Here is a 72,089-nt window from a genome sequence, read left to right as displayed (position 1 = left end):
TGAAATGAAGCCCTTGAATCTATTACCCAAGAACCATTAACATTATCTAAACAAATGATTAAGGCATCTTGTAAAGTATTACTTGCAATGTTGGATTTCAAACTGTCATCTTCATTTCCATCTCCTTGTTTTCTTTTCTGAGGCCAACAATCTTTCTTTAAATGTCCCAGATTTCTAGAGTACCAGCAATCCTTTCTTCCCCTGGATTGAGAGCATCCTTTCTTTGAATTCCCTCATGACTTCTCACGATTTCCTGGGCTTTTTCCTTTTTCCTTTGGTCTTCCCCTGCTATCTACATTCAAAGCAGTACCCAATGATGTTGAAGTCTCACTCATGCATTTCCATCACATTTCCTCACTTAGGATAACACCAACAACATCATACAATTTCAAAGTGCTTGTATCAGAGGTAGAGTTACTTACAACCATGACCAAGCTATTCCATATTTATGGCAAAGAACATAAAATCAAGAGAGCCCAAACCTCTTCATCAAAGTTGACCTTTACAAAAGTCAATTGGCTAGTAACTGTATTAATTTTATTTAAATGATGTGCTACAGATCCTCCTTCGCCCATTTTTATATTAAACAAATGCTTCATATGAAATACCTTATTTGAAGCTAAGGGTTCTCATACAATTTAGCCAGTGTTTCCATTAGGGCCTGAGCCATTGTTGCTTTTGATCTATTGAATTCTACAAATGATGTAAGGTGCAACTGAATGGTTCCTAGTGCCTTTTTGTCCAGAATTTCCCAATCTTCATCTGACATTGTGCTTGGTTTCTTTGACTCTCCTTCCAATGGCTTCCATACATCCTTTTGATACAAGTAATCCTCCATTTGCATTTTCCATAATTGATAATTCTAGCCATTGGACTTTTCAACCTTGAATTTAGTTTCTTCCATTGCTCCCACTCAAATCTAAAAGTCCATGCCAATTTATAGAAATAAATGACTCTAGTACCAATTGTTAGAATTCATGAAATGCGAATCCCACAATCCCAATTATCTTCTGCAAGAATACCTGTCACACAATAAGAGAAAAAATCAACAACAAAGAGAATTGAAGATAATTAAAAATAATTGAATGTATTGCTTGAGTTACAGTGAAGGATATGGGTAAGTTCACAAAGATGGTGTGTAAAAAGGGGGGTATAAGTGGACACTTTTTTCTAATATCAGGTGAACCTGAACTTGGAGGTGAAAGTTGAAAGTCATCCACTCAAGATATGAAGATAATTAAATAATAAATATTATAGTACTCTAAACTAGTTTCCAAACTAAACTTTTTCAAAATTGGATAAGATTAAGGGGGCCAAATCCTTCGCACACGATAAACAGACCCTGATTTTTTCTGAAAAACATAACATAGTGTCTGATGTGCACATAAAAAAATTCATAGTTAGATTTAGTATTTTGACAAATACTTTGACAGAAAGATAGTTAAGAGTGAGCACTAGAAGTTGTGTATTTTTTTGTAAATTTTTGTTGAGTATTTTTTTTAATGATTTTTCCAATCGAGCACATCCTGAAAATCAGGTACCTATTCGTGCATGAAGTGTAACTTTCACCAAAACAATCGAAAATACAAATATTTAAATTTTTTTGTAAAGAATCAAGTGTACCATAATAATATATATTTTTAAAAAAAATTGGATAAGTAGATCAAAAGTTATTAAAAAAATGGTACACGTATGTCTCTGAGAACTATGGAGACATTGGTAAAACAAATTCAATAATAATGTTATTGTTGTTCAAATTTTAAAAAACTTATATGGTTAGAAAGCTCAAAAGATGGGTAAATATGTGGTGGAAATTTTAGAAATACCCACTTGATGAAGTGTAAACCTGATGATGACAAAGTAGAGAAACCAAGCTGATAAAACAAAACATGTCAAAAAGGAGGGGAATGGAGGGAAATCAAACTTACAACCCACAACTTTGTCATCCAGGCCTATTCACAAGCCTAAACAGTCAAAAGTGCATATGGGCTCCATGTACTATAAACAATGCGTACGGGGTATTTTTAAAACAAAACCGCATACGGGGTGTCTTTACAATAAGCAACGCGTACATGATGTTAAAGCTAAAACAACGGGTATGCGCTTTTGCCCGTGATTAAAATGTGGGTGTGTGCATACATATATGTATATGTATAATACTTAAAACATGATATTTCATGTATATATATGTATATATAATGTATATATATAATATAATATATTATGTATATATACACACATATGTGTGTATGTATGTGTATTGCCTTTTGATATTTTATGTGTATTATATGTATATGTGTATTTACGTATATTGATATATATTGTCTTTTGATATCTTATTGTACTGTATTATATTCCTCTCTCTCTCTCTCTCTCTCTCTGGACCCCACATAGCACCTAATGACCTCTTCGGACCATGTATGATATCTCAAGGGGTCAAATGGTGTCTTAAGGGGTCATATGGTGTTGTAACACATGTGTGGCTCAATTAGGACCCCACGTGACCCCTAATGACATCATGTGATCCTCCCTCCCTCCCTTCTATTTCCCTCCCCCCTTCTCTTTCCCTCTCTCTCCCTCTCTCCCTCCCTCCCCCCCCCATCTCTCCCTCTCTCTCTCTCTCTCTGGACCCCACATAACACAACATGACCTTTTAGGATCATATGATTTCCTAAGGGGTCATACGGTGTCCCAAGGTGGCAAGATGAACTATTATTACAATATAAAAAGCAATGCCAATACTGCTTACAAAATTTGACACCTAAGGGGTCATAGGACACCATATGACCCCTTAGAACACCATACAACCCATAACGACACCATATGGTGTCTTAAATGGTTGTAGGACACAATATGACCCCTAAGGACACATTACATGACCCATAACGACACCTAAGGGGTCATATCGTGTCCTAAGGGGTCATAGGACATTGTATGACCCCACATAACACCACATGACCCTTTAGGAGCATATGACATCCTAAGGGGTCATACAGTATCCTAAGGTGGCAAGATGAACCATTATTACAATTTAAAAAGTAGTACCAATACTGCTTAAAAGAATAACAAAACAACATGCTCCCCCTCTCTCCCTTCCTCCATACCCCATCCCTCTCTCTCTTCTTCTCTCCCTCCCCACTCTTTCTCTCTCCCTACCCCCTTTATCTCCCTTAATTTATATTGTTGTATTGCAATTAGGTCTTCCATGTAGTGGTCACCATTTGGATGAACAATAGACCTAATAATCCCAAGGTCCATAGTTTGAGCAATAGAGGCTATGCTTTCCTTGATATTCTTAGCATTTGAATCAATGTACAAAACCCATTGTGCATCATCCCTCAACCACACTCCTCTTGTTGTTGGGCTTTGGGAAATCTTTGGTAATGCATATTTTTTCCATCCTCTCTCTCTCTCTCTCTCTCTCTTCCATTCTCTCTCTCCCTCCCTCCCTTTTCCACCCTTTCTCTCTCCCTTTTCCATTCCCTCTCTCCCTCTCTCCCTCCCTCCCTCCCTCTCTCTCTCTCTCTCTCTCTCTCCCTACCCCCCCTCTCTCCCTCTCTCTCTCTCTCTCTCTCTCTCTCTCTCTCTCTCTCTCTCTCTCCCTACCCCCTTTATCTCCCTTACTTTATATCATTGTATTGCAATTAGGTTTTCCATGTAGTGGTCACCATTTGGATGAACAATAGAATTGGTATTAGAGCCTAGTCCTCTTTTTGCAGAAGTTTAACAACTTGAGGAGATCCAATGTCTACTAATTATTTCAGAAAGGATAGTCCTAAACTTGATGGAACCAACTATGGGATATGGAAGATCAGAATGGAGACACATCTGAATTGCATCGGTAAAGACATCTAGGAAGTTACTAAGAATGGTTATACTGCTGTTATAGCTGGTCAGATTGCTCCAACTACTTTAGCTAAAGATGAAGAAAATGATTGCAAAGAAAGAGAAGCACTCTTGAGCGCATTATCAGATCAACAAATCATGGGATTATCAGATAGGTCTACTGCTAAAGCTATTTGGGATCATTTGGAAACACTAAATGAAGGAGACTTCGCAGTCAAAATTGCAAAACTTGAAAGCTTTCGAGTCAGGTATGAACATCTGAAAATGGAAGAAGATGAAAGGATTTCTGCTTTCATGGAAAGAGTAAATGAAATTGTTTTGGGTATCAAATGTTGTGGAGGAACCTTGAGTGAGGATGAGATTGTTTCAAAAATCTTAAGAGGTTTGCCATTGGCATATAAAATGAAGGTCACTGCTATAACTGAGTTGAGAACAATGCCTAATACATCAGTAACTAGGGATACATTAATTGGAAAACTTTCAGCTTTTGAAATTGAGGAATTTGGTCCTATTGCTACTATAAAGACTAATTTGGCCTTCAAAGCATCAACATCATCTGCTCCATCTTTTGACAAATTAGACTGGAGAGCCTTTTATGCAAAAGAACTTGAAGAAACCAGGAAGGAGAATGAAGAGCTTGAATAACTTGAAGCACTATTTGCAAGAAAAATGCCAAAAGGTCCAATTGGAAGTCAGTATGAAGGTAAAGCACCCTTTAAATGTTTTAACTGCAATAAGATTGGTCATATGGCTTCAAGATGCCCTGATAGACATGCTAGACTAAGAGAAGAAGCTAGAAGAACATACAAGCCTAATCTTGAATATCAGAGATATAGATTTAAGAAGAACAAAGATAAATCTTGCTACATTGCTGATGAAGGTGTGACTGATGATTCTGATGAGGATCCAGCAAACAATGGATGGGTCTTTATTGCTATAATAGAAGATCAACTGGCACCTATTTCTCAACCGGTAGAACAAGCCCTAGCAACTAAAGTTGAATCAAAGGATGAATGGATTATTGACTCAGGATGCTCACATCACATGACTAGAGAAAAAGGTAAATTCTTGAACTTTCAAGAATACAATGGAGGTTTAGTAAGATTTGGAGATGACAAAGCTTGTTCAATCAAAGGTAAGGGTTCACTATCTCTTGATGGTAAACATAACACTGACAATGTCTACTATGTTGAAGGATTAAAACATAATCTTTTAAGTGTTGGTCAATTAGTTGAGAAAGGTTTTCAGTTACAATTTAAAAATGGAAAATGCAAAATCATGAATAGAACTGGTTTGGAAATTGCAACCGGTAATCAGACTAGAGGTAATATCTTTCATTTGAATAACAGTGAAAAGGCATGCTTAATTGCACATATAGATGAAAGTTGGTTATGGCATAAAAGACTATGTCATGTAAATTTTGATTTCATGGTAAAAATCAGTACTTCTAAGGCATTTAGAGATCTACCTAAAATTGTGAAACCTCAGAATACAATTTGCAAGGAATGTCAATTTGGAAAACAAGTTAGAGCTAGTTTCAAAAGTATTCCAGAAAAATCCAATAATGCTCTTGATTTAATTCACACTGATTTATGTGGTCCAGCTAGAACTAAAATCTTACAAGGTGATAGATATTTCATGCTAATTATTGATGATTATTCTAGAATGTGTTGGGTTACTTTTCTCAAAGAAAAATCAGAAGCACTTGGAAAGTTCAAACTATTCAAAGCAATGGTTGAAAATGAAACCAGTAAGAAAATAAAATGTTTAAGATCAGATCAAGGAGGAGAATTCACATCTAAAGATTTTAATACATTCTATGAAGTGAATGGAATCAAAAGACAGTTATCAACACCTCGGACACCACAATAGAATGGAGTTGTTGAAAGGAAAAATAGAACTATCTTGGATGTAGCAAGAAGTATGTTATCAGAAGCAAATCTACCACATGTGTACTGGAGAGAGGCAGTAAGCACTACTGTCTATACATTTAACAAAGTTCACATCAAAGGTGAAACCAGTAAGACCCCTCATGAACTATGGTTTGGTAATATTCCTACTCTTAAGTACTTCAAAATTTTTGGAAGTAAATGTTATATTAGAAGAGATGAGTATATTGGCAAGTTTGATCCTAGAAGTGATGAAGGAATATTTCTTGGTTATTCATTTAAGAGCAAGGCATATAGATGTTTTAATAAAAGATTACAGAAAATTGTTGAGAGTACAAATGTAAAGATTGATGAACAATTCAGAGGAACTTCAAGATATATAGACTCTAAACCGGAAATAGAAATTATGACAAATGAACCTACAATAAATCCACTAGTACATAATGATGATCCAGTTACTCCGGTATTATCAGAGGATTCTACAGTAATTGAAGAACAACAATAGACTAAGACACCCCGGTATGTAAGACTGAATCATTCTAAAGATTAGATAATTGGAAGCAAATTTAAAGGAGTTATGACAAGAGGAAGATTGGCAAATGAAGAGGTATGTCTTATTTCTCAAATTGAACCATTAACTATCAATGAGGCATGTGAAGATAAATTTTGGATTAAAGCTATGGAAGAAGAATTAGGACAAATTGAGAAAAATAATACTTGGACATTAGTTCCCCGGCCTAAAAATAAAAATGTAATTGGAACCAAATGGGTATTTAGAAACAAACTTAATGAAGATGGTAAGGTTGTCAGAAATAAAGAAAGACTAGTGTGTAAGGGATATTCTCGGAAAGAAGGAGTAGATTACAATGAAACCTTTGCACTGGTAGCCAGAATTGAGGCAGTTAGATTATTCTTGGCTTTTGCAGCTCACAAGGATTACAAAGTTTATCAAATGGATATTAAATGTGCATTTTTGAATGGAGATCTTGAAGAGGAAGTCTATATTGAACAACCTGATGGATTTTCTTTAACAGATGACAATGATATGGTTTGCAGATTAAGAAAAGCTTTGTATGGATTAAAACAAGCCCCAAGAGCTTGGTATGCAAGATTCGATAAGTATCTTTTAAAGATTGGTTTTACTAAAGGAAATGCAGATAGCAATTTATATTACAAAGTAACTAATGATTACATCTTGATTATTGAAGTATTTGTTGATGATATAATCTTTGGAGGAGAAGATGAATTATGCAAAGAATTTTCTATTGAAATGCAGCAAGAATTTGAAATGTCTATGATTGGAGAAATAAAATTCTTTTTAGGATTGCAGATTTTACAGACTGATAAAGGTATATTTTTGAGTCAATCTAAGTACTTGAAAGAACTACTTAAGAAATTTGGGATGGAGAACTCTAAATCGGTAAGCACACCTATGACTACAAATGACAAATTATCTCAAAGGGATGAATCTACACCTGTTAATCCAACTAGATACAAATCTATGATAGGAGGTTTACTGTATTTGACACAAACCAAACCTGATATTATGAATGCAGTATGTATAGTTTCTAGATTTCAAAGTAATCCTAAGGAAAATCATGAATCAGCAGTGAAAAGAATTTTTCGGTACTTACAAGGCACAACAAATCTTGGATTATGGTATCCTAAAGATGAAAATTTTGATCTATGTGCATATATAGATGCAAATTGGGCAGGAGATGTGGATGATAGAAAAAGCACCACTGGAGGAGCATTCTTTCTTGGAAAAAGATTAGTTTCTTGGTTGAGTAAGAAACAAAGTTGTACATCTTTATCAACAGTAGAATCAGAATATGTTGCAACAGCAACAAACTGTATACAGGTACTTTGGCTTAAGCAAATGTTGAAAGACATAAAGGTAAAATGCAAGGAACCTATTACTATATACTGTGAAAACACTGCAGCAATTGATATATCTAAAAATCTGGTATTACATTCTAAAACAAAACATGTTTCTATCAAACTGAATTTTCTAAGGGAAAAAGTTGAAGAAAAAGAGATAAAACTGGTTTATGTGAATACTAAAGAACAGCTTGCAGATATTTTCACAAAACCTTTGCCTAAGGAAACTTTTGAGTATCTCAGAGATCAGCTCGGAGTCATACCACCACTGGTAGTGACTTAGACAGTTGATGATTGTCATCAACTGGCAGAATTAAATGGACAAATCTTTTATTCCGGTATTTGATGAGGAAGCTATTTCTCAAGGGGAGTAGTTGGTATATTGAATTGGTTGGTATTTTGTATGAACTTGACCTTTTGTGACTTTGGCATTTGATGTCAAAGGAGGAGAGATATCTATGGAAAAACACATTATCCTTTTGGAAAGAAAAAGAGATTTTAAGGGAAAGTTTTTTTTGAAAGATTGGTATTGTTACTCCCAGGTGGAGAAATGAAGATTGTTGGTTTTTGTATTTGGCATTTCTATTTTGGCACTTTGATGGTTTTTCCATCCTGTGTTGCCATCAATGCCAAAGGGGGAGATTGTTGGTATTTTGGTATGGTTACTGGAGATCCAGCAACATTCAACGGCAAGCAGTAATCTGTGCAATAGTTACTGGTATATGATCAACCGGCAGGATATAATGTTCACCGGTACCTGGAATGACATGGAAGACACTTGGTAATGTCGAAGACATCATGTGGACACTTTATTTTGAAGTACTAATCATTGATATATTCTTATTTGCATATTTGCCTTTACCGGCAAATAGGTCCAGGTTATCTAGGGTTACACCGACAGGTTTATCTTTTCCAGATCAGCATGGCATGCTATGGAGATGATTTATTATTGTTATATATGCATTAAGTTGACATGTTTTATTGGTTATTGCATCAGATATTATATTATTTGTAAAAAAAAATTATTATAATATCTTGTAGAGCCGACCTACTAAAATTGGTCTTAGGGTATGGTATAAATGTAAGATCTTATTTGTAAGATCAAGTGTGGAATGCGAAAAAAGATTTGAGTGAAGGTATATGCAAGATCAAGCAGAGGCATACATGAAGACATCATCTGAAGGTGAAGTTAGTTTTTTGTAGAGGCATATCAGCATTACACCGGTACTGAATTCAACATATGAAGATGCGATTTTGTACAATACATTCTTATTGGATTTAACCATCCAACTGTAGTCAGTGTGACTCCCATTTGTGATTGAGCAGTGAGCTCTAGGCTGTTGGCCTTTCTGCATGTGCAGACCCCTCTTTGTACACTTACTATCTGCAGTAGTATCATCTGATTGTGGGTAAGGTTTCCCACCATGGTTTTTCCCCTTACAGGGTTTCCACGTACAAATATTGGTGTCATGTGTTGTGGATGACTTTGTGTTTATGTTTCATGCATTAATTCTTACTGGTATGGCAATTTACTATTAACACTATCTACCGACATACTTAACTAGTTTACCGGTATTAAGTATTACGTTGGTTAATAAGTTTTGGGTCTGAATTTATTAGACAACTGATTCACCCCCCCTCTCAGTTGTCTCCGGGACCTAACACAATAGACCTAATAATCCCAAGGTCCTCAGTTTGAGCAGCAGAGGCTATGCTTCCCTTGATATTATTAAAATTTGAATCAATGTACAAAACCCATTGTGCATCATTCCTCAACCACACTCCTCCTGTTGTTGGGCTTTGGGCAATCTTTGGTAATGCACATTTTTTATTTCCAATTTGTTCCCTTGCAATTCTCAGAATACTAAGAGCCACACGACGGAGTTGTTTCCAAGCTGTTGGTCTAGCTAACGGTCTCAAATAAATATTCTCACATTTTTATAGTCACGTCAAATAAATATTCTCACATTTTGTAGTCATGTCAAATAAATAAGAATTCTTTAAAAGATGCATGCATAGATATTTTATTAATGATAATTAAACTTTAATCTCTCTCTCTCCCTCTCTCCCCCCTTTATCATCCTTCTCTCTCTCTCTCTCTCTCTCTCTCTCTCTCTCTCTCTCTCTCTCTCTCTCTCTCTCTCTCTCCCATTTCCACCCTCTCTCCCTTTTCCACCCTCTCTCCCTCTCCCTCCCTCCCTTTTCCACCTTCTCTCTCCCTTTTCCATTCTCTCTCCCTCCCTCTCCCTCTCCCTCTCCCTCTCCCTCTCCCTCTCCCTCTCCCTCTCCCTCTCTCTATCTCCCTCTCTCCCCCTCTCTCCCTCTCCCTCCTTCCCTTTTCCACCCTCTCTCTCTCTCTCTCTCTCTCTCTCTCTCTCTCTCTCTCTCTCTCTCTCTCTCTCTCTCTCTCTCTCTCTCTCTCTCTCTCTCCCCCCCTCTGTCCCTTTCTCCCCCTCTCCCTCCCTACCTTTTCCACCCTCTCTCTCTCTCCCTCTCTCCCCCTCACCCTCCCTCTATCCCTCTCCCTCTCCCCCTCTCCCTCTCCCTCCCTCCCTCCCTTTTCCTTCACATTTTATTTACTACAAAAAGCATGTACGAGGTACTGGGACTATTAGTTCGCTGGTCTACCAAACCTTTTTAAGGTCTAACAATGCGTACAGGGTACTGGGAATATTAATGTTGGTTTGCAAACATTTTTAGGGCCTAACAACGCATACGAGGTTACTAAAAAGACTGTGTACATGGTACTGGGACATATACTTTTAGTTGCTCAGCCGCCTCAACGGACTCAAAAATTTTAAGTTTTTGAGGTCATTGAAGGCCCCACTGCAACTGTGTCTTAGCTTCTGTGATTATTTTATACATAGAAGTAAGTGAATTTTTTGTTTTTGCATGATTTAAAATGATTGAATTATTGTTCTTATTAATTTTGTCAATGTTATTGTGATTGTTTAATAGTTTTGATTCAAAAAAACAATGATAATTCTCAAATTTATGGTTATTTGATTGTTTATGAACTTTTGTTTACATATATATGTAATATGATTCTATTTAGGACAACAAATATCAACCATGGGAAAGAACAAGCGAGGGATGATGGAACAAGGAGAGGCTGAAAAGGAAAGACAAAGGCAGCGTATGAAGAAACTACATGACATAAGAACAATGTGACAAGAATTCATGTTTTTTATTAAGGAAAATCAGGTTTTAAGGGACCCGAAACCCGCTTACATAACAAGAAGATAAGCATAAAAGAAACTAGAGAGAAAATAAAATAGTAAGAAAAGCTACAAAAGACTAGCAGAGAAAACAACAGCTAAGGAAAAGAACAACAAAAAGCCAATGAGAGACTGGCAACCAAAGACCCGATTACATGTCAGATAAAAACTTTATAGACTCTTCTACATCCTTAATTAGCATCATCATAGCATTAGCAACTTCTTTTAGGTCTTTGTTATCCTGCATCTGATGGGTGTCTTTAGTCTTCATCTCCAGATCACTGGTACTTTGCCTTGTTCTTCGTCTAGAGGAGTGAGGAGCAGAACTAGTGGCCGACACATCATCAATGATCATCATCTCAACATCCCAATTTGATTTACCAAACAAACATAATGCACCTAATGCAATTGAAGAAGAGACATTTGATTTACCATATGAACCTAATGCAATTGAAGAAGAGACCACATTGAATAATCAATTAAATAATGAACATACACCTGCTCTATTTGATAATTGAATGTACCCAATGCATGCAATGCACCAATGTTAACACCTCCTAGAATCATTCATAGGAAACCAAAGTATCTAATTGACATTGATGAGAATATATTGAATCCAATGTCTGATGAAATGAATGAATGAACTTGTAGGAGAATGGTTAAAAGAATATGGTAAAACTATTTTGAAAACATAAATCAAACCGCAAGATGTCAATTAATTCACTAATACATTTGGCCTCAAAATCCGATGGAGGTTTCCGACGGACAAGACATTTTGTGATCAAATTTGATTATTATTTTTTAAATGCCCAATAATGTCAAAATGCCGACGAAGCCCGTGTTAGTCGGAATTCTAACGACCAGAGGCATTGTTAAAAAGAAAAGAAAAGTGTGGGTTCATTTGAAAACCATGCATGATAGATTGAATTAACTCTCGACTTCCTTTGCCTCTGCCTCTACAAATCGGGTTCGACGTTTCCTTTGCCTGTTTTGCCTCTGCCTCTTCATATGCCCCTTCCTCTATAAATTGGGTTGTCTAGCAAGTGAAAACGAAGGATTGATTTTTTAGTTTGGAGGGTATCAAACTATTGGAGATGACGAAATTCTTGTAGATTTTTGCATGCCTTTAAATTCCTGTGGAGTTGCAAGTTGTGTGTTTAAATAATGTAAAGTTGGTTGTAGACAAGTTCATTTCAGATTGTGTGTCTCATAAATTTGAGCTTGTCATCCTACCGGTATGTTCTCATTTATCTATTTTTCTTTACTTTCCTAATACAACAGTTCCTAGTTATTGAAAAGTCTTTCAATTATCTATTATGTTATATAAAGGATAAAAGTATTGTATAAAAATTAAAAAATAAGTAAACCCTATTTGCTATACCAGAATCAATCTGCTTGCTTGCTTGTAAATGAATTTTTTCCATCCCTAGTTATTGAAGAGTCTTCCAATTATCGATTATGCTATATAAAGGCTAAAAGTATTGTATAATTTTTTTAAAAAAAGTAAACTCTATTTACTATACCAGAATCAATATGCTTGCTTTCTTGTAAATGAATGTTTATAAAGTAGTGATTGTAAGAATTAGAAATATGATTCCTTAATGAAACTTGCTTTGGAAATACTTGATTCAAATATATAAAATCAATAAAAGACCAGTGCCTTGATTCCTTATTGGTTTCATATCATTTCAAATGAAAAATCCTACATTTAACCTTAGAGACAGGTTTAATAACTTGTTAATGTAACAAGACCATCATCTCAAAGGCTTCCCATATGAATTGCAATTAAATGTGACCCTAGTTAGTCTTACTGAATTTAACTTTACTTTGAAAGACCAATAAGACAATTCAAAGTTTTCCAATGAATCCTTCAAACTGATATTCAAATTGAAAATCAATCTTAATTACAACAACATAATATTGCACAATGAAACACCCTATGTAAATAGATGTATCCAAGGAACTAATCAATCCATTGAAAATATAGATACCATCATGAATGAGAAACACTTGAATCTTTATATTGAAAATAAAATACGTAAACCCATTGATTTCAATGCATATCCTCCATCAACTTGGTACTTCCAGACAACGAGTTCATGAGAAAATGCATAGAGATTGTCTTGACAAAAAAAAAACTATAAACTTGTGATATCTATCTCTCCTACAAGATCCTCCACATATAGATGAGGATTCAGTTTGAAAAATGAAAGGGCATACCCTTTCATTAAACTAAAATTAACAAAAAACTAACTAGAAACTAACTACCTAAAAACTACCCTAACAAACTAAAACTATAAAATACAAAGTCACGTCTTTAAACATGTTTTGATACCTATGGTTGGTCTCCAAGCATCTAATCATACTTCTGAATGTGCTTCAAATATCCCTCTGATTTGTAGGTATCTGCATCGTAGATAATATCTTTGACCATAATCTCCAAAGCGATGAAGTTTTCCATCTGCTCAATTGTGTTTGTCATGTCAAGTACATCAGACCAGGCAATGTTAAGGGAAGCACTGAGAAGACTTTGGCACTCCACAATCCATTTATCGTTATCCTTAATCTGTCAATTCTAATCTTCAATTTCTGAAAAATGACGTTGTACTATTTCCTTACATTCATTAAATTCATTTTGCAATTCTGTGTCAAAGTCTTCATGCTTTTTCAACATCTTTTGTATTCCTTTAATGACTTCAACATTTGTATTGGCCATTGTCTTATCATGCAACAAAGTTCCTAGTCTGTTATAAATCCGGTTGTGAGATATTGCATTATCCATATTCTTTTGATAAACAACCCAGAAATCTTCAAGGAAACCTTGCACTTTTTCAAATCTCTTAGTCAATAAAATAGAGGCTGTGTCAGCCCTCACGCTCTGCATTTTCCTTTTCAACAATTTATTTTCTAGTTGCACTTCCTTACATCTCTTTTTCCACTAAGACCCATCATGGATTTGTGGCACAAGTTGTCCTCCTCTTTTTAGCAATTCTTCATATAATCCCTTAACCGATCTCTTTCTTTGTTCACTTTGACCAATTGTGCTTTATTAAATTTTAAAATATCACTACCCATATCAATAGTAACAATGGGATCTAATTCACCAACTTTCAATTTCATCATGTGACCAAAGGCTTTATCCACATCAATAATTTTTGGCCTCTTATTCTCAGAATATCCAATTTAAACTCCTTATTCTCAGAATGTAACATGCTATCAAAAATAAATGATGCACTCATGTCCCAACCTGGAAAGATGATGATGCCTTCTTCACTAAGAAGTTGTCTTCCCTTTTGAGGGGTTATAGTGGTCAATTATAAACTTATTTCTTCCTTTAGTTTCACCAACAATTCTGATTCTTTTTCAGGGGTTACATTTGGGATAGAGTCTCTCAGTTTTTCCCTTTGAAATTATATAAAAAGGATTTAAATTCTTTTAACTTAATAAAAACATCATCAGACACAAAGGCAAAATACTCATCGTATCTTGCAACACTATGGATGTTCAACCTAGCAACAATTTTCTCTTGCAAGTCTAGCTCTTCTGTTGTGTCTGGTGCTTGATGCCTGGATACCACCTCAACTTCTTCAGACTCGCCTTCACTCTCTTCTTCTTTGGTTTCCATTTCTTGCAATCTCTTTTTCTTTTCTTCCAATTTCTTGTTTAATTCATCAATGGTCATTTGGGCCTCTTCCTCCTCCATGTTTCTAAACATGTCCTCTACTTCCAAGTAAACATGAATATAATCTTCCAGATTTTGACTTTTGTTGCAATTGTGAATATATCCCTCAAGGTCATAATTGACCCTAGTAGCATATTTGAACAAATTGTATTCTTCAATTAGTTTCCTATCAATGGCTTCATAAGCCTTTGTTGATACAATGGTAAAATCCCCAAAACTAAGAGCCCCAGGCAGGAAAGTTTGCTTATGCATACCTCTAATATGTTTGGCATTTGAAACACTTAACTGTCTCACAATCTCCAGATAAGCATTTCAGTCTGGTACAAGTGTTGGCAATAGATATGGGGTTCCTTCGAAACCATAAACCCTGAAGCAAGTAAAATCCTTATGAACAAACCAATCGCCCCAGTTGTGATTGACAATACCTCTTTCATAAAAAATAACAGGTCTAAGAAATCTTTTAACTTCAGTGGAAATAGATCCTTCACATGGGACGCCATACATCGGGTATAATGGCTTTACTATTATCTCTTCAAACTTGATGTAGTTTGATTTCACATATCATGAATCCCAAACTGATGTCCACATCTCTATTGGTTGTTCTTTACCTACTCTGTCCACTATGCTCAATTTTCAATTCATTGGCCACATACCCCTAAATCTTCCATAAAATAAAATCAAATGCATTAACAATGAGTAGAACTTGAAAGTGGGCTCCCTATTATCTCTAAGGTTCAAGAAACCTTCATGTAATTTTTCTACAACATAAGTAGCATAATCAAAGGGTCTTGGCTCATACATCTATACATTTGCTGCTAACACCAACGACCCAATATTAGCTACATCAGGGACCTCTATACCTCCAACCTATCCACATGAGATATAGGTGTACTATAAGTAGTGTCTGAAAATGTCCACGTTGAATAGGGGACCATCCTCTTCGATTAGAATGCCCTTCTAAACCCTGTGGAAAGCTAAGTTCCACCCTTTATAAGTAGTATCCATTTTAACAAATTCCTTCTCTTGTTCTTCAAACGACAAGGGTACATCAGGGTTAGGGTCTAAGCTAAAAACTTCATCTATAGTGCCACGGCTAAATCTGATAAACACTTCGCCATTTGGAAACTGAATGCATCTCTTCACAGAATTGTAATTTTTGACCAATACTTCCATCAATCTAATATTTACAAAAACATTTGGAACAACTAGTTTACCTAAGTTGGTTATCCACGGGTTACAAATTGGCACTTCTTTGTCCTTTCTCAAAAAATGAAACAGGAAGAGTTCATAACCTCTCACCTTTGTCCACACATCTCCAACCCCTTTAAACATGTCCTCAATCTAGTCTTTTTTGGGCAAATGTTGTTTCGACCTCCTTGATTTTGGGCCTGGGGACTGCAATTGATCAATGATATCTTGATTCAGTTTCCGTGCAAGAGGGACTTCCGTTGTTTTGGATTTTTAGATGTGGATTCGGAGCCCTTAGCACTCCTCTTTCTTCCTAATGAACTTGCAGCCTCCATGATGTGTGATGAATTGTGAGCAATAATTCTCACCTTATGTGTTTTTTAGTAAGACGCAACCTGCATTTGGTTCTTAATTTGCCTCATGTGAGCCATCAACCTGCTCAATTGCACGCATTAAATATAGGCTGCTTTGGTTTTAGTTTTGAATTGTATCTATAACGGCTCATTGATATATGCTTTCCCGCTGAATTACTCCCTTGGCACCATCGACAATATTTCATTCCTTAAGTCGCTTTGTTTTTTATCGGTGTGTGTCTTCCCGAGCCCTCCATTTGGTATCGACATAACCTTGAATAGCCTCTATCGATAGTTACTTTTTCCTCGATGAATCTCCTGCTCTATTGTTTCCATTGGGCATCAGGATAGATTGAAATGTTACACCCCGATCTCTTTAAGTTGTATCGATGACTAAGGCTTCTCCTCCTATCGGTGTAAGTCTTATCGATAGCCTTTTCGGCTATCGGCAAGACAACAATTCACATGTTCTGATAGTGAAAGTCACGTCAATGATACTTTAGTAATGACTCAGTCGGTGTATATCCTCCTGATGTGTCTATCAGGTATCGAGATAACTCCTATCCCATTTTAACGATAGTTAATCACTTCTCGATGACCTTTGTCTTTGCTAGGGTGCTTTCTTTGGGGTAGGCTACACCAATGGTTTGATTTGCGGACTTGTGGAGTTCTAATGGACTTCTTCCATTTCTCTTCCACTTCTAGACATCCATACTTAAAGACATCCATACTCTCTTGTTGCTTAAAGAAAATGGATAACTAAATGGTAATAAGATTAAGAAGATACACACTCGTCATGAGTAATGAGAAATAAACAAGCTTGTCAAGCTTGAAATCAATGTGTAAGGCTAACTGTGCCATTTTGTCAAAAGTTGTCAAATAGTCCTATTCAGGTCCCGTTTGTTCAAATAATGTAAATGTACCCATGGAAGGGTAATAAAGGTTTAATATGTTTTTTTGATTCCATTATAAGGTTTTCAAAGTATCTAAGTAATGTTTAGTGGTCATTCATGTCAAAAGGCAAAAGTTGTCAAGGTGTCACTAAAAAGTTGTAATGCAACAATGCATAAAATATTGTCAAATTGTACATTTCGGTATTAGGGGTAGTTGGAACAATTATAGAACCATGAGAGGCTATAAAATACATCATTTATTCAGATTAAGTGTGTGTGACAGAGTTGGAGGAAAGTCTTGTAAGGCTAGATCAAATAAACCCTCTGGCTGTCACTTAATTCTGCAGGGTTGTGACAATTACAAGGTTGTATATCAGTTTGAAAGTAAAACCTCCATGTAATTGTTTGCTGGATAAATAGGAAGGATGTGTATTGCTATAAAGTATGTATTGGAAATTTTTTTTGATGAAGATTCAATGAGAAAATTGATATTATGTTCAATACTTTTAACTATTGTTTTTGACAGTCATGATTATTTGATGCTTTAGATGTTTTTTCCTAATAAGATTTGGATTGAATCCAGCCCCTAATTACCTATTTGAGGTTGTATAATGAAGAGTTGTCTTTAATTCAAGATAGGTTTGAAGGTAATCCATGGATTATAAAGAAATTTCTAATGGTTTTTGTCAAAACTGTCATAAAACCCTTGTTGACAGGGTTGCAACAAAAGAATTGATTATAACTCTTTAATGTAACCGCTCAAGTTTCTTCATATTTTGGATTCTAATAGTCAATTCAATTTTCTTTCACATGAAGTTGGTTTCATGTTGACTTCTTCGTAAATTCATCATTCCTAAGTTAATTCTATTAGATGACACAATAAAAAGGTTTCTTTTTTTTTTAAACTCAAATATTTTTCATCAACTTGCCAAAATCAAGCTTCTTTTTGAGCCAAGAAAACTATCTAAATAAAATAGCCTTCATAATTGAAGAGAGTCTAAGTTTAAGTAACATTACAACTTCTATATAACTAGTTCTAAGAAGACTTCCATACTTGCGATATCATTTTTGCGTAGTTTGTGAAGGTTACACACCAAAGTTTTGATAGCTTGATTTTTTTGCATGTGAAGAAAGACCATGTCAGAAAATATCAGCGAAGAACAAAATAAGGAGACAATTATTGGATTGTGGTCTAACTTGAAAATAAAAGGTGATGGAAAATGTTATTGTCCCTGCAAAATTTGTAAGGGCTTAAAGTCTAGAAGACTTCTAATTAAAACAACTAAGAAACATTGTAAGCAACATGGTCACATTGAAGGGGGACATGATTATCATCCATTGGTAAGTTGTTCATTATATTGTTTTAACAATTTATATACATAAGAAATCACTTCATGATGAGATCATGATCATGGTTTATTTATGTTGATCATTTTTATATAGGTCGAGCTCCCTAGGGCACATGATATGGACCAACACAACCCGGAGAATATGTTTTTCGAAGTGGAGGAACATGGAGGTGTGAATATTGAAGCTGAAGATAATGATCCCATGGAAGATGATGATCATGCACCAGAAAACACAATTGAAGATGATGATACAAATACATTGATCCATGACACATTTAGTACTGGCATAACCGATCATGATGATCAAGATGAATTTGATGTTGTTCATGATTTACCTGCACTTTAGAAGGCATATGAACCCCTTTATGAAGGCTCCAAACAACTCTTCTCTCTGTTGTATTTTTGTTGGTGAACTTCAAGGTTATGAATGGTTTATCTAACATAACAATCTCACGTATGTTAAGGTATGTCATATATGTCATTATAGTTAATAAAGGGTGAATCATGTACAATTAATATTCTTTATATTAACAAATTAATATTCTGTAGATTGATAGGTGAGTTTTTGTTACCACCATCAAATATTCTACCTTGCTCATACCGAGAATTATCTTCCATTCTAAAAGATATTTAATGGAGTATCAAGCAATAGATGTTTGTCCCAATGATCATATTATATATCATAAACAACATGAATTTGCATCAGAATGCCCTGAATGTCATATCAGTAGATATCGAACATATCAAATAACAAAAAGGGTGCCTCGCAAGGCTCTTCGTTATATTCCCATTATTCCACGTATGCAACGATTATTCAGGTGCATTATCTTGGCATGATTTATGGATTACCATGCACTCAATAGAAGTCAAGATGATATTATTCGAATGCTTGTGGATGGTTCAACATTTATGGACATAGAGGAAAAGTGGCCACACTTTAAAGAAGAACCTCGTAATCTCAAGCTTTCATTGGCAACGGACGGTGTCAATCCATTTGGAGAGATGAGATCTGTTTACTCGGTGTGGCTAGTTTTTGTTATTAACAATAACATTCCTCCATGGATGTCTGTAAAGAGGGAGCACATAATGTTGGCAATGATTGTTCCAGGTATTTTATCATTTAATAGTCATCTACATTTAATTATAAATATTGCAGTAAAATGGTCATAATAATTATGTAATGTTTTTGTTCATTCAACTAGGTAAGTACCAAGTTAAAGATATGAATGTGTATATTAAGCCTCTTATGGATGATTTGTTGGAGTTATGGAATGGTGTCACTATGTATGATGTCTCTAGACCAATAGGACAAAGACAAATTCAATTCCATGCAATGCTTGTATGGACAATACATGATGCCCCAAGGCTAGCACATTTTTGTGGTATGTTACAGTGTTCAAGTTGCGCATTATAATTATAATTATAAAAATTAACATATTTAATCCAATTATACATTATCTTGTAGGTCTTCAAACAAAGGGAAAATTTGCATGTCCAGTTTGTGGTCCAAAGATGAAATCCTGTCATTCAAAAATTTTAAGAAAGCAGGTGTTTGATGAGTATAGGCACTTCCTCCACAGAAATCATAAGTATCGAAATATTGAAAAAATATCTTTTCAATGGGAAAGAAGAGACTAAATCAAAGCCATGAAGAATGACACCTTGCCTATGGAAGTTGGAATATAATAGAATTAATCGTCAAGGTAATGTCATTCGATCTAATGGTTTATGTTTGGAATTTGTATTTGTCTATTGTGTTTTGTTTATTGATGATGTAATTGATGATCATGAAGGTCGTCAAGGCATTAATGGCCACCTTCCAAAGGAACTAAAAAGTTATCTAAGATAATTTAGTAGGTTTCCCTACTACGAGCAGCTACAAAATGTGCATTTGGTTGATACTATGCATATTGGAAAGAATATAACAGAGACATTATGGAAAATATTGGAGGGAAGGCGTGACAAAGAAAATATTGTCAAAATTTGTAGTGACATTTAAGAATCCAATCATGCAATGAAAAATGTCATTCAATCAAATAGAAATGGAGACTAGATTAATATAAGTGTCATTCCTTGGTTATTAACGGACCAACAAAGCAATGCTATAAAAAAAGTCATACAAAAAATTTGATTTCCCACGGGATTTGCTACGAACATAAACAATCTCATATCAAAGAAAATTGAATTCGAGCCAGGGATGAAAATACATGATTGACATACCTTCATTAAGGTAATTCATGTTCTTGTGTATTTACTAAATATTTGTATACTACGCATGTACTTTTCATTGTATTATGTTAGAAAATAATGAAAAGGTCATTTGATAATTGTTGTAGTACATTCTACCTCTATCTCTCCCATACAACTTTGACAATAATGTCAAGCAAGTCATATATGATATTGAAAAATACATGAGGTAAGTAGTGATCTTTGTTCAATTTGTTGTATAGATAATATATTTGCTCTTTGTTTTACTTGTTATGTAATATATTGCATATTATTTTGTAAAGTCTCATTTATATATTTTTGCGTCTTGAATCTCTTCTAGGTGGTTGTCATCTAAAGAAATCCATAAAGAAGATATAAAATATTGGAAGAGAAAAAATCCTCATTTAAAGTGTGAAATACAAAAGTATCCACCTTCAACTTTTTCCAATGCACAAGAACACTACCTCATACACCAAGTTGAGGAGATTGAATTGTGTGGACCTATACACACTAGGTCAATGTGGATGGTTGAGAGACACTTGAAATTTTTGAAGGCTTTGGTTCGACAAAGAGCACATCCTGAGGGTTCTATGGTGGAGGGATATATGGTATACTAGACTATGGTGTACATTGTTGAATATCTTCCTACGTTTGCAACAGAGATCCACGTAGATTGTATTTGGGATCCCCAACCCCATTAACAAATTCGAAGGGGAGTACTTGATGGGGAAAGGTACATTGAGAAAATTGAGAGGTAATTATAAGATGTTATTGTAGTTAATTAATTCTTAATCTTCTAAATAAATCAGTTTTAAGTCATCTATTAATTATTTGTATAGTTGGTCGGGAATGGGATGTGCTACATTTGTATATTGCAAACAATCTTGATTGGATGATGGTGTCGATTGAATGATGTCAACATTCTGGTCACACATTAACATGGGAAGGTGTGGCTTCATTGGTTAAAGAAGCGCATCGTAGTGGAGATTCCAATGTTACGCAAAGGGAAATTGATTTAGCATATGGTTTAAGAGATAAATAGGAACGCATAATTTTTTTAATCACCCGTATGTTTATCAACTCATGATGCAATAATTTTAACATGTTAGACATATTGTAGGTCAAACACCACAAGGCTATGTGTTGCAATGGTCAGAAATTTTGCATCAAAAATTTGGATGACACAAAGAAAGCTTGTGATTCTAGGATAACTGCAGTCTTTGAGGTGACCAATATTTCATCTAGAAATGACATACATCCTCAAGAGTCTCAAAATCAATACTATGGCATTTTGGATGATATACTTGAGTGTGACTTTAATTCCTTCAAATTAGTTTTGTTCGTCGTCAAATGGCATAGGCTACGACTGAATAAAAATGATCCCGATAGAACTGTTATTGAACATGATAATGGATTTGCAATGGTTAATACAAGGTCGTTTGAGCCAGTTGGGGATGAGCCCTATGTTCTTCCAAGCCAATGTGAGCAGATATTTTACTCAAAGGTTCCACATAAACCGGGTTGGTCATTTGTTGTTAGACATGATCCAAGAGGAAGGCTGATAAAGTATAACAAGATGGAAGAAGAAGATGTCGAAGAAGTAGAAGTAGAAGATGATGATGATGATGATGTTGTTGTTGTTGTTGCTGATGGTGATGGTGATGGTGATGGTGATGGTGATGGTGATGGTGATGACGATGATGATGAGGATGTTGCTACTGCTGATGACGATGATGGTGATGATGATCATGATGGTGATTATGATCATGATGATGAGACGGATGAAGAAGAAGATTAATGACATGGATGAAATTTATGACATTTTTGAACTTTGTGTTTATTTATGGAATTTGGACTATTTATTAGCTATGTGATGGATGGTGATTTATGATACATATGTGATAGGTTACATGTTTATGATGATACATATGTGATGCCTATGATGCTCAATTACATATGTGATGCTTATGATGCTCATGATACATATGTATTTATTGTTTATCAAATTACAAATGCAATGCTTATGATGCTCAATTGTTGGTGTTGATTTCATGTATATATTTTGTGTGATGTTGCCACCCTTGGTGTAAATAGGTAATTGACTATAGACATCGTCAACCCTTTAGTTGAGGATCCTACACAGCCTACATAAAGTAAAGGTAAGGAATAAAAAAATATACAATGATTATGATGATTGCATATTGTTCATGTTGTGTACTATGTAATTTTTAGCTAACATAAGATAATTGAATTACATATGCGGGAACCTGAACCCCTTTGATGAGGATCCTGCACAGTTTCATGGATCGATGGGTATAAGTCAATACACCCTATAGAAATAGTTTATTTTAAAAAAATTACTAGGAAAAAAAACTTCCTCAGTTCTTCAAACCTCGACATTAGCAGCAAATCTAATATAGTTATCAACACTTGAGGCCCCAGTTGGACTTATTCAATTTTTAATCTCAACGTCAACTTCGCGGTCGACTTCTTCATCAACATTACCCTCATTTGCAAAATATCTCTCTCATTACCAACTAACTCTCTCATTTGATGGAGTGCAGGTACCACCAAATAGGTATTTGTCATATGTGTCTTCCTTGAGTGAGGTAAATCTAGGAATAGTTGATGAAAGTGAGACATGTAGTAGGTCTAAAATAGGGAGATCAACTAGAGGTCAAAATATTAGAAGAAAATTCAGTAAATGCATTGAATTTTTCCTTGCTCAAGGGGGGTCATGTTCTTATGATGATGAGACAAAAGGTGACATTGAGGTGCCCTTGAGGTACAAACATCTAGAGAAACAATGGGTACCCAAGGAACTTCCTCCAATTAACACCAATTTTTGTGTTAACGAGAGGATATATCGCATAGCACCTTCATCATTACATGGCTTGGGCCTATTTTCCATGGATGGCATAAAGATTTGTTGCAACAAAGTTGCTGAATTTATGGAGTATGTCGGACCTGGTTACAATTACAAAAATTGGATGCAGATTGTTCGATATAAGAAAAGTATGCGTAGGTATGCACTGTAAACAAATTATATACAACAGAATGATAATGATCAAAGTAAATGAGTGGTTGTATACATTGATGCAAGGCCAAAAGCAACAGGTAATATTGCAGGTTTTATAAATAGTACGTGACTTGGGTCAACTAATAAGAAACCCGATTGCATATTTGAGGCGCGCGAGGGAAATCGTGTATTCGTATGTGTGATAAAATCAATAAGTGCAGGGGAAGAGCTGCTAATCGATTACAATTTGAATCGTATAGATACAAACAAAGTTACTAACATGGGGGTGGTATGTACTATATACTATTTAAACCAACCTCCAATTAATGACTCCAATATACCATCTTATTATTAAGTTTTTTTGCTAAGTCTATTGTTTTCATTTCACTAACATGTTTATATTTTTTCTTTATCATAGGGCGACCTGAATCCGTCATATAGAACAGACAGGGATGTAGGTCCCGACACTTCTACCAAGCAGGTAAACCTCATTGTAATTATACAAATTAGATAGAAGCAAACTATTACATTATTATGTTATTTTCTTGAGTGTTTTGGAGTAATTTTGATAGTGTTAATAATATTCTTGTCATAGACGGATGTTCGGGGAAAGGGAAAGGAAACTCCCTTACATCAACACCTCAGCACAGTATTAAGCAATGAGGACTACACAATTTCCACAAACCCTGTAGAAGTGATAGAAATGTTTATCACAAAAATTAATAAAGAGATTGTTGCTTTGGTATGTAGGACCCCTCAAACTAATGAGACAAAAGATAGGTTGAATCAATTGATGCAAGTAGCAGAAAACATGCGAGTAAGGAGTAATGAAAGCTTTAATTATAAAAGTTCAATAATGGTTTATATTTTATACTCTTTTATGTCACTAACTAAAATATGTACATGTTGTTTTTACAGAATTTCATATGTGATCATCAACCTGGAGGACATGATCAGGGTATTGTAGGTAGTGCAGGAGATGACCATGTTTTATACATTAAAACTACTCCTTCTTTGGACTTGTGAACTTGGTTTTTTTATGCTAGTATTATTTACACAGGCCTTTCCCTATCTATACTATTACTCTCTCTTTAGAATGAATAATAATAAGTTTTGTGTGTATATATGATTGTAATAATAGTTTATTAAACTGTTAATGAAGTATTCAGTTGCACAATTAGAAGTTCTCATTTAATCTGATGTGATCACTTGTATTTTAATTTACTATTATTAAATTATATTTCAAAGTAGGGACATTAGAAAGACCAATAAAACAGTGTGGATTTTGACAACATGAGATAGCATGTTGAAGCAATCTAAATAAATAGATTCAAGATAATTGAATTACATATGCGGGGACTAGAACCCCTTTGATGAGGATCCTACACAGTTTCATGGATCGATGGGTATAAGTCAATACACCCTATAGAAATAGTTTATTTTAAAAAAATTACTAGGAAAACAAACTTCCTCAGCTCTTCAAACCTCGACATTAGCACCAAATCTAATATAGTTATCAACACTTGAGGCCCCAGTTGGACTTATTCAATTTTTAATCTCAACGTCAACTTCATGGTCGACTTCTTCATCAACATTACCCTCATTTGCAAAATATCTCTCTCATTACCAACTAACTCTCTCATTTGATAGAGTGCAGGTACCACCAAATAGGTATTTGTCATATGTGTCTTCCTTGAGTGAGGTAAATGTAGGAATAGTCGATGAAAGTGAGACATGTAGTAGGTCTAAAATAGGGAGATCAACTAGAGGTCAAAAGATTAGAAGAAAATTCAGTAAACGCATTGAATTTTTCCTTGCTCAAGCGGGGTCATGTTCTTATGATGATGAGACAAAAGGTGACATCGAGGTGCCCTTGAGGTACAAACATCTAGAGAAACAATGGGTACCCAAGGAACTTCCTCCAATTAACACCAATTTTTGTGTTAACGAGAGGATATATCGCATAGCACCTTCATCATTACATGGCTTGGGCCTATTTTCCATGGACGGCATAAAGGTTTGTTACAAAAAAGTTGCTGAATTTATGGAGTATGTCGGACCTGGTTACAATTACAAAAATTGGATGCAGATTGTTCGATATAAGAAAAATATGCGTAGGTATGCACTGTAAACAAATTATATACAACAGAAAGATAATGATCAAAGTAAATGAGTGGTTGTATACATTGATGCAAGGCCAAAAGAAACAGGTAATATTGCAGGTTTTATAAATAGTACGTGACCTGGGTCAACTAATAAGAAACCCGATTGCATATTTGAGGCACGCGAGGGAAATCGTGTATTCGTATGTGTGATAAAATTAATAAGTGCAGGGGAAGAGCTGCTAATCGATTACAATTTGAATCGTATAGATACAAACAAAGTTAATAACATGGGGGTGGTATGTACTATATACTATTTAAACCAACCTCCAATTAATGACTCCAATATACCATCTTATTATTAAGTTTTTTTGCTAAGTCTATTGTTTTCATTTCGCTAACATGTTTATATTTTTTCTTTATCATAGGGCGACCTGGATCCGTCATATAGAACAGACAGGGATGTAGGTCTCGACACTTCTACCAAGCAGGTAAACCTCATTGTAATTATATAAATTAGATAGAAGCAAACTGTTACATTATTATGTTATTTTCTTGAGTGTTTTGGAGTAATTTTGATAGTGTTAATAATATTCTCGTCATAGACGGATGTTCGGGGAAAGGGAAAGGAAACTCCCTTACATCAACACCTCAGCACAGTATTAAGCAATGAGGACTACACAATTTCCACAAACCGTGTAGAAGTGATAGAAATGTTTATCACAAAAATTAATAAAGAGATTGTTGCTTTGGTATGCACGACCCCTCAAACTAATGAGACAAAAGATTGCCCGAATCAATTGATGCAAGTAGTAGAAAACATGCGAGTAAGCAGTAATGAAAGCTTTTATTATAAAAGTTCAATAATGGTTTATATTTTATACTCTTTTATGTCACTAACTAAAATATGTACCTGTTGTTTTTACAGAATTTCATATGTGATCATCAACCTGGTTGACATGATCAGGGTATTGTAGGTAGTGTAAGAGATGACCATGTTTCATACATTAAAACTACTCCTTCTTTGGACTTGTGAACTTGGTTTTTTAATGCTAGTATTATTTACACAGGCCTTTCCCTATCTATACTATTACTCTCTCTTTAGAATGAATAATAATAAGTTTTGTGTGTATATATGATTGTAATAATAGTTTATTAAACTGTTAATGAAGTATTCAGTTGCACAATTAGAAGTTCTCATTTGATCTGATGTGATCACTTGTATTTTAATTTACTATTATTAAATTATATTTCAAAGTAGGGACATTAGAAAGATCAATAAAACAGTGTGGATTTTGACAACATGAGATAGCACGTTGAAGCAATCTAAATAAATAGATTCAAGATAATTGAATTACATATGTGGGAACCAGAACCCCTTTGACGAGGATCCTGCACAGTTTCATGGATCGACGGGTATAAGTCAATACACCCTATAGAAATAGTTTATTTTAAAAAAATTACTAGGAAAACAAACTTCCTCAGCTCTTCAAACCTCGACATTAGCAGCAAATCTAATATAGTTATCAACACTTGAGGCCCCAATTGGACTTATTCAATTTTTAATCTCAATGTCAACTTCACAGTCAACTTCTTCATCAACATTACCCTCATTTGCAAAATATCTCTCTCATTACCAACTAACTCTCTCATTTGATGGAGTGCAGGTACCACCAAATAGGTATTTGTCATATGTGTCTTTCTTGAGTGAGGTAAATGTAGGAATAGTCGATTAAAGTGAGACATGTAGTAGGTCTAAAATAGGGAGATCAACTAGAGGTCAAAAGATTAGAAGAAAATTCAGTAAATGCATTGAATTTTTCCTTGCTCAAGGGGGGTCATGTTCTTATGATGATGAGACAAAAGGTGACGTCGAGGTGCCCTTGAGGTACAAACATCTAGAGAAACAATGGGTACCCAAGGAACTTCCTCCAATTAACACCAGTTTTTGTGTTAACGAGAGGATATATCACATAGCACCTTCATCATTACATGGCTTGGGCCTATTTTCCATGGATGGCATAAAGGTTTGTTACAACAAAGTTGCTGAATTTATGGAGTATGTCAGACCTAGTTACAATTACAAAAATTGGATGCAGATTGTTAGATATAAGAAAAGTATGCGTAGGTATGCACTGTAAACAAATTATATACAACAGAATGATAATGATCAAAGTAAATGAGTGGTTGTATACATTGATGCAAGGCCAAAAGCAACAGGTAATATTGCAGGTTTTATAAATAGTACGTGACCTGGGTCAACTAATAAGAAACCCGATTGCATATTTGAGGTGCACAAGGGAAATCATGTATTCGTATGTGTGATAAAATTAATAATTGCAGGGGAAGAGCTGCTAATCGATTACAATTTGAATCGTATAGATACAAACAAAGTTACTAACATGGGGGTGGTATGTACTATATACTATTTAAACCAACCTCCAATTAATGACTCCAATATACCATCTTATTATTAAGTTTTTTTGCTATGTCTATTGTTTTCATTTCGCTAACATGTTTATATTTTTTCTTTATCATAGGGCGACCTGGATCCATCACATAGAACAGACAGGGATGTAGGTCCCGACACTTCTACCAAGCAAGTAAACCTCATTGTAATTATACAAATTAGATAGAAGCAAACTGTTACATTATTATGTTATTTTCTTGAGTGTTTTGGAGTAATTTTGATAGTGTTAATAATATTCTCGTCATAGACGGATGTTCGGGGAAAGGGAAAGGAAACTCCCTTACATCAACACCTCAGCACAGTATTAAGCAATGAGGACTACACAATTTCCACAAACCGTGTAGAAGTGATAGAAATGTTTATCACAAAAATTAATAAAGAGATTGTTGCTTTGGTATGCACGACCCCTCAAACTAATGAGACAAAAGATAGCCCGAATCAATTGATGCAAGTAGTAGAAAACATGCGAGTAAGCAGTAATGAAAGCTTTAATTATAAAAGTTCAATAATGGTTTATATTTTATACTCTTTTATGTCACTAACTAAAATATGTACATGTTATTTTTACAGAATTTCATATGTGATCATCAACCTGGTGGACATGATCAGGGTATTGCAGGTAGTGCAGGTGATGCCCACGTTTTATACGTTAAAACTACTCCTTCTTTGGACTTGTGAACTTGGTTTTTTAATGCTAGTATTATTTACATAGGCCTTTCCCTATCTATACTATTACTCTGTCTTTAGAATGAATAATAATAAGTTTTGTGTGTATATATGATTGTAATAATAGTTTATTAAACTATTAATGAAGTATTCGGTTGCACAATTAGAAGTTCTCATTTGATCTGATGTGATCACTTGTATTTTAATTTACTATTATTAAATTATATTTCAAAGTAGGGACATTAGAAAGACCAATAAAACAGTGTGGATTTTGACAACATGAGATAGCACGTTGAAGCAATCTAAATAAATAGATTCAAGATAATTGAATTACATATGTGGGAACCAGAACCCCTTTGACGAGGATCCTACACAGTTTCATGGATCGATGGGTATAAGTCAATACACCCTATAGAAATAGTTTATTTTAAAAAAATTACTGGGAAAACAAACTTCCTCAGCTCTTCAAACCTTCACATTAGCAGCAAATCTAATATAGTTATCAACACTTGAGGCCCCAATTGGACTTATTCAATTTTTAATCTCAACGTCAACTTCACGGTCGACTTCTTCATCAACATTACCCTCATTTGCAAAATATCTCTCTCATTACCAACTAACTCTCTCATTTGATGGAGTGCAGGTACCACCAAATAGGTATTTGTCAGATGTATCTTCCTTGAGTGAGGGAAATGTAGGAATAGTCGACAAAAGTGGGACATGTAGTAGGTCTAAAATAGGGAGATCAACTAGAGGTCAAAAGATTAGAAGAAAATTCAGTAAATGCATGGAATTTTTCCTTGCTCAAGGGGGGTCATGTTCTTATGATGATGAGACCAAAGGTGACATCGAGGTGCCCTTGAGGTACAAACATCTAGAGAAAAAATGGGTACCCAAGGAACTTCCTCCAATTAACACCAATTTTTGTGTTAACGAGAGGATATATCGCATAGCACCTTCGTCATTACATGGTTTGGGCCTAATTTCCATAGACGGCATAAAGGTTTGTTACAACAAAGTTGCTGAATTTATGGAGTATGTCGGACCTGGTTACAATTACAAAAATTGGATGCAGATTGTTTGATATAAGAAAAGTATGCATAGGTATGCACTGTAAACAAATTATATACAACAAAAAGATAATGATCAAAGTAAATGAGTGGTTGTATACATTGATGCAAGGCCAAAAGCAACAGGTAATATTGCAGGTTTTATAAATAGTACATGACCTAGGTCAACTAATAAGAAACTCGATTGCATATTTGAGGCGCGCAAGGGGAATTGTGTATTCGTATGTGTGATAAAATCAATAAGTGCGGGGAAAGAGCTGCTAATCGATTACAATTTGAATCATATAGATACAAACAAAGTTACTAACATGGGGGTGGTATGTACTATATACTACTTAAACCAACCTCCAATTAATGACTCTAATATACCATCTTATTATTAAGTTTTTTTGCTAAGTCTATTGTTTTCATTTCGCTAACATGTTTATATTTTCTCTTTATCCTAGGGTGACTTGGATCCGTCACATAGATCAGACAGGGATGTAGGTCTCGACACTTCTACCGAGCAGGTAAACCTCATTGTAATTGTACAAATTAGATAGAAGCAAACTGTTACATTATTATGTTATTTTCTTGAGTGTTTTGGAGTAATTTTGATAGTGTTAATAATATTCTTGTCATAGATGAATGTTTGGGGAAAGTGAAAGGAAACTCCCTTACATCAACACCTCAACACAGTATTAAGCAATGAGGACTACACAATTTCCACAAACCCTGTAGAAGTGATAGAAATGTTTATCACAAATATTAATAAAGAGATTGTTTCTTTGGTATGCACGACCCCTCAAACTAATGAGACAAAAGATAGGTCGAATCAATTGATGCAAGAGCAGAAAACATGCGAGTAAGCAGTAAGGAAAGCTTTAATTATAAAAGTTCAATAATGGTTTATATTTTATACTCTTTTATGTGACTAACTAAAATATGTACATGTTGTTTTTACAGAATTTCATATGTGATCATCAACCTGGTGGACATGATCAGGGTATTGCAGGTAGTGCAGGTGATGACCATGTTTTATACATTAAAACTACTCCTTCTTTGGACTTGTGAACTTGGTTTTTTAATGCTAGTGTTATTTACGCAGGCCTTTCCCTATCTATACTATTACTCTCTCTTTTAGAATGAATAATAATAAGTTTTGTGTGTATATATGACTGTAATAATAGTTTATTAAACTGTTAATGAAGTATTCAGTTGCACAATTAGAAGTTCTCATTTGATATGATGTGATCACTTGTATTTTAATTTACTATTATTAAATTATATTTCAAAGTAGGTACATTAGAAAGACCAATAAAACAATGTGGATTTTGACAACATGAGATAGCACGTTGAAGCAATCTAAATAAATAGATTCCATGGACTATCTTTTGTAAGGACTATATTAGTTTATCACTTACACTGCCCTCTTGTCACAAATTTTCATACCTTTGTCCTACATCAAAACCTACCTTCCTTATTCTCCTTCATACTGTTGTATCATTAAGATTAGTATTGAACACTTAATAAAGGTTCATATTTCTTTACAACTCTTAATAAAGGTTCATCCTTGTTTACAATTCTTACATTTTTCATATATTTAATGTATTATTCTTTAGGTGCTGCCAATGTTCCTATGGAAAGGCTGCATCATTCGAGGTTATTTCCAATTGCAATGTCTGCAACAGGAAGCATGCAAACATCCTCTACTACTCATCATGTTGACCCGCCCACTGTTGGTAGATCCTTCTTTTTTTCTCTTTTTTGTTATGTGTTTATTTCCCTTGAAGTGTTCTTTCTTGGGGGCATTTCATAGTGGATTTATTTTCTGCAGCAGGAGATGCACACGAGGATGCGCCAGAGGCGAATACTAGGGATACCATATCATCATTTCCTAGATCTTCCCATATTGCTAGTACAAGAACATTGCATACCACATTGGTGGTGAGCGACGAATAATTGATTCCCTTGAAGATACAGAAGGTTCCAGGTACTTTAAAATTATTATTATATATAGTGTAGTGTAATTGAAATTTACTTACTAATCACTCGTTTTTTGCAGGAAATGATATTTTTTATAAAAATATTAATGACATTGCATTGCAGATGTTTGGGCCCACCATATGTAAAAGGTGGAACATCATATGTGAACTAACCCTAATCCACTATTTTTATTTCACATCATTTCTAGAATAGTTTTCCTTTGATCCATTTCTTGAACTATATTAAAGGTAGCTTCAGTTCATTTTTGAATCTAATAGGTTTGTTTTTTCTTAAAAGGTGGAATGACCAAGAAAATAGGCTAAAAGATGAACTCATAAACCGTATGGTTGAGTTGTTCGGAACTGACACATTCGACAAAACCAAGCTCCTTGAAAAAATTGGCACATATCTAAAGTATGTGAGGGACTGATACAAGACACATTTAGAGAAGAATGTAAAGTATGAGTGTCCCCCCATGATTCCAGAGATGGAGTGGAAGGACTTGATTTTGGATGCGAAGGAGAGAATTGAAAGGAAAAAAGGAAATCCACCACTAGATGCCAAAAGAAGGTATGTGATACTGTTAAGAATGTAATTATATACTAATTACTCTTTATATTTATATAATCTAACATATTTCAAACTTTTCATAGACTGAGTGACACGTCAAAGGCAACCAAGGCAAGACAAGAAAAGAACGGGCAACACAAACTTGGCTTTGGTGGTTATATGAAACTTGTCGCACGAATTGTAAGAATCAGTAAATGAAATATTGCATCAAAATATTTATAAATAGAAAATAATTTATTTTTTATCAAACAATACAAGCAAAATTCAGATACTAAGCAAAAATTCAAAGCTCTTAATTCAATAGAGCACCACAGAAGATGAGAAGAGAATTGCCTACCCGCAAGGCTATACAGTCATGCCTGAATGACTACGAGAATTGGGTGGGAAAACACGAGATTCTATTGCATCCATCACACAAGTAAATAAGCTATATGAAAATAATTTCAAATTGAATACCTTACCAATAATCTATTTGATGTTAAGTTCCAACATAAAGTGAATTTATTTGTTTTAATTAAGCAAGCAATTATAACAATGTGCATGACATTGGAATGTAGCCTGATAATCGTGGAACACAACCTCCACATGAAGGTCCGGATGTGCATCCCAGTAGTGGAGGTATTAATTTGCTATTCAATTTTTTTAATGTAATTATTAATACAAATAAACATCTTAAATTGTAATTGGTGTAGAAATTAATGTAACCTTTTTTGTTAATATTTTAGAGCATGTAGTCGGTGGTGACCAAGTGGAGCATGATCCAAGTAGACAACATCAGGAACGTGATGCTCCCCAGTCAGGTAAAGAGGATCATTGTTATTCATTTAAACATATTTAATTGCAATTGGTGTATTGATTAATGTAACCTTTCATATTTCAATTCCAGAGGATCTAGAGGGTGTTCAACATGTTAAGGTTGAGGCTAGATAAAATGATTTTGAAGATGATGTGGCCCCATCAGGTAAAGAGCGCCATGGTTATGTTTTTTAAATTAATGAAATACTTGTAACAAAAATAAATATAATTTGAATTTAACCCATTTATTTGTTATTGCTAAGGACCCCCCTTTGCATCGGTGTCTTCATCCTCAGAAGAGGACTAGGCATACATTGAGATCACGAGCAGAGGGCATAACAAATGAAGAGGGGGGAAGTGATGAAGAAAATGATGGTTCACTTAGACTTTTCATAGCTTCAAAATAAAAAATAAAAAAAAATGATTGTAATCTACATTATTTGATAATGAGTGATTTTTATGTGTTAATGAATGTAATTATGTGCTAATGAATGTTCATGAATGATATGTGTTAATTAATATTGATGAATGTTGCATGTTAATGAATGTTATGTGTTATTGAACGTTATGTGATAATGAATGAATGTAATATTTTATTCATGGATGAAACAATGAATGAATGTTAGATGTTAACGGGGAATTTAGAATATTGTTAGGGGGGGGAGGGACTAAATGAGCTTCCACCTTCACGTGGTTGACCCTGTTAAGTAGAGAATATTAAACTATTCTCAAAACCAAGCGAAGCTCAATAAGATAACACACTTTTCAATATTTCATTATGTTGCATAGTTAATCTTATTGAATAACATATATTGAATCTTAATTACAGAGTCCAACAGAGCCAACCTGAACAACAACACCACAAGTGAGTGGTTTGTTTTTTAAGTTTTTTTTTTCATGATAATCTCAAAAGGTTCATCTGTAGTGTTATGTGTAACCGTGAAGGTGAGAAATTTATATTTTTTGTGATTCTAACATTTATTTTTTGTTCCAGGTGGATGAATTGGAAGAGGTCAGTGATTACTATCAAAATAGGGGTCGCTTTGATGAACTCATATCCGTGTTTGTGATGAGAAGAAGCACTGGAAGGAACTTACATATTTATATATTCAAGATGATGAATATGATAATGCTACCACTACTATCATGAACCATTCTCTAGAGGCATGGGATAATATGCAATTCAAAGATGTTGTAGTTAAAGTGGCCAATGTTGAATTGTACTGCAAAGTTGTACACTTTTATTTGCAAGAACACCTAGATCTTATTAATGACCTCTTGAATGTCCTTTCCCTTAGGGTAGACCACACATGAATGGTTGACATCATGCGTAAGGTATGACTCTAAACTCTTTTTTTCTATTACTATTTTTAGAATTACTGAGATGTCTTTCACTTGGGTATTAAGTTTTTCTAGATGTTCTCTTTAGCAGCTATTTGGTTTGGAAAAATTTCATGAGAATCTTTTGTGCTCTTGTATTTGTTATCCATGCTAGACATCTCCATCTTGTGAAGTCGTACATGGTTGCAGTATAGAACAATAATGTAGCTGCTGTTAATGAGGCTTTGAATGAAATTTATGTAGAAGAGGAAGATTATGATAGGCTTCGAGAATCTATAGATATGCACGATAACTTTGATCAGATAGGGCTTGCTCAGAGGGTGAGAGGAACTTCTCTATTGGTTCTTTCATTTAAGTTAATGTACGATGTAATTTAGCATTTGAATAATTTTCTAATGATCTTCAATTTCAATTAGGTTGAGAAACATGAACTTCTTGAATTCCAGTTAAAGGCTTTTCTATAGTGAATTTTCAAGGAGGCAAATGATTCTTGAATTTTGTCTGGTTATATTTATTGCTTGCTGAAAATTATGAAATGCTTACTTATAAATGTTTATGAAGTTGTGCTTGTATAAATTAAAAGTATGATTCCTTGATGAAGATTACTTCTGAAAATACCCGATTTAATTATATTAGATCAACAACAGACCAGTGCCTTCATCCCTTACTGATTTCATAATATTTCAAATTGAAAGATCCTACATATAACCATGGAGACAGTTTTAATAACTTATTTTCAAAACAAGACCACATCAAAAGCATCTATATGGATTGTAACTAAAATATAAAATGTAGTTAGTCTGATTGAATTTTAACTATCCAATATAGATGCTTTTGATGTGGTCTTGTGCTTTATTGAATTTTGACTATCCAAGACTACTCTGACCATCTATGCTTTATTGAATTTTGAAATATCCACTCCAATATCAGCAGAAATAATTGGATCAATTTCACCAACTTTTAGTTTCATCATATGGCCAAAGGCCTTGTCAGCATCAATGATCTTTGGTCTCTTGTGGGGAGGGTACAAAGCCCATAACCTCAAATATTCCTCATCCTGATCAAATCTTGAACCAATAAATACATCATTTACACCTTGTATATCCAATTTGAATTCCTTGTTTTCTGAATGCAATAAACTATCAAAGATAAAAGAAGCACCGAGGTCCCAGCTAGTAAACAAAATCATCCCAGCCTCTGTAAGCAGTTGCCTCCCCTTTTGAGGGGTCATTGTGGTTATCTTTGCATCAATTTCCTCTTTTAATTTCTTTAACAACTTAGTCTCATTATCAGGCATTATGTTGGGAATAGAGTCCCTCAATTTATTCCCTTTAAAATTGTACAAGAATGTTTTAAATTATTTGGAATGAATAAAAACATCATCAACAACAAAAGCAAAAAACTCCTCTAACCAAGAGTCGGCATGAACTTCTAATGTTGTCTCTATTTGGCCCTGCATGTCTGCCTCTTCTTCCTTCTCTGGCACTTGCCATCTAGAGACAACTACATTCTCATCAAATTCACTTTCTGCCTCCTCCTCCTTGGTTTCAATTTCCTCGAGTCTCCGTCTCTTTTCTACCAGTTCATTATTCAGTTGATCAATTACCTCTTTGGCCTCTGCATCATCCATGTTCTTGAAGATATCTTCAGCCTCAATACTGACATGTAGATAACCTCCCAAGTTCTGGCTCTTCTTGCAAGACTGAATGTATCCTTCAAGATCATAGTTTTTCCTGGCATAATGCTCATACAAATTGTATTCTTCTATCAGCTTCTTATCAATTATTTCATAAGATTTGGTTGACACTATGGTGAAATAACCAAAACTTAGTATCCCAGGCAGGAAGGCTTGCTTATGTGTATCTACAAAAAATGTAGCATTGGACACACTCAATTGCCTCACAATCTCTCGATAAGTTGTTTTTTTCGATACTAGTTTTGGCAATATGTAGGGGCTCCCCTCAAATCCATATACTCTAAAACATGTAAAATCCTTATTCACAAACTAGTCCCCCTAGTTATGATCAACAATGTGTCTTTCATCATAATCCACGAGTCCTAGGAACCTCTTGATCTCGTCAAAGATAGACCCTTTACATGAAATCCCATACATTTGGTACAATGGCATCACGATAAGTTCTTCAAACTTAATATAGTTGGATCTCATATATCAAGAATCCCAAAGAGATGTCCACAATTGGACGGGCTACTCCTCACCTTCCTTGTTTTTAGTATTTAATTTTAGGCCCTCAGGCCAAAAACCCTTTACATATCCATAAAATAACCTAGATGCATCAATAGTGAATAAAATTTGAAATTGGGATGAGTATCATCCCTAAGGTTTAAAAAACCTTAGTGCAACCTCTCCACCAGATATGTTGCATAGTCAAAAGGCCTAGGTTCATACATTTTTATATCAAAGGCTAACACCAGCGACCCAGTGCTTGCCAGATTAGGCACCTCTACCCCTCCTACTTGCCCACATAACATATATGTGTACTACAAGTAGTGTCTAAACAAATCAATGTTGAATGGTGGCCAGTCTTCCTCTGTTAATTTTCCTACCTGCCTCTTGTGAATGGCAAATTTCTAGCCGGTATATGTAGTGTCCATTCTGAGGTATTCTTCCTCCAATCCCCAAAGGACAAGGGCTTATCAGGACTGGGGTCTAAATTGAAAACCCTATTTATGGTACCCGTAGAAAATATACTAAATGCTTCCCTATTTGGGAGTTGCATGCACCTCTTCACCAAATTATAATTCCTCACCAAAACCTCTAGCAATCTTATGTTTACAAAAAACATTGGGGACTATTAGCTTACCTAAATTTGTCATCCAAGGATTGCAGAGATGCATCTCCTTGCTCCTTCTCAAATAGTGGAACATAAACAATTCATGTCCCCTTACCTTGGTCCAGACATCTCTAATCTCTCTGTACTTGTCTTCTAATTGGTCTCTCCCTAGTAGGTGCTGCTTCGACCTTCTGGATTTTGGGTCAAGTTCTTGCATTTGGTCTATCATGTCTTGGTTTAACTTCGTGACTGGAGGCACCTCTTTAGTTTTTCCTTTCTTTGCCTTAGAGTCAGGGCTCTTGGCCACCCTCTTCTTTCCTATTGAACTTGAAGCTTCCATTTTTGCAATTACAATCCTCTGCTCTATTTTTCAAAGGCACAATGTGTTCTATTTGTGTATTCTTCTTTCACCAACACAGTATTTAGACAAGGCAATTTCTAGTTTTGTCGTATTCTTTTGCAATAATGAACTTCTAATAAAATTTGTCTCGTATGAACCATAGATGCATCTAATGCAAATATTAAATAGAAGACTTTTAAAAAATTTGGTTTTGAATTCTGATATGACAATGACTCATCGACATATGTCTCCCCGATGAATATTTCTCTTTTGGCGCTCTCTGAACAACCCTTTATCTGCTTTGGCATCTTACTTTCTCTTATCAAGATACCCTAAGACGATGACTTCTTTTCCTCCTCATCGGTATATCTCAAACTGATATTCTCATCGGGCATCAAGTGAGCTCATTTAGCATTATCACGATAGGCATTGTTTCCCTGATGGGCTTCACCATCGGCATAGATCTTCCCGATGCAACCAACTTCATTGCCATGAGTCTTCTCGATAGTTTCTTCGCTCTGCTCAATCAGTCTGCTCCTTCATCGGGTATTGGGTTAATCCGAAATGAAACATAACGATAAGCAAATTCTTCCCGATAGAGTATGTTCCATCAGTATATGTTTCATCGATGATTTCTTTGGGCATCGGGGTGGCTCAAAGAAACACATACCAATAGTTTTGGCTATACCAATGCAACCAACTTCATCGCCATGAGTCTTCCTGATAGTGTCTTCACTCTACTCAATGAGTCTACTCCTTCATCGGGTATCAGGGTAATCCGAAATGAAACATACCAATAAGCAAAGTCTTCTTGATAGAGTATGTTCCATCAGTATATGTTTCACCGATGATTTCTTTCAGCGTCGAGGTGGCTCAAAGTAACACATACTGATCGTTTTGGCTATACCGATGCAATTGGCTTCATCTCCATGAGTCTTCCTGATAGTGTCTTCACTCAGCTCAATCAGTCTGCTCCTTCATCAAGTATTGAGGTAATCTAAAATGAAACATACTGATAAGCAAAGTCTTCCCGATAGAGTATGTTCCATCAGTATATGTTTCATAGATGATTTCTTTGGATGTCAGGGTGGCTCAAAGTAACACATGTTGATTGCTTTGGCTATACCGATGGACTCTTCTTTTTGCCACTCTTATCAGTATAAGTCTTACTGATACCCTCATCAACTATCGGCAAGACAATTCTCCACTGTGGTCGCTAGTGTTTACTATGTCAATGGGTCATATCGGTATAGTTTCTGCCAATGCACCAATTCTCCTCAGCTTTGCTCCTTGATCGGTATAACTTCTGCTGATGAGTACAACTCCGGCTTGCTACGCTCTCTCATCAGTATATGGTATCTCAATGCCTCCTCACCTCAATTGGGTGACTGTGAACTTGTAGAGGAATTGCTAGTGTATTTTGTGGAATAGGTATACAATTGGTAAAACATATAGTTGGTTGTTCTCTCTCATAGGGTAAAGTATATTTTAAATTTTTATTTTGGATTGGGTCATTGAAATGGGGCTTACTTTTGCAATTTGGAACTACAGGGCAAGAAACAATGCTTTGCTTCATGCTTGTTCATAAGCTATGACTTGATCAGACCAGATGTGGCTTTTTAACTTGCCTGGATGAATAATATGATTGACTTTGTGTTTTCATACCTACTTCAGGTTCTTGATATACTCTGATAATTCTGTGAATATTTTAAGTTTCTCTTTAATAAACATTTTGAATCTTCTACACAATTAAATAGCTAATATTCAAAAAAAAAAATTCAAATTTCATTCGAGAATACATGACAAAAGTTGATGAGCTTGTTAAGGACAAGTTAGAGGTTGTCCAAGAAGAGAAATCCAAGGAGAAAGAAGAGAAAGATCTTGTTACTCAACAGGTATGCATTTTGCTTAATTGAGCCTCAAGGAGCTCTTGTTCTACTCTACTGACGGTTTTTAAAAATTCAAATAAATATGTGCCTATTTTGTTTACAGATTATAGCATTTTAAGAGCACAATTAAGGAAATTATAGAAAATAGCATGCGCATTTTTAAGAGCATAATTAAGGAAATTATAAAAAATAGCTTTTTTCGGGAAATTATAGAAAAATTATTTGCTAACATATTGCACTGTCTAAAAATGATAATCTTTACAAGGATGCAATGGAAACTAGTTCTCAATCGAGTGATCGTGAACTTGCTTAGGAATTTGTTGGTGTATTTTGTGGAACAAGTTAGAGGTTGTCCAAGAAGAGAAATCCAAGGAGAAAGAAGAGAAAGATCTTGTTTCTCAACAGGTATGCATTTTGCTTAATTGAGCCTCAAGGAGCACTTGTTCTACTCTACTGGCGGTTTTTTAAAATTCAAATAAATATGTGCCTATTTCGTTTACAAAATATAGCATTTTAAGAGCATAATTAAGGAAATTATAGAAAAATAACATTTTTCAGGAAATTATAAAAAAATTATGTGCTAACATATTGCACTGTCTAAAAAGGATAATCTTCACAAGGATGCAATGGAAACTAGTTCTCAATCGGATGATCATGAACTTGCACAAGAAATGTTGGTGTATTTTGTGGAACAAGTTAGAGGTTGTCCAAGAAGAGAAATCCAAGGAGAAAGAAAAAAAGTTCATGTTGCTCAACAGGTATGCATTTTGCTTAATTGAGCCTCAAGGAGCACTTGTTCTACTCTACTAACGGTTTTTTAAAATTCAAATAAATATGTGCCTATTTTGTTTACAAAATATAGCATTTTAAGAGCATAATTAAAGAAATTATAGAAAATAGCATGCACATTTTTAAGAGCATAATTAAGGAAATTATAGAAAAATAGCATTTTTCAGGAAATTATAGAAAAATTATGTGCTAACATATTGCACTGTCTAAAAAGGATAATCTTTATAGGGATGCAATGGAAACTAGTTCTCAATCGGGTGATCGTGAACTTGCAGAGGAATTGCTGGTGTATTTTGTGGAATAGGTATTTTGTGGAACAAGTTAGAGGTTGTCCAAGAAGAGAAATCCAAGGAGAAAGAAGAGAAAGATCTTTTTGCTCAACAGGTATGCATTTTGCTTAATTGAGCCTCAAGGAGCAATTGTTCTACTCTACTGACGGTTTTTAAAAATTCAAATAAATATGTGCCTATTTTATTTACAGAATATAGCATTAAGAGCATAATTAAAGAAATTATAGAAAATAGCATGCGCATTTTAAGAGCATAATTAAGGAAATTATAGAAAAATAGCATTTTTCAAGAAATTATAGAAAAATTATGTGCTAACATATTGCACTGTCTAAAAAGGATAATCTTTACAAGGATGCAATGGAAACTAGTTCTCAATCAGGTGATCATGAACTTGCAGAGGAATTGTTGGTGTTTTGTGGAATAGGTATTTTGTGGAACAAGTTAGAGGTTGTCCAAGAAGAGAAATCCAAGGAGAAAGAAGAGAAAGATCGTGTTTCTCAACAGGTATGCATTTTGCTTAATTGAGCCACAAGGAGCACTTGTTCTACTCTACTGACAGTTTTTAAAAATTCAAACAAATATGTGCCTATTTTGTTTACAGTTTATAGCATTTTAAGAGCATAATTAAGGAAATTCTAGAAAAATAGCATTTTTTCGGGAAATTATAGAAAAATTATGTGCTAACATATTGCACTGTCTAAAAAGGATAATCTTTACAAGGATGCAATGAAAACTAGTTCTCAATCGGGTGATCATGAACTTGCAGAGGAATTGTTGGTGTATTTTGTGGAACAGGTATTTTGTGCAACAAGTTAGAGGTTGTCCAAGAAGAGAAAGATCTTGTTGCTCAAGAGGTATGCATTTTGCTTAATTGAGCCTCAAGGAGCACTTGTTCTACTCTACTGGCGGTTCTTAAAAATTCAAATAAATATGTGCCTATTTTGTTTATAGAATATAGCATTTTAAGAGCATAATTAAGGATATTATAGAAAATAGCATGCGCATTTTTAAGAGCATAATTAAGAAAATTATAGAAAAAATAACATTTTTTAAGGAAATTATAGAAAAATTATGTGCTAACATATTGCTTGGGCGCAAGAAGTTGAGTCCCACTTTTGGGAAAAAAGTGGAAGTGTTTTCCTTATTTTTTGAATTTTTTGTCGATTGATGTCAAAATTTGAGGTACTTAGAGTTTGAATCTGAAAAAACTTTAGTAATAGAAAATGTAGTGCTCAGAATCTAATTTCAATACCCACATGGTAGAAATTGCTTTTTAGTAGGCATATTTAAAAACCACTTTTTTAAAATGCCTGTTTCGGGACCATACCACATGTGTACGACTACCATATTTTGACGCAAATAAAAGAATGTTTGCAAATCCTTCTAGGAAAAGATACCTAATACACAAATATTGATGAGAATTTTTTTTCTTATTTTTTTATTGAATATATTTTTTTTAATTAATTTTTAATTGACTATAAAGTACATTTTCAAAACATCTGGTGTACGACCACCATAACTTGATGAAAATTTCATATTTTTTAATTATTATTTTTTTAATCTTCAAAAGAATTGTATGTAGATTGATGTCATATAAATTTTTTTCAAAAAAACCTAAAAACAAAAAAGTTATTAATGTTTTACTAAACCTCACTATTTTACATTTAGGTACCACTTTTGATTAATAAATAATGCAAAAATAGTACAACTAATCATATCACTATGAAATTTGCATTTTTGAAATTAGGACAGGGAGAACTCTAATGGGTTTTTGTTTTATCAAAAAATACGATTAGGAAGACCTTCAAAAAGTTATGGCAAGGCAAAAATCTAGTATTCCAGTGCCTTAGCCATTTTTTTGGAGGTCCAAGCATAGACTTGGTCCCACCAAGCCTAACCTGAAGCCAAAAATGAGGCATAGGTGTGTTTCCTGCTCCATCTTTAATGAAACGGGCACTCGTTATTTAAAATTCAAAAAATGGGCACCCGTTTTGAAATTTATAGCACTTTAAGAAACGGGTACACGTTTTTAGAAATGGGTGCCTGTTTTTAGAAACGGGTGCCCATTTTTAGAAACGTGTGCCCATTTCTAAAAATCATGCACCCATTTCTCTATGGTGGTCTGATCCTAAATGGGCACCCATTTTATTTTTATGGGTCGGGGATTCGAAGCTAAACGGCTACCCATTTCTTAAAAAACAGGCACTCATTTCTAGCGGCAAACTTTTTTGTTCACAGACTTCCGCGGAATTGGGACCCAACAGTTGTCTAAAAAGGATAATATTTACAAGGATGCAATGGAAACTAGTTCTCAATCGAGTGATCGTGAACTTGCATAGGAATTGCTGGTGTATTTTGTGGAACAAGTTAGAGGTTGTCTAAGAAGAGAAATCCTAGGAGAAAGAAGAGAAAGATCTTGTTGCTCAACAGTTATGCATTTTTCTTAATTGACCCTCAAGGAGCACTTGTTCTACTCTACTTACAGTTTTTAAAAATTCAAATAAATATGTGCCTATTTTGTTTACAGGATATAGCATTTTAAGAGCATAACTAAGGAAATTATAGAAAATAGCTTGCGCATTTTTAGGAGCATAATTAGGGAAATTATAGAAATATAGCATTTGTCAAGAAATTATAGAAAAATTATGTGCTAACTTATTGCACTGTCTAAAAAGGATAATCTTTACAAGGATGCAATGGAAACTAGTTCTCAATCGAGTGATTGTGAACTTGCAGAGCAATTGCTGGTGTATTTTATGGAACAAGTTAGAGGATGTCCAAGAAGAGAAATTCAAGGAGAAAGAAGAGAAAGATCTTGTTGTTCAATGGGTATGCATTTTGCTTAATTGAGCCTCAAGGAGCACTTGTTCTACTCTACTGACGATTTTTAAAAATTCAAATAAATATGTGCTTATTTTGTTTACAGAATATAGCATTTTAAGAGCATAATTAAAGAAATTACAGAAAATAGCATGCACATTTTTAAGAGCATAATTAAGGAAATTATAGAAAAATTGCATTTTTCAAGAAATTATAGAAAAATTGCGTGCTAACATATTGCACTGCCTAAAAAGGATAATCTTTACAATGATGCAATGGAAAATAGTTCACAATCGCGTGATCGTGAACTTGCATAGGAATTGCTAGTGTATTTTGCGGAACAAGTTGGAGGTTGTCCAAGAAGAGAAATCCAAGGAGAAAGAAGAGAAAGATCGTGTTGCTCAAGAAGTATGCATTTTGCTTAATTGAGCCTCAAGGAGCACGTGTTCTACTCTACTGACGGTTTTTAAAAATTCAAATAAATATGTGCCTATTTTGTTTACAGAATATAGCATTTTAAGAGCATAATTAAGGAAATTATAGAAAATAGCATGTGCATTTTAAGAGCATAATTAAGGAAATTATAGAAAAATTATGTGTTGGCATATTGCACTGTCTAAAAATGATAATGTTTACAAGGATGTAGTGGAAACTAGTTCTCAATCGGGTGATCATGAACTTGCAGAGGAATTATTGGTGTATTTTGTGGAACAGGTATTTTGTGGAACAAGTTAGAGGTTGTCCAAGAAGAGAAATCCAAGGAGAAAGAAGAGAAAGATCTTGTTGCTCAATAGGTATATATTTTGTTTAATTGAGCCTCAAGGAGCACTTGTTCTACTCTATTGATGATTTTTAAAAATTCAAATAAATATGTGCCTATTTTGTTTACAAAATATAGTATTTTAAGAGCATAATTAAGAAAATTTTAGAAAATAGCATGCACATTTTTAAGAGCATAATTAAGGAAATTATAAAAAAATAGCATTTTTCAGGAAATTATAGAAAAATTATGTGATAACATATTGCACTGTCTAAAAAGGATAATCTTTACAAGGATGCAATGGAAACTAGCTCTCAATCGGGTGATCGTGAACTTGCAAAGGAATTGTTGGTGTATTTTGTGGAACGGGTATTTTATGGAATAAGTTAGAGGTTGTCCAAGAAGAGAAATCCAAGGATAAAGAAGAGAAAGATCTTGTTGCTCAACAAGTATGCATTTTGCTTAATTGAGCCTCAAGGAGCACTTGTTATACTCTATTGACGGTTTTTAAAAATTCAAATAAATATGTGCCTATTTTGTTTATAGAATATAGCATTTTAAGAGCATAATTAAGAAAATTATGGAAAATTGCATGCATATTTTGAAGAGCATAATTAAGGAAATTATAGAAAAATAACATTTTTTAGGAAATTATGAAAAAAAAATGTGCTAACATATTGCACTGTCTAAAAAGGATAATCTTTACAAGGATGCAATGGAAACTAGTTCTCAATTGGGTGATCATGAACTTGTAGAGGAATTGCTGGTGTATTTTATGGAATAGGTATACAATTGGTAAAGCATATAGTTGGTTGTTCTCTCTCACGGGCTAAAGTATATTTTGAATTTTCATTTTGGATTGGGGCATTGAAATGGGGTTTACTTTTGCATTTGGAACTGCAGGGTAAGAAACAATGCTTTGCTTCATGCTTGTTCATATGCTATGACTTGATCAGACCAGATGTGGCTTTGAAACTTTCCTAGATGAATAATATGATTGACTTTGTGTTTCTATACCTACTTCAAGTTCTTGATATACTCTGATGATTCTGTGAATATTTTAAGTTTCTCTTTAATAAACATTTTAAATCTTCTACAGAAATAAATATGTGCCTATTTTGTTTACATAATATGTATGCTCAGCTTCTTCCCCTTTGCTTTGCTAGCACCTCCAATGTCTGGCATAGGAGTGGGCATGGGAGGTTTCTTTCAACCAGGTATGCGTGGAATGGGAATGCCTCCCATGCCAGCTTACAGTATGCCACCTATGGGTGGCTATTGATAGGATTGAAGAACTTAACGTGGGACACAATTCTTCAATCATACATGGTTTTTTGAGGCTGGTCTACGAGTGGAAAGATTAGATTATCAAATTGTTTTTATTGTCATTTAGTTGGTTGATACAAATTAATGAATCTTTAGTATTATCGTATTGGTCAATTAGTTCAAATCTTTCCATCCACCAAGCATTCGATGCCTGAACCGTCGCATGATTAGATTGTCAGATTATTTTTATTGTCGTTTGGTTGGCTGATACAGAATAATGAATCTTTAATATTATCGTATTGGTCAATAAGTGCAAACCTTTCCATCCACCAAGCATCCGACGAGGATGTTGTATTTTTGACAGCATCCTTGTCGGATAAGCAGTGAGGGGTCATCAAAATTCCGACGCCCACACAATTTATTCTGATGACTTATCGAGTTTTGTCGACAGCTAAGCAGTGAGGGGGCGTCAGAATTCTGACGCCCACCCAATTTATTCTGATGACTTATTGATTTTTGTCGATGCCCAGACCATCACACATACAACATCCTCGTTGGTGTGGATGCCCTCGTTGCTATCAGAATTATGATGGCTAAACAGTGACAAAGTCGTCTCCATTCAGACACCCGAACCGTCACACATATAGAATCCTCATTGGTGTGGATACCCTCCTTTTCGTCAAAATTCTGACCGCTAAATAGTGACGGGGTTGTTTGAATTCAGATGCCCAAATCGTTGCACATGCAATATCCTCACCAGTGCGGATTCCCTAGTTGTTATTAAAATTTCGACGACTTATCAAGTTTTACCAACGGCTAAGCGCAGCCATGGTCGTCATCAGAAGAGTCTTCGACGCCATCGAAATTCTAATGGTCTTGAGCACCGTCGGAATGTCCGACTACAAGTTTTCGACGATGTTGCTTGTCGGCAATCTGTTGAATTGTAGTCGGAATCCAGTCGAACTGCCATCAGAATTTGAGGCCAAATGTATTAGTGATAGTTCAAATGATTAAAAATTTGAATTTTAGAGAGACAATAAAAATTTTAGGCCTAAGATCATCCAAAAGTAACAACAAGAACTATTGTGAGAAATCTATTTGATGCATATCAAGCTATTGGCTCAAAATCACGTACTAAAAATTCTAATGTTACTCGACATGTCATTACATCAACCAAAATGAGAAAGAAAAAAAAAGATTGTTTGATAAGCAAAACAAGTAAGTCATTAAACGTTAGTAGAATGACATTAAGTAAAGCATTACAGAGGCAAAAAAAATAGAGGAACCTAACAATAATTCTCTTTGGGCATTCTTGGGTAGACTACCACGCAAAGAAAAGGTTGTTGTTGATGCACTAAGAACATTAATTGAATTTTTTTGGCATCACATCACAAGAGTTTCTCCCAACCAAAGAGATGTTGTTAGAAGGTGAATCAAGTCTACAAATCATGAGCCACATGCCAAACACTATTTGGATATGACAAACAAAATTTATGAAAGATTCCTTGAAAAGTTTCCTCAAATAAGAATTTGTCAAAGATTGTTTGAAATGGAAAAACCTTTTTATATTAAGATTAATCATGTACGCACCATGTGTTGTTGTAGGATGCATATTGAATTTTCCATGCACTATGATATTTTTCATCATATTTTTTCTACTTTGCACACTAACGATGTTTTGTAGGAATGCAATATACAAGCACCTCCTAAGTCGGCAAGAGAATTTATTTCAAGTGTGCTATGTAATAGACATGATGGTTGCATTTATTAAAAGATGTCTTTTTTCGAAGGTTCTTGTGCTATATGTGGTGGTTTGCAACGTTTACCAAGATGTGTACATTTGGAGAGCACACATGAATTTGGTATGAAACTAGTTTCTTTTGGAAAATACAAGACAGACACATATGGAGTTAAATATCGAAAAGATTTGAAGAGATGTGAGTTAGTAAAAAATAATATATGTGTAGCTGACTTTATGAAAATGTTTCAAGATAAACTAGTTTATGAGTACATAATGCATACACATAGAGCTTCATGGTTAGATGAGCAATTCAAGTTATGCAAGGACACATTCCTCTTGGCACCATTGTCTCTATCGTTGATTTTGCTGAAAATTATACACTACAACCTCAAAATGAAGTGAAATCTATGTATTATCATTCTACACAAGTTTCTATTTTTGTACACATAACATTCATGCATGCAGATGATAACACGGAGGAGGATAGAAAGGTTGTAAGAGATCGTACTCATTCATCAAAGTTTGTACAAGGATGCTTTAAAGTTTTCTATGATAATTTAAAGGAAAGAAACATACAATACAACCGACACTTAATATGGTCAGTTAATTGCACCTCACAATTCAAGAGTGCAAGGATGTTTTATTGATATATATCATCGGTGAATTGTTCTATATTCATTTTTTGTATATATAAATGCTCATGAGCTGATTTGTGCATGTCTAGGGGCATAATTTTGTATATTTAAATGGCCATGAGCTGATTTGTACATATTTAGATGCCAAATTTTGTATATTAAAATGGCGGTGAGCTGAATTGCACATATTTAAATGCCAAATTTTGTATAAAATCTCATGAGATGATTTGTAACACATTTTTTTGTATATTTGAATAGCCAAGAGCTGATTTGTTCATATTTAGAGGCAATTTTTTGAATAATATGTGACAATGTTTTGTGATTATGTTTTGAGTTTATGTGATGTGATAAGGTCAATCATGACCATTCTTGATAAGTTCAATCATGAGCATTCTTGATTCTTGTATAATCATGGAGAATTATTTGAGTCATTATTGGGTCATGGGAGTCATAGATTGAGTCTAGATACAATTTGAGAAAAAATTGTCATTATTGTCAAAAAAGTTGTCAAGCAACTTCTACATCACGTCGATAGGGTATGGCTCTCAACATTCTAGTGCTTTTGGAGGCATGATAGGAGCATGCCTAGCATAAAATTTCCCACCCATATGCGCTCATGATGCTGGTTTGTGCACACGACAAATGAAATCGATTCTATCATATCTTGCAACTTTGCATTGCATGCAACTGATAGTTTTTGCAACAGGCAAAAAAATGCTACCAATTGAAAATGGCTCTGAGTCATTAGAAACTGAGATAGGCCATTGTAGATGAGCCTCACGTGACACTATAAGTTCAAATAGATCAATCATATGTTTGACAATTTTTTGGACTCAGGGCACTTGAGAGATCGCGCTGGTAGGGTATGGCTCTCGATGTTCCAATGCTTTGGGAGGCACGACAGGAGCATGCCTACCATAAACCTGCCCACCCGGATGTTCTCGTGACGTTGGTTTGTGTACATGACGAACGAAATCAATTCTAGCCTATCTTGCAACTTTGACAACTTTGACAACTTTGACAACAACTAAGCAACTTTGACAACAATTGAGCAACTTTTACATATTTTATCCAAATGACCCCAAACTTTCACAAATGGCTTCAAATGATCATTAATGGTCCCAAATTACCTTATTTAGATAATACAATTATAAAACAAGACGAGAACCAAAATTTGACCATTGCGAGTATGAGGGTGCTCTCGCACCACACACATTGACAGATATAAATGAAAGGAATCAAAAGCATCCACTGATCATTACCATGGATCAAATCTGACCATTACCATTGAATTTTATTTTCATTGAAATAAAGAGTTTTGTATGGTTAATTCAACATTTTAGAAAGTTTATCAAATCATATTCCACGATTGCAATATTTTATATCATCGATTTTTGTTGTTTATATTCATATTTGTAATGGTGAAAAAAAAGGTGAATGATGGAGAGATCAAGAGGAAATCTTTTCTTCCCTCCAAGGAGAGATGAATGTTTCACTATGGATTTCCCTTCAAACACTTTATCCACATTACATTTAAAAGAGGGGAAAATTCACTAGATCCAATCTCTTAGGGAAGAGATTGAATACTAAATGAATTAAATGTGATAGAAATAACAAGCTAACCCCTCTTTTAGAATGGAAAAAGATTGAATTATGTGTTGTAAGACTAAGTGTAAAAGTAGCAAATAACTAATTATAACTCAAGATAGAAGCATGAGATGAAGTTGTGCACATGGATCTGGCTATAATATGTTGAGCCAAAGCTGCCCTGCAAATTTGAGGAAAAGTTGTCGGGACCGTGTTGAAAGTGTTCACGGTCCTCCAAAAAATCTGTGAAATGAAAAGAGTTTTTCTGCCTTTGCAAATGGATCTCGAATCTGCAAACATAGTTGTGCACCTGCAACCTACACATAGAAAAGAGAGGAAAGGGGGTTGGGATTGGGGTTTTGCCTTTAGGTCAAACCCCAGTTTTGGAATTAACCAAATGTTGAAAGAAAGTACTTGCAAGTAAATGTAAATGAAATACTGAAATGTAAGTCACCTCAAGAGAGGTTGTAGATAGAATGTAGGTAGATTTGCTTGTATGAAATTGAATGTTGAAAGGGATCTCTTCAATGGTTGAATCCTTGACTTGAATGCAACATCTGGCCTTGAAGGGAGACTTGAGAATGATCAATGCTGGAAAGGAATGCTTGAATGTTGTAACTTATGCCCGCCTTATCGCTTATCCAATTTTTTCACTTGTTGAACTTCTCTACAAATGAGAGGGAAAATATGACTTATGTACTCTTCAATTGGGACTAATTGACTGATTTTTCCTCATAGGCTGACACAGGGAAAGTTTTTCCCACTTTATGCAATGTCCAATGCAAAGATAGGATAGAGGGGGCCTCAAAATAGGGCAAGGATAGGGGCGCCATGCCCCTATCCTAAGAGGGATAGGGGTGTCACGCTCCTGTCCTACCCTTATCTTAGGACAAGAAGCAGGTTCATGCAATGTGGAGGACAAAACAAGTATAGTTTATGGGGGTTAAGCAAGTTTCAAGTCTCCGATCAGGATTGGGGATTGAAATCACCAACGTGAAGACCCTAATATGGTCACAAATTGCAAGGGTCACAATTTTATGACACTACATTTAGCCCCCACTTTAGCTGGAGTATAAGCGTACGCCAATACTGTTGGTAAAGTACAAGGAAACAAGATTGAAAGACTTCTACTACGTCAAGGAGGAAAGATGCACCAAGCCCCTAGTGAACTAAGAATCTTATGACATCGATTGACAAAGTAAAAGGAAAGATCAAGAAGGGAAAACCATGACTGCAAGTAGCAAGGTTCCCCTCACTATGAGTCACGAAAGAAATACCAAAATTACAAAGCCAAGTTCACTAAATAATTTTAAGTATCAAAAAGGAAAATATGAGTGGAGTGTATGCCCCAACGTTAAAGCGATTGCACACACCTTATCGAGAATGATTTATTTAAGGTAGGATACACTCAAGAGAGAGAGAAGAGAGGGAGCACATTATCACAAGGATTTAGTCCCCAATCAAGGAATAAACCCAAGGATAATGAACACAAAACATGTGGTAGTTTTGCTTTCCTCGGGGTCAATATGATGTATGATAACTCATGTATATCATATATATATGTGCATATAATAATCATCATTCCCCAAGGAAAAGACACTACCTTGGAAGAAAGGGAATAGAGGGTGTCTTTTGAGTCAACATGAAAGAGACCAAAAGAGATCTCAATGCTTTGTATCATCCTCAAGTAGACATTGAGGGAAAAATAGAAGAACAGGGATACACATAGAAGAATAGTCACAAAGAGCAAGAGAGGAGAGAGAGAGAAGATCTACAGTGCTAATATTGCCAATCTAGCACGACATCCACCTCCCAATCATGTTGATCACTATTTTGGGAAGGTGAGAAACATGCTAGAGGAGCGACATCGAGCACATCAAATGGATCTTTCACAAGATCCAAACAAGGACTATGCTCATGTGCTAAGTCACTTTGTTTGATTCTAGGAGCTAGGATTAGGGTTTTTAAAAATTCAGTTGATAAATTCTTGTCCATATCAACATATTTATAGTCACTATCAGAAGAATTAGGAGTTGTGTTGCCATCACGAATAACATTTTCACTCATTTCTTCATCAAGATTTATAGAAAGAGGAGAACAAACATGAATAGGAGTAAAACCATCACATATTTTTTATAATTTATGATTTGGATATGTATGTTCAACATCTTGCTTAGGAGAAAAGGGAGTCATGTCAATTCTTTGAGTCTTGGGAGATTGAATGTTTTAACGAATAGCTTCATGAGCTCAAGCATGACACCTTCTTCGGTGGTCTCTCGCACAACGATTTTGTCGATTCTTAGTGAAAGACTGAGAAGGAGGAACATTTTTTGAAGGAGGAATAGTCTCCTCTTTGATAATTGAAGGTTTAGGTTGAGGTCTTTTAGGTTGGACAAGAGGAGAGGCGACCCTCTTCTCTCTATAAGAGGAAGGAGGTGGAACTGTGCCATATAAAGGAGCAATATTAGGTGTAGGAAGGAGACCAAGTCCATCATGGGGAGGTGGTACAGGTCTAACCTTAGGAGGAATATTGTTGTTCTTCTTAGGATAAGGTATAGTCACATCCATAGGAATAGGTTGAGGATTTTCCTTAGGAGGAAGATTAGTCTTATCCGTTATGGGAAGGATTTAATCTTCAAGAAGGATGGGAATGTCAAGTGTTGGGGATCTAGGTTGACTCAAGGATAAAATCATATCTTTCTTCCATTTTTTATAAGATTGGAAAAGAGCATCGCTCCTTTGTGGAAGAGATTGAAATTGATTAGGCCAAAAAAGATCAATAGGAACACTAGGGCTTCTTTCAGATGGAAAAAATAAGCTACAGTTCACGGTTATGATTTCTCCATTTTGGGGAAATTTCAAACACTTATAATTGGAGAAGCAATAGCCTTCATGGAAGATAGCCAAGGGTAGCCCAACTTCACACGGAATTGTTCGGAAGAAGGAATGATAACAAAGGTGACATCCATAGATTTAGTATGAACCTCAATATGAATGGTGATAGAACCAATGGTAGGACAAGAGAAGCCATCAAATAACTTTACAACCACTTTAGAGTCATCATAGATCAGTTTATGCAATCATAAAGTGAAGAGATACTCCTCAGTGATGATATTAACCATGCAAGTGGGATCAACAAGATCACCACAACAAGGTATGTCCTTAACCTTCACAACTCTGTATAAAGGCCCATCAGGTGCCCTAATGGTCTCACTAGGGTTGAATGTAATACAAGGATCCTTAAGTGTCTCTTGTTTTTCTACCATGCTCACCAAATTTAGAGCTTTGGTAGTAAGATCAGAAGGAGAGAAAGAGGTGTGTTCAGTCTCAATCACGTTAGAGGTATGAGAAGGCAAAGGATCAGTGAAAATCTTAAGATTTTGATTAGGAGGAGCTACTGATTTGTTTCCCTTATCATTCACCCCTACCATAGATATAGTATTATTATCAATCAAATCTTGAATCTTACCTTTCAATATAAAACATTTCTCAGTATCATGACTAGGCTGACGATGAAATTGACAAAAGGAATTGCTATCAAAATAAAGGGATGCAAACGTACATGGGTCAACTAGTTTGATAGGAGGAGGTTTGATCACATTTCTATGCAATAACTGAGACATAATACTATGTAAAGATTAATTCAAAGGAGTAAATTGTCTTTCTCTTTTAAAGAATTTAGAAATAGGAGGCATACCTATTGTAGCACTCATATTGTTGTTGTTGATTGTATCATTGAACTTGATGATTTTTGTTGGTTTGAACTTCACAAATGGTTGTTGAACACTCTCCCCCTTATCACTTGGAGCCATAGGAGTAGATTGCTTCATTTGACTCACAACCAGTTGATAATTGTGGAGTGTGGTGCACAACTATGGAAAGGAAGTAAACTTAGACAAAAGAAGCTTTTACCTGATATCTTTTTGCAAATTAGAAATGAAAATTCTTTGAATATCATTATCGAGTACATGAAAAGAATTTGAGCACACAAATGCTTATATCTACTAATGAAATCGATCACTTTTTCTTTAACACCTTATTTACAATGCATTAAATTAATCAAAGTGATTGTAGGACCAATGTTGTTTTGAAATTGTTGAATGAAATCATTTGCTAATTGTTGAAAAGAAGTGATAGAATAACAAGTCAAAGAGCAATACCATTGTAAAGCATTATCTCATAGTGTTCTTGTAAACAGTTTTGCAAGCAATCTTTGATCATAAACAAAATCAGTACACAAGGTTTGAAATTTTTTAACATGTGTGAGAGGATCACATTTTCCATTATAGAGTTCCAATTGAGGGACCTCAACATGCTTAGGTTGGATGGCTTTAAAAATATCAAGTGAAAGTGGGCTCGCAACATCAAATGTGGGCAAACTAAACTTGGATTGACTCATGTAAGCAATTTATTGTTGTAAGAAAGATAGTTTGAGCAAGATTGTTAATGGTTGCTTCAGTAGAAGAATTGATGTGAGACATGGTTGATTGAGAAGGTGGTGTGATGTTATTGAAGGAAGGCATGGATTGAGAATAAGGTGGTGGAACATTATGATAAGTAGGCATAGGTGATGATTGAGTAGGAAATGGGACACTTAAAGGAGGAATAAAATTGTTGAATGAATTGCCCCCTTGTGTCACATTGATTGGTTGAGGGATAATAAGAATATTTATGGAAGACATAGGTAAAGATGGAGGATTAAATGAAGAAGAGGGATTGCCCCCATGACCAATAGTTATAGGAATGACATTTTGAGTTGATGTATCCATGATGTTTGAAGTGAAAGTAGGAATACTAGCCATAGGAGTGGTCAAAGGAATAGAAGAATTGATTTGATTTGAAGGTTGTGAATAACCTAATCTCGCATCACAACTCTTTATAGGCATGACATTAGAATCAACAATATGAGCAATGCCACGTAATATATCAATTCCATTCTTATCACTTTGAATCATCTGTTTAAGGACTTCAATTAATGAAAGAGCTTCGTTATTAGGGTACTCTTGGGACATACAATGTTGGAGGTAATGAAATTGATTGTCCAATTTTGAAAGTTGATCTATGGAAACTCTATTTAAAGCTTATTCTTGTTCATCATGAGATTCATCAATTGGATAAATAGGGATATGATTAGGATGGGAAGAATTAGCATGATCCTCATTAAAGAAGTCACCCAAATTATGCTCCATCTCCTCGGTAATTAAACCTTGGGAAGCCTTAATTCTAATGCTTCATCTAACGGGGATAGTATAGGTAGGACTAATAGTGGCAAAACTCATGCACTAGAGGGAAAATTTTGAATTTTGAATTTTGAATAAGAAGAACAAAGTGTACAAAAATTGAATAATGCAAAATTTGGGAAAATGATGATTAAACAATTTGAACTTTGTTGAAAGAAGAAAATGACACAATTTCCAAAAATAATTGTTATGATAAATGAAAGGAAATTGGAATTTAAAATTAGGGCCAATGGGATACCACTTAATTTTAAAATTGATAAAATCATAATTTTTTAAATCAGGGTAGATTAAAATTAACTACTTAATTTTAAAAAAATTCTTGAAATTTGAAATGTTGAATTTTGAAGGTATTTTTTATTTTAGATGGATCAAATCAACAAAATCAGCCAATTTTTTGGATTTAAGCTATTAAATATGGTCATAACAGTCTCCCGAAATTTCAAGAAAAAAGTCATGCACCATGTTGAAAGTGCACACGATCTGACCAACTTTTTTCAAAATTTTGAGAGATTAAAGTTACGATGATTTTAAAGCTAACCTCAAAAAATTGGCAGATTTTACGATCTCTCGATAGGCAAAATGAAGGGTTGAATGTGAAAAGGGTCAAACCTAATGGATAGGGAAACCTTGAAAAATGTTCAGAAAACTGAAATTGACTGAAATTGATTGAAATTTGCACAAAATCTAATTAAATTTTAAAATTACAGTTTTAGGACCTAACCACTTAATTTTTGAAATTTTGAATTTTGAAAAAGGAGGGAAATTGAAAATTTGAATTGTAGGACAGAAGATAAGTCTAAAAATAATAACAAATCTGAAAATTACATGGAAATTTAATTTTTACACAATTTCAAGATGATTTTTGAAAATTAGGGTTGTGATAATTTTGTGAATTTGATTTGAAAATTGAACAAGACAATGAAGAAATTGAATTTGACAAACAAAACAATTTTCAGATCTAAGATAATAGATAGCAATATTTACAAAACACAAGTTCAATTTCAATTTAAAAAACTAGGGTTTTGAATGAATTAACCACTAAGTTTGCAGAAAAATTAAACTTGTAAATGAAAAAGATACAATAATTCTCAAAATAAAGCATGTAAGACGTTGGGTTCACCAAAATGTAATGGTGAAAAAAAAAGTGAATGATGGAGAGATCAAGAGGAAAACTTTTCTTCCCTTTGAGGAGAGATGAAAGTTTCACTATGGATTTCCCTTCAAACACTTTATCCACATTACATTTAAAAGGGGGGGAAATTCACTAGATCCAATCTCTTAGGGAAGAGATTGAATACTAAATGAATTGATAATGGGATAGAAATGACAAGCTAACCCCTCCTTTGGAATGGAAAATTATTGAATTGTGTGTTGTAAGACTAAGTATTAAAGTAGAAAAGAACTGATTATAACTCAAGATAGAAGCATGAGATGAATTTGTGCACCTAGATCTGGCTATAATATGTTGAGACAAAGCTGCCCTATGAATTTGAGGAAAAGTTGTCGGGACCGTGCTGAAAGTGTCCACGGTCCTCTGAAAAATCTGCGAAACAAAAAGGGTTTTTCCGCCTTTGCAAATGGAGTCCAAATCTGCAAACACAGTTGCGGACTTGCAACCTACACAAAAAAAGAGAGGAAAAAGGGCTTGGGATTGGGGGTTTACCTTTAGGTCAAAGCCCAGTTTTGGAATTAACCAATTGATGAAAGAAAGTACTTGCAAGTAAATGTAAATGAAAGACTGAAATGTAAGTCACCTCAAGAGAGGTTGTAGATAGATTCTAGGTAGATTTGCTTGTATGGAATTGAATGTTGAAAGGGATCTCCTCTTCAATGGTTGAATCCTGGACTTGAATGCAACACCTAGCTTTGAAGGGAGACTTGAGAATTCTCAATGCTGGAAAGGAATGCTTGAATGCTTGAAATTACGCCTGCCTTATCGCTTGTTGAACTTCTTTGCAAATGAGAGGGCATGTGAAACTTATACACTCATCAATTAGGGCTATTTGACTAATTTTTCATCATAGGCCGACACGGAAAAATTTTCCCGCTTTATGCAAAGTCCAATGCAAAGATAGGACAGAGGGGGGCCCAAAATAGGGCAAGGACAAGGGCACCACGCCCCTATCCTACCCTTGTCTCAGGACAAGAAGCAAGTTTAGGTAGTATGAAGGCCATAACAAGTGCGGTTTCTAGGGGTTGAGAAATTCTAGGATCTCCGATCAGGCTTGGGGATTCAAATCGCCAACGTGAAGACCCTAATGTGGTCGCAAATTGCAAGGGTCGCAACTTTATGACACTACAATATTGTTGATTACATAAGAAAATATTCATTTAATTTTATAAAAGGGCAGCCACCAAATAGAACGAAGACACAATAATGAACTCAATACAAGGAGTTTTGTAGGGTTAATTCAACATTTTAGAAAGTTTATCAAATCATATTCCATGATTGCAATATTTTATATCATAGATTTTTGTTGTTTATATTCATATTGTTGATTACATAGGCAAATAATCATTTAACTTTATAAAAGGGCAGCCACCAAATACAACAAATACACAATAATGATCTCAATACACATTTATTGGATCAAATATCAACATTTATATATATCAAAAAAGGCATGTATGCCAAGTCAATACAAGTATTACAAAAATGTGGCATATGTCATGTCCAAATTGATATACAATAAAAATGAAGAATATATCTACATATATTGGTCATTCAATGACCACAACTAACACTATATGATCCTATACTTGTGGTGGATCATCAAAATCAAGCCTCTTTGATGCAGTACACAGCTCTGTAGATGGTTGTAAAACCACAATTCAAAAGCCAAGTTAGAATCCTTTTGTAGAAAATAGTTCACAATTATCAACATAACTATGCATTTAACTATAATTTTCTTGCAATTGAAATGTAGATTACCTCATCATCTGATCTCGGATCTAATGTCTTCGCTCTCTTCTCTTTATCAGTCTTACGAGTTTTCTTGAACACAAACTTCAAATGCTCCAAGTTATGGTCGAACTGTGAAGGGGGATATTGTAGATTAAATGTACAATTAATACAATGTACACTAACTCATTTGGGTGCATTTTCTGATGAATATTTCTGACGAACTATGGTATTTATTTTGCTTTGTCAGATTTTACAATGCAATTTGTGTCAAATTTTCCTTTTTTTTAAACCTTGCCCGTGTTCGCCGGAATTCCAATGAAAATGGTTTTCATCGAAAGTCAGTAGTAAATTTGGAGCAATTTTTCAACGAGCATTTCCAATGAGCCATGTGATTTCTTTTGCTTTGTCGGATTAATTTGTTTATTTTCAAAAATTACCTCGTGTTCATCGGAATTCTGACATTTTAAAATTTCACAGATTTTAGCTGTTGATCGGCGTATGTTGGTCTGATTATTTTCACAGCCTCTCGATTTCTTCTTACTCATTGGGATATCATAAGTCGATGACCTCTCTTCCTGTTGATCAATGTGAGTTATCCCACTAGTCTCATCGGGCATCAGGATAGCTTTAAATGTGTTCAGGCGATGTGCATAATTTCCCCTATGTCTTTTCCCTCAGCGTAGCTCCTCTTGATACGTTATGTCTCCTCAACATAAGCTATCACCCTTTATTGTCGTAACCTTTGTCGATGCATTTTACTTTTGCCAGTATCTATTGGGATAATTCTTACTGATAGCATCATCAGCTATCAACAATACAAGATTTCTCCATTGCCGCTAGTGTGCATTTTGTCGATGGACTTCATCATTGTATTCTATCCCAATCACATGCTTCTACTTGTGTGTTATCATCGGGTTGAATTTTGCCAAAAGCGCAGATTTCATATTTCACGTCGAATTCTGACGAACACGTGGTATTTTTAAAAAAAAAGTAATTACATGCCATCATTATACATGGGCTTGAGGTGCAAAAATTGGGAGGAAGCGGCCACAATTGCTGCAAATAGATGCTCAGTAGCAACTATACAAGAGGTTGGTCCTTTCGTTCTTGTCATCAAGTTTTTTTTGCAAGTTCTTTTTCTTTCCTTGCATTCTCTTGTTCACTTTGTTTCATGGTATCCGCTTTGGCAAAATATGGATCCTCAACTTCCTTAACCTCTCCATTCTGTGACTGCCAGTTATAAAGACAAGTTGCTTCATAGCTTCTAGAGGGGTCAACAATTCTCTACGACTGTAAACCCTTCCATCCCTCAAAATAGCCCTTTGTATGGAAGCGGCTTTTCTAGGTCCAAGGCCAACTACAAATTGCAGAGGAGAAAACATCCATTCATGTGATGCTACTAGGTTTATGTCAACACCAACTTGGTTGGTTACTGTAACCATTACCTGTTTGATAGCTTCATACTTGTCATCTGGACTAAGGAAATGTTCCAGTGAATGAAGCTTCAATGATAATATTTCTTTGCCAGGACCACATAATGTTGCAACCATGGCCAATGGATTCAGAAGATACCGACTAATAGCCACAACACGCCTCACAACCCTTGTTGTAGATGTTCTTCTCCCAAAAGGATTGATTGATCTATTTTTGATATTTTAAAATTATCATATATCCATCAAGAGATCCTTACTAAAGTTTTAAAAGATGTCCATGTGCCTACTAACATTCATCCTACCCAATTCCAAGTACCAGTATGCCATCTATCATCCTCTTATCAACTAGCCTTAAATCAAAATGATATGCTACCAAGTGATCCAACCCATAAATTTTTCCCTACATATTGCATTCATCATCATAAAACACAAGGTGAAATGAGTCCTAATGGATATTGGTTCTATCATGCAAAATCATTTTGAGTTGGAGGCTTGAAATATGAATAATTTATCTCATTTTATTCGTTAGTTGTGTATTTTGTTATGGGTTAATAGAAATATGGGTATTGTATAGAACTTTAAAAGAAAGTAGAATCTAATCAAACACTATATTTCATTTGATGTTATCAAGATTTTTGACTAGTTTTCTTCATAATGTGTATCTTATATAGTTTATCTTATTATTCTCTTTCTTGTATCTTGTAGAAGTTTTGGAAGAAAATTATCATAACTTTCATTTGAACTGTTGGATCTTTCTATAAATTGGAGGATAAGTTTGTAACAATGATATCAAGAGACTGACTCGAGCAATTGGCTTCATTACAAGGTAAGGGTAGAATTTTTCATGTTTGTCTTCCTCAAAGTATGGTTGGTGTCTATTAAGTTGTTGTCCTGTAAGGGTGTTTTGAAGATTGAGAAGAGACTTTTGATGGGTATTAATCCCATTGTTGTCAAGTATGCCTGATTGGAATTGAATGTTTCCAAGGTTTATGTGCATTAGAGGGCAAATTATTCCCAAGATTGTCACTTCAATTAAATAATTACTGGAAACTTTGAATTGTTTGCTTGTAAATGAACACTTTAAATAAAATGTTGCTTTATTATAAGTATAATTTATTAATTGAGATTACTCTAAAAAAACCTAATTAAATTACTCTAAAAACAATTAATTAATCGAGATTGTCACTTCAAACAATAGTAGACTGGTGCCTTCACTCTTGACATAATGTTGCAGTTAGTATTACTGAATTTAACTTTGCTATGAAAGACTAATAAGAAAGAATGAAGCTTGACATCCAATCCTTCAAACTAATAATCAAACTGAAACTTAACCCAAACTATAATAACATAGGATAATGATGAATACTAAGAGGGGGGGTGAATTAGTATGCCAAAAATCTCTGTACTTAAACACTTTGCAAGACTAACAGTAAATCGGTAAAATAGTTTAGCAGACAAACCGGTTAACAAACATGCAAACCAAATAGCTAATAATGCATTCACCCATAGAAGTACAAACACCATAACACAAGAGATTTTGACGTGGAAACCCAAGTGGGAAAAACCACAGTGAGATGGAACTCACAAGTAACTATCTACAGAATAGGAACCAGACCGGTTAAGGTCTTACAATGTTCTTTACCAGATCAGATCCTATTAGGAATCTCAATCTCTGTTAGGAGATAAGTCTGATTAAAGACTACCTTGCTAGAGGATTTTAGATCCATGGATGTGAACCACCTTGTTAGAGGATTTACAAAAGGCTTTTGGGCCTACCCAATTAAGGGCTACAGACTTGTCAAAGATGTGAGTAATCAACAAGTGTTTGATCTAGCTAGTAGCACAGACTACTTGGTTAGATCCTTGGTAGCTCATTCCTAATGCACTTCAGCATTACTTCAGTCTTCTACACATTCATATTCTCTCCAACTCCTCAATCACCTTAAACCCTAGCAACAACATACACTTTTGCTATATCCACATCAACAACCTAAAACCCTAGACATGATGTCCTTATAAAGGAATCTGATTTCATGTCAGTCCAATATGATTACATAACAATTTCCTAGGTTCAATGAACCTGGACAAACTTGGTACCATGACACAAAAAGGTACCATTTAGGTGTCGGCACCGTCAAACAATCGGTGGATGGTAACTCATCAATGTCGGTTGGTAACTCATCACAGAGTATTACCGGTTCATACAAAATGTCGGTTGTCGGTTTGACAAAAAATGAAGACTAGTAAAAATGTGTTATGCCACTTTAGTCCCTCGTACCACTTGGTATCCACGAACCGCTTGAGGTCAACATGCTGCTTCAGACCGGGAAACACATTCTGCAAAACATCAATAGTCTAAAGACTATAATACAACATACCGGTTGGAACAAATACCGGTTGTGCTCAAACTCATACATATAAAGGGGATCTTAATGCAAGTGTGTGTCCATCAATGACAATCACAACATAACCATCATAAATGCCAACAATCTCCCCCTTTGGCATTGATGGCAACACTTAGGAAAATAAAATTTTGACATCTAAGTGTTTTACAACAAAATCATGCCATTTACAAAATTGCTCCCCCTAAGCATATACACTATCACTTTGACAATACAATGTATAACAATTTTGCATATAGAGCATATAACATTGAGATATTCAGAGCATATAATCAAAATTTTGATAACCAGATACTTTTCTCAAATAGAATTCTTCTCCCCCTTTGCCAACAATGACAAAGTATAGCTGAACAATCTTGTTTTCAAAATAAAAGTTTATGACAATAAGGAATAATATTTGTCAAAAACAAATTTAAAATCCTGCAAGAATTGTTTCATAGACAAAGACCAGGACTCAAGTAGGGAGGCAGCTACTTCCTTTTTTGTCTGCATCTGGGAGACCTGTTCTTCCATGGCATCAATTGTGCTCATCTCCTGTGTAACTATTAAGGCATCCAGGTTCAGATAGCACTTCTGAAGAATTTGCAATTGTGGGAGTAGAACCAGTTGTAGCTCCTGCAAATCTCTAGACTGGGTGTTGATCTCTTGCTCCATTTTTGCTGACTGGATGTGAAACCAGTGAACGGTTTGCCCATAAGTTGTAAAGGAATCATAAGGTGGCTTGAATGTGCTCATGTAGGACTGCAAGTCCATTTGAAGCTTTTGCTTCTGAGCTAGCACATCATCATAAAATAGATGGGGTTGGCAGATCTTGCTGAGTAACAGATTTCCCTCATCCAGAGCATCCCTTATATCCTTTTGTTCTTTCTTCAGTTCAGATCGGAGCTCATTCAACTTCTTCACCAGAGCTATATTCAGAGCTTTTTGATGCTCCTTCTTCACATTTGCCTCTATTGCCTCTTCTAGGCTCTGCACCTGATCATCCAGTACTGTGCATAAGAGTTTAAGTTTAGCTAATGATGAATAGGTGTTGGGAAGAATTGTACTGGGTATCAAACTGGTAAGAGTGTCCACAGCCGCTTCAATTACATCCTGCTCCTTCTTCCTTTGTATAATTTCAAGGCGCTCTTGAGCTACCTTGATGCTCTGCATTAGCTCTATTTCACTTGCAGACTAGAGATCGATAGGACTGGTGAGATCAACTGGTTTAGCTTGACTCCCGGTTGCCTTCGGAGTCTCCATCTGGGTGCTCTTCTCCGCTTCTCTCCTCTTCTCCGCTTCCTTGTCCTCCTCGGCCTTTTTCTTTTCTACTTCCTTCTTCTTCTCCTGTTCCTTATCTTCCTCTTCCTTCTTCTTCCTCTCTGCTTCCTTCTTCTTCTCCTGTTCCTTTTCTTCCTCTTCCTTCTTCTTCTTTTCTTCTTCTTGCTTCTTTTTCTCTTCTTCATCCTTCTTCTTCTTCTCCTCTTCATCTTTCTTCTTTTTCTCCTCTTCATCCTTTTTCTTCTTCTCTTCTTCATCCTTTTTCTTCTTCTCTTCTTCTTCCTTTTTCCGCTTCTCTTCTTCATCCTTCTTCCTCTGCTTGGCCTCTTCCTTTGTCGCTTCCTGTCTGTCCTTGGCTTGCTTATCAACCTATTTAGCCTGTTTCTCCTGTCCTGTTGCCTCAGATGGTGTTTCCTGAGTAACATCCTCTACGTCCAAAGCATTGACATCAATGGTGTCGATCGGTTCAACAACCGGATTTCCTTCATCATCAAATACTTCATCCGGTTTGGATATATCCGGTTCTTTTTCAGCTTGTTGGTTGGCTAGACGCGCTTTGTGAGACTGGACTACAGTTGTCATATAGTGATGAGTGTCTTTTTTGACATCATCAACTCTTCCTTCTAACAGCCAGAGTCTTCCTCTTCTAGTGAAGAAGAGTCCTTTATTTTGGTCAATAACATCAAATAATTCAAAATTTGATAGGTCGGGAAAGTATTGTGCAAACACTTTTTCCCTAATTTCTTGTTCCTTTTCTATGGCAATGCGCCATCTATTATCTAATGACATATATAAAGAATCCAGTGTCTGAGATTAAATCTCTGAGGGTGACTGGTCATTATCACATAAATACTAAATTATTTCCTTTTCAACCGCTTCCTTTTCATCATCATTAAAGTCATAAAAACACTCAATTAAGTCATGTAGCACTTTTCTCCTAATATTATTTATTGTTCTTTGACAATGTGTCAAAGGTTTATACGAAGAGATATCTATATTTATTAGTGTAGATGATGTCGGTTCATTCTTTGTCTTCCTCTTTGCTTGACGTGTTTTCTTTGGCTTTTCCTCAGACACAGTTTCTTCTGAGTCTGGAGAGGTATTCCTTGTCTTCCTCTTTCTCTTGAGCACTTTAGCCGGTGCTTCTTCCAGTTTCTTCTTGGCTGGTGACCGCTTGGTCACTTTTGGAGTTGCAGTAGTAACTGGTGCAGATGCTGCAAGCGCTGCCTTTGCCTTCTTCACTGCAGATTCTTTTCCTTTCTTTGCAGAGGGTTCCTCGACTAGTATAACCCTTTCCAGATAGGTTTCGGTCCTCTTTGCCTTAGGATCAAGAGGTGAGGCAATAAGGGTAGAGGCATACCCTTCTAGCATATCGTACATCACCTCATAGCCCATTGGCTCCACTTCTTCCTGTCTAGGCTCAACAGCCTCCATTATGCATTGATCCACCTTGATGGTGAAACAGATATCATCCTCATATTTCTTGATGATCTCACTAGATATTCTCATTCTTTGGCTCATTTTCTATCTGAACTCATCAAAATAATTGTTCATAATATCAGGGTAACCGGTTCCAATTGCTTCAATGTTTTCCTTGATTTGCTTGGTCACCAGTTGGTCAGCAGACCACTAGACATCTCCTACTCCTAGAAAGTAGCCTTAGAAATAGAAGAACAACCCAACCAGTAGTTGCCCAAACTTGAACCTTAGTGCATTATCCTGTTTGGTCGACTTCAGATTCAACAGGAGTTGTCTCTGCATACCGGTGCATAGATCAAATGAGGTATCCTCCTTTATCATCCGGTAAGCGGCATTTACCACTACAGCAGATACAAAGTTAATTCTATTGGCTGAGAATGTCCGATATCCAATCACCATACATGCATACTTCACCAGATCATCCTTGATTGAATTGACTATCATGCCTCATGAATTGCTCACTGAACCGATGAGCTTGGACATTTCAGTTTTGCTTACCGTCCTTAGGGCTGGCACTTCCCCTATGTTGTAGAATCCGGTGACTACATGAATTGCCTGTGGTGTGATGTCATGTGTTCTCTCTAGGTACATCTTATCACCATGGACTCTACTCAAAATGATCCTTATATGATCCTCTATGAAATCCTCCAAGAAGTAAACAGCATTGTGGAGCTTCTTCTTCTCCAAAATATTAAACTCCAGTTTGATCTTCTTATCCTTGCCACAAAATAAACCTAACTGGGAGTGGATGGCTAGAGACCCTAGGTCTTCAATCTTGCAATATATGTAGTCATAAATTCCCTCTTCTACTATCACACCAACTGGGACTTGTGATAGGGCATTATACTTAGACTTTCATTGAATAAAACTTGCAGACTTGACAGATGCACTAGAACTGGTATGAGATGCGGAAGCCATGATAGAAATTTCAAGAACTCGAGAAATATCTTTTGCAACACGTGAATTTAGGGCTTGCCGATTCTCCTTCACTTCACACTCCATCGGTTGCTGAATCACCACTTTGTGTTCTCCACTTGACCGTTTGTAGTTTGAATTTGAATCTCCTTCGCGGTTTCTCAATTTCTCAAAATCTCAGCTCAAATCGCCTTTTCATCACTCTGCTCTTTGAAAAACTTTTCTTCGCTCGAAAACTAATAGTGAGAAATGATTTGAAAAATCCTTTTAATCATATTTCTCACCTACCGCAATTAATGCTCCTCAATTAGGGCGTAAACCCTAATTTTCCTTTTTACCATTTTCGGTCTTCTACCAGACGACAGGTATCACATACTAGTTAAGGTCTTTTACCGATGTAAACCAGGGGTTTGAAACATTTCGCCGTTTTCTCCGCCTAAGCTTTTCTAAAGCTTAGTTTGTCGGTTCCGTGATTTCCACACTAGGTGCAGAAACTGGTTCCTCTTGTAACACCACTAGTTTCTTCTTCTAGGTTTTGTTCATGTCCGCTTGAACAGTGTCAACATCAATTTTTCCTTCCGAAGTGACCGGTATATCATCAGATATGTCCTTTCTTGATCTACAGAATCTGGCAATGTGACCTGGTTTGTTGCAATGATAGCAAACCAATACAGGTTCTCTCCAAGGTCCATTGTTCATGTTTACATTCTTCCTTCTGCATGTTGCAACAGTGTGACCATGACCATGACATACCATATAGTTTTCTCTCCTTCTGGTTGCTGCTTGATAGCCACCGCTTCTTTGCTGATGATTGAAGGCATTAAACCGGTTGTGATTCCAATTCACATAAGGTTTAGGACCTACTCCTTGGGTCCTCTGAGGATATCTTCCAGTGTTATTCATAACAGACCTAAATTTAGATGCTTTATGCCCATACTTGTTGCATGCATAACTATTACCATCAAATCTATAGGATCTAGGCTTATCATTTAGGAAATAAGGAAAATTGTTGTAAGCCTTACTCCTACACACATTTGCAGTATGTCCTTCTTTAAGACAGTTAAAGCAAACAGGTTTAAACTTTTTCTTACCTTTATCCTTTGATGTTAGTTGTTTCTTTGATGTTCCAGCATTTGTACTAGAGGTCTCACCTTCCTCATGACCGGAATAACCAAGTCCATTGGTATTCTTGACTAGTTTGGCAGATTCAAGCTTTTGCTCTAGCTTGCTTGACAGTGCTCTTGTTGAACTTAGCAAGTATTTCCTTTGACTCAGAGAGTTCTTTGGAAATAGCAGCATTTGTTTCCAATAGGTTTTCATGTTCAGAGATGGCAATGTTCAGTTCTCCTTGCATGTCTTCCTTTTCCACTTTGCTTGCATGGAGTTGAGTAGTTAGGGCACTGATCTCTTATTTCAGCTTGGAGATCTCATGATCTCTTTCTCTTACCAGATCTTCATCTTTCCTTCGATTCTCAAGCTCTTGACACATCCGAATAGTCAATCCTTCCAATTCCTTTCTCAGGTTGGAGTTTGATTCATTCAACTTATTTACTTCTACAATTAGGTCTTCCATGTCTGCTTCATCTGAAGAACTATTTTCAGATAGCTCCATCAACTTTTCTGCATGTTCTCTCCTTTTTTCTTGAGATGCCTTGTATTTGACCATAAGATCATCATAGGCTTGCTCAGATTGAGTGAGTCGGTGGGTAAGTTCCCTCAAAATGTGTTCCCCCATATCTCTTTCCAAGTGGTTAAACTTATAGAAAGGTAGACTTTGATACCATTTGATGAATACTAAGAGGGGGGGGGTGAATTAGTATGCCAAAAATCTCTGCACTTAAACACTTTGCAAGACTAACAGTAAACTGGTAAAATAGTTTAGTGGACAAACTGGTTAACAAACATGCAAACCAAATAGATAATAATACATTCACCCACAGAAGCACAAACACCATAACACAAGAGATTTTGACGTGGAAACCCAAATGGGAAAAACCACGGTGAGATGGAACTCACAAGTAACTATCTGCAGAATAGGAACCATACCGGTTAAGGTCTTATAATGTTCTTTACCAGAACAGATCTTGTTAGGAATCTCAACCTCTGTTAGGAGATAAGTCTGATTAAAGACTACCTTGCTAGAGGATTTTAGATCCACAGATGTGAACCACCTTGTTAGAGGATTTACAAAAGGCTTTTGGGCCTACCCGGTTAAGGGCTACAGACTTGTCAAAGTTGTGAGTAATCAACAAGTGTTTGATCTAGCTAGTAGCACAGACTGCTTGGTTAGATCCTTGGTAGCTCATTCCTAATGCACTTCAGCATTACTTCAGTCTTCTACAAATTCATATTCTCTCCAACTCCTCAATCACCTTAAACCCTAGCAACAACATACACTTTCGCTATATCCACATCAACAACCTAAAACCCTAGACATGATGTCCTTATAAAGGAATTTGATTTCATGTCGGTCCAATAGGATCACATAACAATTTCCTAGGTTCAATGAACCTGGACATACTTGGTACCACAACACAAAAAGGCACTGTTTAGGTGTCAGCACCGTCAAACAATCGGTGGATGGTAACTCATCACCAAATGTCAGTTGGTAACTCATCACAGAGTATTACCGGTTCATACAAAATGTCGGTTGTCAGTTTGACAAAAAATGAAGACTAGTAAAAATGTGTTATGTCGCTCTAGTCCCTCGTATCACTTGGTATCCATGAACCGCTTGGGGTCAACATGCCGCTTCAGACCGGGAAACACATTCTGCAAAACATCAATAGTCTAAATACTATACAAATACTGGTTGTGCTCAAACTCATACATATAAAGGGGATCTTAATGCAAGTGTGTGTCCATCAATGACAATCACAACATCACCATCAGAAATGCCAACAGATAACACATTGAAACAATCTAAATGAATAGATTTATCACAGGGAACTAATCAAACAATCAAAAAGATGAATACCATCAGAGATGAAAAACACTTGATCTTTGTATTGAAATAAACATAAGATAATCAATTGATTACATATAGCATAATGTCTTTTCACCAGTTTGGCATTTCCAGAAAATAAACCCCGAGAGTATTGTATATAATTGCATCTCTAAATCTATCTCTCATTTCATCAAAAGATCCTCTATATATACATATGAGGATTTAGTTTCAAAATGAAAGGGCATACCCCTTCATTCAAAATTACACTAACTAATATCTTAACTAAAAAAAGCCAACTAACTGACCCTAACACAACTACCAACATAACAAACATATTACATAAGACTTTAAAAGAAAACAATTTGAAACATTCAGAACAAGAGCTAATTGCCAAGCACTTTGCCATAGTTCTTAATATGCTCCAAATACTTTTCTGACTTATAGGTATCCATCATAAATCACGTCCCTGACAATGATCTCCAATGTGACAAACCGCTCCATCTGTGCAGTGGTTTCCTTTAACTCTACTCCATCTGTCTAGGCATCATCAAGGGAAACACTAAGGAGACTCTAGCATTCAGCAATCCATTCATCCTTATCCTTAATTTCACCTTTTTGGTCAACTAACATAGGAATACCATGTTGGATTACATCTTTACACTCATCATATTCTTTTTGTAATTTTGCATCGAATTTATCATGCTTTGTAAGTAGCCTTTTAATTTTCTCATTCTCTTTGGCATCTACTCCCTCCAAATTCTTCTCATACAGCTTGACCCTCAGTCTGTTTTTTATCCTATTATGTGATACTGCACTATCCACATTTTTCTGAAACACAACGCAAAAGTCTTCCAAGTGACCCTCCAACTTTTCAAATCCTTTATTCAATAAGAAATAAGCAGTATCAATTCTTACACTTTGCATGTGTTTGAGAATTCTTTGATTTTCTTGTTGCAATTCCTCGCATTTCTTCTTCCATTTTGAATTTTCAGGAGAAAGCAACAAGGGTTCAAACTGTCCACTTCTTCTGATGGCCTCCTTATACATAGCTTTGTACTTATTCCTTTCCCTTACCACTATAACCGTTTGTGCCCTATTGAATTTGGAAATATCTACTCCTATATCTATTGAGACAAAAGGATCAATTTCTCCCACCTTTAATTTCATCATGTGTCCAAAATCCCTATCCACATCAATGATTGTTGGTCTCTTGTTTGGTGGATACAGTGCCCATAACATTAGTTCTTCCTCATCAGATCAGACCTTGACCTAATAAAAATGTCATTAACTCCCGAAATATCCAATTTGAATTCCTTATTATCAAAGTGAAATAAACTATCAAAAATAAAAGAGGCACTCAGGTCCCATCGTGGAAAAAGAATTACTCCGGCCTCTATCAGTAATTGTCTCCCTCTCTGTGGAGTCATTTTCACCAATTCTACTTCTATATCCTCTTTTAGTTTATTCAATAATTCTGCCTTATTTCAAGTGTCACATTTGGGATAGACTCCCTTAACCTTTTGTCTTTGAAATTATTAAGAAAAGACTTAAATTCTTTGGATTTAACAAATACATCATCTGCCACAAAAGAAGCATGTCCATCCAATCTTGCATCTTTATAAATTTCCACTTTAGTTACAATTTGATCATCTTCATTGAAATATTCTTCCACATCTTTTGCCTGTGACCTAGAAATAGCTTCAGTGTCTTCTGGTTCATTTTCTAGCATTTCTTCTTCTGACTCCATCTCCATTAACCTTTGTCTTTTCTCCTCCAATTGTTTGTTTAGGTTATCAATTACTTCTTGAGCCTCTGCATCTTCCATGTTCCTAAATATATCTTCCGCTTCCAGACTCACATGCAAATAATCACCTAGATTTTGCCTTTTCTTGCAACAGTGGATATATCCTTCCGGATCACAATTCTTTCTTGCAAATTGTTTGAATAAATTAAATTATTTCATTAATTCCTTGTCAATTACATCCTAGGCTTTTGTTGAAAAAATTGTGAAATCTCCAAAGCTAAGAGTACCTAGCAAGAAAGTCTGCTTACACAGATCCCCAAAGTTTTTAGCATTTGAGACACTCAATTGTTTGACAATCTCCAAGTATGCTATTCATTTGGGAACACATTTTGGTAACATATAGGGAGTTCCTTCAAACCCATATATCTTGAAACATGTGAATTCCTTATGGACATACCAATCTCCCCAGTTATGATTCACTATCTTTATGTCATCAAAATCTTTTAATATCATCTGAGATTGATCCATCACAAGGAAATCCATGCATCTGATAAATTGTCTTTAGTATCCATTCCTCAAATTTGATATAATTTGATATTGTGTAACAATAATCCCAAAAAGAAGTCCATAATTGAATAGGTTGCTCCTCCTCTATCCTGTTTCTAACATTAAGCCTCAACTCCTTGGGCCACATACCCCTAAAACGTCCATAGAATAAGATTAAATGCATGAATAATGAGTAAAACTTAAAATTAGGGCAATTATTATCCCTGAGGTTCAAAAAACCCTCATTCAATCTCTCCACCAATTATGACGCATAATCAAACGGCCTGGGTTCATACATTTGAATGCCTGAAGCTAAAACTAATGGCCCAATACTCGTGAGGTCTGGAACCTCAATGCCTCCTAACTACCCACAAGACATATATGTGTATTGAAGGTAATATCTAAGCAAATCAATGTTAAATGGTGGCCCGCCCTATTATGTAAGTTCTCCCACTTCTTTATGGATAGCTAGTTTCCACCCAAGGTATGCAGTATCCAATCTTTGATATTCCTCTTCCTATTCCCCAAAAGATAGAGGTTTATCAAAACCAGAATCTAGGTTGAACACTTCATTTATAGTGTTTACTAAAAACCTTATGAAGGCTTCTCCATTTGGAGTCTGAATGTATCTGCCCACAGAATTATAATTTCTCACTAGAATCTCTAAAACTTTCAAATTTACAAAAACATTAGGGACAATTAGCTTACCCAGATTTTTAACCCAGGGGTTGCAAAGCGACACCTCCCTATTTCTCCTCAAGTAATGGGATAAAAATAATTCATAGCCCCTTACCCTAGTCCAAACATCCTCGACATCCTTGTATCTATCTTCCAATTGATCTTGTCCAGGTAGATGTTGTTTTGATCTTCTAGACTTAGGGCCAGGAGCTTGCATTTGATCAATCATATCTTGGTTCAATCTTCTAACTGGGGCATCTTCTCCTCTTTTGGATTTCTTGGCTCCTGACTCCAAACTCTTGGGTGATCTCTTTTTCCCTTTAGAACTAGACGCCTCCATTTCTGCAACTACAATTTCTCACTCTACCCTTTACGAATTACAAGTCTCTATTTTGCCAATTTCTTCACTGTGTGAGATTTATGTCAGGCAACTTCAATTATATAACAAATGTATTCAATGCCAAAATTGCAATGATTAGCATCCCATAAATTAGATTCATGTGAACTCGATGCAAGCATTTAATAAGAGTCCTCTGCTACAGTTTTGAAATTTAATTTGACGTCTCATAGGCATAGGTCTCCCCAATGTAATTTTATTTTGGTGCCATCAGCTCTCCCTTTCTTCGATACATTGATATTACCTGTTGATTGGCATATGTTAGTCCAATGATTTTCACAACCTCTTGATTTCTTCTTACTCATTGGGATAACATAAGTCAATGACCTCTCTTCTTATTGATCGGTGCGAGTTATCCCACTAGTCTTATCGGCATCAGGATAGCTTAAAATGTGTTCAAGCGATGGGCATAATTTCCTTGATGTCTTTTCCCTCGGCATCGCTCCTCCTGATATGTTATGTCTCCTCAACATAAGCTTTGCCAACATTCTCATCGGGAATAGTCTTACCAATAGCCTCATCGACTATGGGCAAGACAGGATTTCTCCATTGTCACTTGTGTGTTCTGTCGATGGACTTCATCGGTGTATTCTATCCCGATCACATGTTTCTACTTGTCTTAAGTGTTACCATCGGGTTGACTTTTGTCGATAGTGCAGATTTCAAATTTTTTGTAACTTTTGTTTTTCCTTATGAATACAAATGTTTATAATCTGCTTAATGGGTTCA

The 72,089-nt window shown here is 35.3% G+C and overlaps 1 protein-coding gene across 1 annotated transcript; it reads right to left on the bottom strand.

Annotated features, from left to right (window-relative positions):
* Nucleotides 1-35,257: 35,257 nt before the first annotated feature.
* On the bottom strand, nt 35,258-69,820 carry LOC131869370 (uncharacterized). The gene is made up of 3 exons (XM_059215744.1): nt 69,513-69,820; nt 35,918-36,238; nt 35,258-35,282 (listed from the first exon to the last, which is right to left on the bottom strand). The coding sequence occupies exons 1-3, from the start codon at nt 69,818-69,820 to the stop codon at nt 35,258-35,260; spliced, it is 654 nt and encodes a 217-aa protein (XP_059071727.1).
* Nucleotides 69,821-72,089: the final 2,269 nt, after the last annotated feature.

This window comes from Cryptomeria japonica, chromosome 2 (genome assembly GCF_030272615.1).
Source record: "Cryptomeria japonica chromosome 2, Sugi_1.0, whole genome shotgun sequence".
In the NCBI taxonomy this organism is placed as follows: Eukaryota; Viridiplantae; Streptophyta; class Pinopsida; order Cupressales; family Cupressaceae; genus Cryptomeria; species Cryptomeria japonica.
This window is presented reverse-complemented; position numbering and strand designations above follow the sequence as displayed.

What these genes read in the sequence shown, in the direction of transcription:
- LOC131869370 (XM_059215744.1), bottom strand. Translation starts at nt 69,820, where the DNA reads ATGGAAGATGCAGAGGCTCAAGAAGTAATTGATAACCTAAACAAACAA. An exon ending in AATAATTTCAAAGACAAAAG is followed by an intron (nt 36,239 to 69,512) that starts GTTAAGGGAGTC and finishes GCATTATGCCAG; the next exon opens with GAAAAACTATGATCTTGAAG. An exon ending in GAAGTTCATGCCGACTCTTG is followed by an intron (nt 35,283 to 35,917) that starts GTTAGAGGAGTT and finishes TTTATATTTTAG; the next exon opens with TTACAATCCATATAGATGCT.